Genomic DNA, 72,089 nt, shown 5'->3' on the forward strand with positions numbered 1-72,089 from the left:
ACAAGCACACAATGATGGTTTAAAGTGGGTAGGCATATATTAATAATACATTTTCAAGTGTAGCTTGATACTAATTGTACTTATAATTATATTTTAGGATGTAGCCTATTCTTGTAAGCATTATAGTTTGTGTTTCTGCTGTAAACTTTATCTTAATTTAGATGTTAAATCATATACGAGATACATATCTGAGGAAAAATGCAGGCGTGAATTAGCAGAAGGTGAACAATCGTTTCGCACTCTGTGTGAAAGCACCGTTCGTCGGCGATTCGCCTCGCTTTTTCGCATTGCACTCAGTGTGGAAAGACCTTAATGCATCCCATCATGCATCATGTTCTGGAAATAAATTGTGAGATTTTTTGCTGAGACACTTGAGCTCTTTATCCTCACTTGGGCCAAATACAGGAAATACAAGTAGTCAAGTGCAAAGACCACAAGAGTGTGTATTTGCACAGGGCAATAATATCATCTACATTGCTGAATAGAGCAATTCACCGGAAGAACATACACCGCATGCATAATTATTAGGCACGTTGATATTCTGATCAGATTTTTTTCAAAGCACATTTTACCAATTCCAAACCACATCAATCTTAATAGCTATTATTAATTTTGTATTTAATCATTTATGAGTGATATATAATTGTCCACGAAGGCTGGAAGTGAAAAAAGTGAAACACTAAAAATGAGCTCCTAAAACTTACTGCCAGACTCTGGAAGATAAATTCTTCAAAAACTGTTACAAGATGATTTATTGTTTCTGTATTGCATTAGTTTTGAATATTTCTCATGGGTATTTACAATTTTTTTTTACATTTAGGTCTGAGTTAAACCTATTTTTTGGCTCATTTTATCAAAAGAAAACATGCCTGAATATAATTTCTGAATATATGGACCTTCATGGACTATTATATATCTCTCATAAATGATTAAATACAAAATTAATAATACCTATTAAGATTGATGTGGTTTGGAATCGGTAAAATGTGCTGGGGGGGGGGTGCATAATATCAGCGTGCCTAATAATTATGCATGCGATGCGGTGTATAAACACCAGGTGTAAAAAGTTATGATTTTCACTGGACTTTGTCTGCAGTTCAAGCACTTTCTGTTTCTGCACACTTCAGACTTTGATTTACTGCTATTTAAATGACATACGTTTACTTATTGTACATTATGACAGGCTACTGCTTCATGCTATTAAACTACTGAACGAGCTCTTTTCATTTCCATCACTTACCTGTGAGTGAATATCAGAAATGCTGTTGTCTGACGAAGCTTTCAGTTCATCTGTTAGGTTTCACTTTCACTGAAGCTGCGGCTCAATTCGCATAGACTATCCGTCCTAAATAGTATTCGAAAACAGAATTAGAATGTCCCAAATCGAAGTATGTTGAAACGAGTATGTCATAAATTCCCGGATGGTCTACTAAGGTTAAAATTGGTTAAAAGTGCAGATAGATGCGCACTCTAACAGCTTATATTGCCCACAGTGCATTGCGCGGGGGACGAGGATTCGATTAGAACTACAAACACGTATAAAAAGTGTTCAAAAACTCCAAACATGACGGATATGCGAGACCGACGGACAGGTAGAGAAAAGGGCTTGAGTGATAAATGACCTGTCACCTGATTAAAAACATTTAATGTTTTCTGCGTTATATTTCACCTGCAGCAACATTGTGAACTTTTATCATGATACGTTTGGTCATTAACTTTTAAATGCATCAGTATGCATACATCTCTCCAATACAGTAGGATATCAAATTAAATGAAATGTGGATTATGTTAACTGTGATGATAAGATTGTAAGATCGCTCTGACCAGGATAACTCTTAAAATCCATGAAATGAAAGAGCTGGAAAACGAGAAGTTGGTGTCCCACACTAGAAAACACGCTCCTCTCATACATGAGAGATTAACTCTTTCTTGGCGTTACAAACAAAAGTAAAGACAAAATAATAACAAGAAGGCAGAGCGGAATTATCATCCGTGGTGGTTCTCATTTCACAGTCACATAGTCCTTCTAAATCATCACATATAATGCACATTATAAATTAAGTGATCAGTCTCTTAAAGGGCACACCGCACAATAATCTGATGCATGCAAATACATAGTTTTTCTTCTTGCCTTTTTTTACTTGTTTAAATTCCTAAATTACCTGCAAAACCAGAGTACAGGCCGTCCTTTTTTCCAGTGTCCCAAATGCAATGAATCTTGTAAATGATGCCTTCTGCTGGACAGAAGCATATCTGCTGTGGTTGAATCATGATGAGTGTCACTGTCAGAAGAGGCTTGAAGCTCCGATAAAAACCTTCTCCTCTGAAAGCTTCAGTGCTGCTCCATTAGTCCTCTCTAACACTCACACACATGTTTGGGCAGAAAATCACTGGCTCCATCTGTAGCTTCCTCTTGTTTTCCAGTCAAAAGGTGTAACATCCTTAAAAATATATATAAATTAATCTGAAATGCAAAAGTGCATTTGTCTTGTGGTATTTTCAGTTTGATGTTAGCATGAGTGAAGGAGCAAAAACACAAATACTGGTTAAGAAAGATAAATAGTTAAAATAGTAAAAGTGAAACTAAGCTCTATCTATCTATCTATCTATCTATCTATCTATCTATCTATCTATCTATCTATCTATCTATCTATCTATCTATCTATCTATCTATCTATCTCTGTTAATTAATTAATTTAGTATACATTAATTTATTTTAGAAACACGAGTCAATATTTTTTTTTTATTTATCTCTTCTGGGGTTGCCTTGTCTTTTAAAGCAACATAATTTTGTTTTTCTGTCTGAAACAGTCGTTGTGTCGTGGGTGCGTGTCTGATATCTTACAATCCAGCTCTTTTGTACCAGCATTATTCCAGAATTTCAGCAGCTGTCATGCATGATGACACAATTTGACAGCAGGAATGTGATGATGATGGAGGAAATAGTAATACCACACCTTATCTGTGAAATTCTGGTGAAAGCAAGAGGTTTTACTCAACTTTGGAATTGAAGAATTTACTGACATCTATACAGTATTGTGCAACAAACCCTGTGATATCTCAATTGAAATGGTTATCAGGTTTGATTTTATTTATTTATTTATTTATTTATTTTACACATAAGTAGCACATAGTACAGATTGAAAAAAAAATTCTCACAATTCTGAGAAAACAGTTGTAAGAAAGTTGTAAGTTGTAATTGCGAGAAATAAAGTCAAAATATTGTGATTTAAGTCACAAATAGATTATTATTATTTTTTAACCATGGCAGAAACAGGATTCCCAGGTTTAACAGGGAATGTTCTGGCAAGATTCTCTCTAAGTTATGAGTAAACATTCTTAAAATAATTGGTTTTTAATAATGTTCTTAAAATGTTACATGATCTGTACATCATTCGTGAACTATTATATTTATGTTTAAAACATAACTACTTGTTTTAGAACATTCAAAAGTAAAATTCCAATAATGTTTGCAAAATGGAATGTTCCCTTAAAGTCTGAATAACCAAAAGATTTTAAAATTTGATGTTTTGAACGTTACATTCAGGAATAACCTCGTCATAACGTCATGTGAACAGATTTTTGTTCACTGGCTCCATACAAATCGTTACTGAAACAAAGCCTTAGAAGTGCGTTTGATGGTTGACATTAATAAATGATAGTGTTTATTGAGCACGGTCACTCTCATTATTGGAGAGAATCGTCATGTGATCTCACATTTGATGTGTTATTATGATGGTCAACAACAGAGAATTTTAGAAAAGCAAACATATTAATTTTACTAGATCAAGCAGGTTGGGAGAGTCAGCAAGTAAAACACATTTTTAATTGCATGATATGTTTCTGAAGTTCAGATGAATGTAATTGCAAATTCAAGGAAGTTTGATTTAATCATTTTTAATTTCCAAACTTCCTTTAATGACTCATGGGCCATGACTCATTGCCATATAATTAGCATTACACAGTTAAATATGGCTCTTCATCTTCTTAGGATATTAAAAATCATTATTTACATTTTAATCACCAGACATGAACAGGATTAGTTTAATTTGAGAGTCATAATCAGAACACTTCAGATTATAACCCAAATATTTCCCCTCTTTTCAGCAGCTTTTCATCAGTTGAATCAGTGTCAGTGTGTCTTATGTTCCTTCACATGACTTAAGATTGTATTAGTTAATGTACAAAAATGAATAATAATATTCTTGCTAAGTATGTTCTGTTCTGTTATTCTGCCACAAAACTCCTAAACTCATGTTTTAGCAGACAATCAAGCTTCATTCTCATAATTCTTTAACCAATTTATTTAATTTTCAAATAAGAAATAGTATTTTTTTGTTTGATTATTTTGTTAGTAACATTTATTAGAATGAATTTAGAATCATTTTGAGTCTATTATAATGATAAAACATTTAATTTAGATTTATTCATTTAGCAGTTCTATTGCTTTTAGCCATTTCATTATAAAGCACTTTTCTTGATGCCCTGGTTTTTCTTGATTTATTTGATTGTTTACAATTATTAGAATAGTAATAATAATAAAGTTAATAAAATTAATTTACATTTATTAATCTAGCAGACACTTTCATTCACAATTTTATTGCTTTTAGATATTTATACATTTATAAAGCACTTTTATTTATGTATCAAACTGAGGTCTCTAAGAGTTACATATTTATAAAAAAATATATATACATATTTATAAGTAACCAATTAATTTGAGCCCAGGGTGTCACGAACAGACTAGGAGACACGGAGGAGTAAAGTCAATACAGGGTTTTATTTGAATTGGTGCAAGGGTGAGTGCTGAGCGGAGGAGCGGGGACAGGATCCAGGAAGGGAAGTCGGCGGTGCGCACTGCCGCGGGGAGGACCAGGACAAGGAAGTTCCAGGGGCGGTGGAGAACAGGAGCGGTGGAGACCAGGAGCGGTGGGGACTTGGAGCGGGGGTGATCTGGAGGTCTGCAGGTAAGTAAGACAAGGTTAGAAGTCAGGCTAGGTTCGGGTAGTGAACGGTAGACCGGACGAGGAAGGAGTGCTTGTGGTGAGTGGATATAGTGCTGTTCATTAGCCGGTGACAGGTGCGGGGAATCAGTACTCAGGTGATTGGGATCTGGCTAATGAGGGTGCAGGTGACTGTGATTCTCTGACATTACCCCCCCCTCCAGGGGCGGCTCCTGACGCCCTACCACGGCGACGGGGGCGGCCTCGGCCTCTGGGTGCGGGACGACTAGGGTGGTTGCGGTGAAACTCTTCGAGGAGCAAGGGGTCGAGGATGTCGTCCCTGGCCACCCAGGATCTTTCCTCTGGGCCATACCCCTCCCAGTCCACCAGGTACTCGAGCCGGGCGCCCCGTCGCCGCGAGTCCAGGATGTTGCGGACCCGGTAGACCTCAGCGCCATCTATCATCTCCGGAGGAGGGGGCGTGTCCGGTCCGGTGGTTCCTGGGGTAGAGGGGGAGAAGGGTTTGAGTAGTGAGACGTGGAAAGTGGGGTGGATGCGATACCTGGGGGGGAGCTGAAGCTCATAGGTGACGTCGTTCACCTGCCTCTGGATCTTAAATGGACCAATGAAGCGGGGACTCAGCTTCTTGCAGGGCAGGCGGAGACGGATATCCTTGGTCGACAGCCAGACCCGATCTCCTGGCTGGTATTGGGGGGGTTCGGATCTCCGGATGTCCGCAAAGCGTTTATGTCTCCGCACTGCCCGCTGGAGATGGATGTGGGCTGAGTCCCAAACCCTCTCACTCTCTCGTCGGAACCAGTGGTCCACAGCTGGAACTTCTGCGGGTTCCTCCGTCCAGGGGAATAGCGGGGGTTGGTAGCCGAGCATGCACTGGAACGGGGTGAGGCCGGTGGTGGATTGACGAAGGGAGTTCTGTGCATACTCGGCCCAGGGGAAAAAAACGGCTCCAGCTGTGCTGATCGGGGGAGCAGTATGACCGGAGGTAGCGTCCGAGCTCCTGGATCTTACGCTCAGTCTGGCCGTTGGTTTGGGGGGGATAGCCTGAGGACAGGCTGACAGTGATTCCCAAGAGGCGGAAGAAGGATCTCCAGACCCGGGACACAAACTGAGGGCCACGGTCCGACACAATGTCTTCCGGTAGGCCGAAGTTGCGGAACACATGGTGGAATAGGCATTCGGCGGTCTCCAATGCCGTGGGCAAGCCCCTGAGGGGGATGAGTTTGCAGGCCTTGGAGATGCGGTCAACCACAACTAGGACACAGGTGTGGCCCTCAGACTCAGGGAGGTCGGTGACGAAGTCCACACCGAGATGGGACCAGGGCCTCTGGGGAATGGGCAGGGGAACCAGTTTGCCTGCGGGCAGATGGCGAGGAGACTGGGACATGGCACAGACTGAGCAACCTCGGACGTACCTGATGACATCCGCGGTCATACCGGGCCACCAGTACCGAGCTTGGAGGAGTGAGAGGGTTCGCTGGCTGCCTGGGTGTCCAGAGCCCGGTACTTCGTGAGCTGAGCCCAGAAGGGTGAGGCGTTGGGAGCGGGGCACATAAACTTTCCCTTCTGGGCCTCCCTGCGGGGCGGGTTCGGTGAGAGTGGCGTCACGGATGTTGTCGTTAAGTGCCCACTGGATGGGGCTGACTATGAGGGCTGGAGGGAGAATAGGCTCGGGGTCTGTGGGTGTTTCTGGGGCATGCAAGCGGGAGAGAGCATCGGCCTTGGTGTTGCGGATTCCGGGGCGGTAGGTGATAGTGAAGGAGAACCGAGTGAAGAAGAGGGCCCAGCGTGCTTGACGGGGGTTTAAGCGTTTGGCATCTCTTAGATACTGGAGGTTTTTATGGTCCGTGATGACAGTGAAGGGGCAGGCGGCTCCCTCCAGCCAGTGACGCCACTCCTCCAAGGCTAGTTTGATGGCCAGCAGCTCTCGATTGCCAATGTCGTAGTTTACCTCCGCAGGGGACAGCTTCCGCGAGAAGTAAGCGCAAGGATGGAGGCTGGGAGGCTCGTCGTGATGTTGGGACAGCACGGCCCCGACTCCCGTGGTGGAGGCGTCGACTTCCACGACGAAGGGGATCTGGGGGTCCGGGTGGCGTAGGATAGGGGCCGTGCTGAAGGCTTCCTTGAGCTGTTGGAACGCTTCGTGGGCTTCGGGGCTCCAGGACAGAGACTTGGGCTTACCTCGGAGCATGGAGGTGAGGGGTGACGAAAGTCGACTGAATTGACAGATGAATCGCCTGTAAAAGTTGGCGAAGCCCAGAAAGCGCTGTAGCTCCTTGACTGTCTGTGGTAAGGGCCAGTCCAGGATAGCTTGGACCTTCCCCTGGTCCATCTGGATTCCTTCGGGACTGATGGTATAGCCGAGGAACTGTACCGTGGAGCGATGGAACTCGCACTTCTCCAGTTTCAGGTAGAGCCGGTGTTCTCTGAGCCGCTGAAGGACCAGCTCAACGTGGTGGCGATGTTCGGCCAAGTTCCGGGAGTAAATCAGGATGTCATCTATATAGACTATCACAAACTGGTGGAGGAACTCCCGGAACACCTCGTTCATGAAGCTCTGGAAGACGGACGGTGAGTTGGAGAGGCCGTACGGCATAACCCGGTACTCGTAGTGACCTGATGGAGTGTGGAACGCCGTCTTCCACTCATCGCCCGCCCTTATCCTCACGAGGTTATATGCGCTTCGCAGGTCCAACTTGGAGAAGATGCGGGCCCCACGGAGTTCCTCGAGGGCGGCCGGGACCAGGGGAAGTGGGTACGGGAGCTTGACTGTCTGATCGTTGAGTGCTCGGTAATCTATACAGGGCCTCAAGCCTCCGTCCTTCTTGCCCACGAAGAAGAAGCTCGAGGCGGCGGGGGATGTTGATTGCCGGATAAAGCCTTGTTGAAGAGCCTCCTTGATGTACTCCTCCATGGCCTTGCGCTCCGGGATGGACAGGGGGTAGACCTTACCCTTAGGAAGTTTCGCTCCAGGCAGCAGGTCAATGGCACAGTCCCATGGCCGGTGCGGTGGTAGGCGAGTGGCTGCCTGTTTGCTGAATACATCCCGGAACGCCTGGTAGTCAGATGGGACGGTACACTTCACCTGGGGCTCCGGACTTTCTACCAGAGTGGAACAGACTGTCAGGGGGGCGGGGTTCGTAGGGATCCTCTGTACTGACTGAAGGCAGGACTGGGAACAGAACTCGCTCCAGCGAGTGACTTCGCATGGATCCCATCTGACTACTGGAGTATGGAGGTTGAGCCATGGGCGTCCCAGGATGATATCCACCGTGGGCCCCTCCAGTACCAGAAAGGTGATGGACTCCTCGTGTAGACAGCCGACCCTGAGTGTCACGGGAGGAGAGCGATACCTCACTCTACCACGCCCCAGCGGCTTTCCCTGGATGGTCTCGACTCGGAGCTCCTGGGGTTGCCGCCTCCGGGGGAGATTGAGGTGGGTTAGTAGGGCTTGGGAAATGAAGTTCCCCGAGGAGCCCGAGTCGACCAGGGCGGAGACTGTAAGAGAGGAGTCTGGGGTGAGGAGTTGTACTGGCATCAGTGATAATGAAGAAATATCTGGTTCAATTTGAAGGGTACTCACCGCGGGGCGTGGAGGTCGAACGGGGCATTCCCGGATGAAGTGTCCTGGTTTCGCACAGTAGAGGCATAGGTTGGCCGCGAGGCGGCGCGCACGTTCCGTGCGGGAGAGGCGGGCGGTGTCTACGAGCATGGGTTCTGGTACTGGGGAGCTTGCAGCGGGTGAAGCTGACGGGGAGGCGGATTCATCCACGAGGCAGGCGGTGAGGCGTTGAGAGATGCGAGAGGCGCGTTGCATGAAGGTTTCTAGTCCCACGCTGTCATCGTAGATGGCCATCTGGGCGCGCAGGCGGGGATTCAAGCCGAGGCGGTAGGCACTCAGTAAAGCTGCTTCGTTCCAGCCGCTTGTGGCCGCTAGAGTGCGAAACTCCAAGGTGTAGTCATCCACGGATGCCTCTCCTTGGCGCAGAAGACGATCCTGCACAGAGATGCGTCCCGCGGCGACTCCGAAGACCTCCTTGAAGTGGCTGGTGAACGCTTCGTGGGAGTTGATGATGGTGCTCTGCGCGTCCCAGATCGCCTGCGCCCATAGCAACGCCTTGCCGGACAGGAGGGAGGTAAGAAACGCCACCTTCGATCTCTCGGTGGTGAACTTACGGGGTTGTGCCGCGATATACAAGGATACTTGCAGCAGGAATCCGCCACACCCCGCCGCATCACCCGCGTACTTGGAGGGAACGGCCACGGGACTCTCAGAGGCAGGTGGTGGGACAGGTGGCGGAAGAAGGGAGGCCCGGAGAGTATTGACCAACTCCTCCAGCGTGTCGACGGCCGTGGGTGGCCGGGACTCCATGACACGCGTTGCTGTACTTGGTCCGGTCTTCTGTCACGAACAGACTAGGAGACACGGAGGAGTAAAGTCAATACAGGGTTTTATTTGAATTGGTGCAAGGGTGAGTGCTGAGCGGAGGAGCGGGGACAGGATCCAGGAAGGGAAGTCGGCGGTGCGCACTGCCGCGGGGAGGACCAGGACAAGGAAGTTCCAGGGGCGGTGGAGAACAGGAGCGGTGGAGACCAGGAGCGGTGGAGACTTGGAGCGGGGGTGATCTGGAGGTCTGCAGGTAAGTAAGACAAGGTTAGAAGTCAGGCTAGGTTCGGGTAGTGAACGGTAGACCGGACGAGGAAGGAGTGCTTGTGGTGAGTGGATATAGTGCTGTTCATTAGCCGGTGACAGGTGCGGGGAATCAGTACTCAGGTGATTGGGATCTGGCTAATGAGGGTGCAGGTGACTGTGATTCTCTGACACAGGGGTTTTGCTTAAATTAGTTTAACTCTTTAATCTTATTCTACATTTGTGACCCTGGAGCACAAAAGCAGTCTTAAGTCGCTGGGGTATATTTGTAGCAATAGCCAACAATACATTGTATGGGTCAAAATTATAGATTTTTCTTTTATGCCAAAAATCATTAGGATATTAAGTAAACATCATGTTCCATGAAGATATTTTGTACATTTCCTTCTGTAAATATATCAAAACTTAATTTTTGATAAGAAATATGCATAGCTATTCATTTGGATAACAGGTTAAAGGTGATTTTCTCAATATTTATATATTTTTTTGCACCCTCAGATTCCAGATTTTCAAATAGTTGTATCTCAGACAGATATTGTCCGATCCTAACAAACCATACATCAATGGAAATATTATGTATTCAGCTTTCAGATAATGTATACATCTCAATTTAGAAAAAATGACACTTATGACTGGTTTTGTCACATTTAATAATTCTTTGTGAAAATGGCTGCTTTTTCCTAACAGCAATCAATTCAAGCGTGTATTTCTGATCTGCTGCTATTAAGAAGTGATATGCTAATGTTTTCATATGCAGACCTGCTTTGTACAGTTTGTTTAAGCTCATATACTGTTTTTAGTGCATCGTTTGATAAATGTCTTCATAACTATTATGAATCTGACAGCGTAAGCCAGACTGATCCTCCCGTACACAAACACTGGGCTCTTATCATACCAGACCGATGATAATAATTGCATGCTTCAGAAAAGGAGAGGACACACGCCTCTGTTCAGTTTCTCCATCCTAATCTCCTTCCTCCACCCACTCTTTCACCCTTTCGATGAAATGTGTCAGACAGGTTTCTCTTCTTCTGTGTCACCTTATGTAAAACATCCGAGGTCTTTATGAAAGCATGTTTAATGAATATTAATATGTCCAAATGTATGCATGGGTGTATGTGTTTGTTATCTGGGTGTCAAGGTTCAAAAGTTTAAATATGCACAATATAGGTATATGTGTTAATATGCACCATTTTTAACTACAAAAAAAGTAAAGAAAACTGCAGAAGTATGTGAAATGGGACACACCTCTTTTTTTTAGTTTTGTTTGTGGAAAACAGAGCAGAAATAATGTACTTCACCTTGAAATGGATTGTAATTATAAACATTTGACAACAGATGACAAAACAACAATAACTGGTATTAATAAAAACATTATATAAAACAAAATTTTTTGAATATTATATTTATTGTAATATTTTCAGATTTATAGACAAATAAACCTTACAATTACAAAGCAAGACCAATGTAACAGTATGGCCAAGATGAGGCCGCACAGATAATAATAATAATAATTGCACAGGGCTTTTTACAGTGAAAATGTTTTCAAAGATTAAAGAGTGTGAAAATAACAAAAGAAGACAATTAAATTTAAAATAATATAATTGTTGCTGAATTTGATCAATAGTTAGGAAACCTTTAAAAAGTTTACAAATCCAGCTGTATTTCCAGAGGTATTCAAAACATAGATAAAAATAAACCAAAGCAAAAAATAGATGATCTCCAAGAATCTTCAGATTTATCAATAGATACTGTATCTGAGTCCTTTCACATAAAAGATAAGAGGAAAGTTCTGACAACCATGTCTTAAATAGCGCCTTTGAATTTTCTTCCGCACGCAAAGAAATAAAAAACAGAAAGCATTTTATGCTCAAGTACTACTACTACTAAAAAACAAGCAATAAACAAACAAATTATATATATATTTATTTGTTATTATTATGGCATTAAGCCATTTTAAGGCTTATTTTTGTTGAACTCTTTTAATTGCTTTCAGGCTACAGAAATGGCTTTTGGCTTGTGATTCATAGTTTTTGAGCCGGTTCTGATGGCCTGTGATTCACTATGATTTGTATTTCCTGGAACATTTCCAGTTTAATAAGAAAATGAAGAAATTCACTTTATTTTAATCTTTTCCTGACTGGGAATGCCATGATTGTTGTTCATCAATCTGTCGACTCTTCTGTAGTGAAGAAGGAGTGGCAACACTTGGGTAAATAAGAGCCGTGAACAGGTTCTTCAGTGCCAAACATTCTTTGAATTCATCGGCGCGAACACGAGCCGGTCTGTTAGATCACCTGAACTTCACACGCCAGACGCCTCAAACTCACAGGTAAGACTTCATTACAAATACTGCATTATAAAAAACTTTATAACACATTTTCTTTATTAATTCATAATAAACATTACGCATAATTGATCAACAGGTCATGTTTATTCATATATGCATATACTGAAAACATAAACAGCACCATTATTGCATTAAACTTTAAAGCAAAACGTTACAGGTGAATTTAACTAAAACTTATACTAATACTTAATACTAATACGATATTTCCCCAGCTGACTGATTACTTTAAGAATTGCAAACATTTTTTTTTGTATTACAAGTTTTCTGAAAAGTTTAAGTATGCAAATAATACATTATCTAATTAAATATGTACTAACTTGCATAGATTTCCAGGAAATAAATCTTGGATAAAGCCAGGTTCAAAAATGTGTTTAATTTTGTTGATATATTAGAGTCAAAGGTCTTTATAGAGGGGACTTTGAATCATTTTATCCCTCCATAAATCAGAAAATATTTTTTTTTTCACTATATGGTTTTATTAATAAACCAGTGTATAAAACCAGGCGAATGATATATGAACAAATCTCTCTATAAAAATGTTCAGAATGTAGACAGGAATAAAACTGTAAAACTTGGTGTATGTAAATGCTGCTGAAGTGGAGAAAAAACTCATTTAAAAAAATGGCATTTAAAGATATCATTATAATTTCATTATGAAATCTACAGATGCAAATAGAATATTTATTCAATAATAAAATGACAAATGAAAACAATGTGTTCTAAAATCAGCTCAAAGAGAGAAGAATGTTGTTATGATATATGGTTTGAATACTAGCATTCATTGATTCTTTATTATGACCATTTTCCATTTGTTAGAATAATAGTAAAGTCATGAAGACTCATTAAGAAACTTCATGAGGTGCATTCTGGAAACAGTAGTAAATGACACTTCTCCATATGGCTCAACTAAAATAAAGCATTGTAAAGAAATTCACAATGTAGGCACAATTGACATTTGTCCATAAAATTAAACTTAAAGGGGTCATATGATTATTTTTACTCATTATTATATGATAACATTATTTTGTGTATTTGGTGTAATGCAATGTGTTTACGCGGTTCGAAGTTCAAAAAACACATTATTTTGCACATACTGTACATTACTGTTGCTCCCCTATGCTCCGCCTTTCTGAAACGCATCGATTTTTACAAATTTCATCGTTCTGAGAAGCGAGGTGTGCTCTGATTGGCCAGCTATCCAGTGCATTGTAATTGGCCGAAAACCTCAAACGTGTGATGGAAATGTTACGCCCCTTACGATGTTGTGTTGCCGTGTCCTCGCAACGAGACTAAAACAATAAAACCCACTATAAACGAGGCATTTGTTGCATTCAGTGAGGACATAATTACTGATTATAATGACTCACATTGCCAAACAAGCACTACTCTACATTGCTCAAAACTCGCGTTTGAATCGTCAGTGGCAAATTCTTTAAATATGGAAACATACTTACAGGCTGTGAGTCAGAAGCACCAGACTGTCCTTGCTACGTTGGAATTACCCCACTTTATAGTGTTCACAGCCATTCATAGTGTTCACATTGTAGGCTACTCCCAGGTTCAGGAAATATTCCTCAGTAAAATACGCTGCACACACTCTAATATTTGGTTGAACTGTTCTGGAACAGTGTTGTAAATACAACTTAACCACTGATTTCTAGTTGTGTCCTCTTTAGGAAGCCCAAACAAAGTATTTTCGCTTTCACAACGAAACACAGCGTCTCCATGACATGGCGCCGGCGGCAGCAACAATACTACAGCGAGAATAAAAATCATGCCTTCTTTCACTGCGTATACATTTGGGTGGTGTTATGCAAATCTTCCCACACAGTGACGTAGGCATGGGGGTGTGTGTTTAAATGAGCCGTTTTAGGAGGACGTGGACAAGTCTTAACTTTTATAAAGAATATCTCTTTGGGTTTGAGACTTTGCAACTTTAGGGATCTTATATATGCACAAACAGCTTGTAACACTCCAAAGAGAAAGCAAAACATGAAATTGCATCATATGACCCCTTTAAAAGGTGTGTTAGCAGAAGCAGTTGGGTCAAAAGATTGTTGTTGTGACAAATGTAAATTCGGTCATGTTTGTCCAAATGCTCACTGCTAGTGTATGTGAAGTATTTTATGAGTCAAGATCAAATCTAACGTAAACCTGGAATTAAATACAAAGGTGTGGAATTTATATAACTGATGAATATATTTTACGTTTACATTTATTCATTTAGTAGATGCTTCAATCCAAAGTAACTAATCCTATTTTTTTTTACTGTATGAATTATATGATGAATAATAAAATTTATAATTTTAAATATATTATGTATTATCTTCATTTATATATTAGATCTTATTTACTTATATTTATTTAGCTATTTATTTTGGATTCTATTTATTAAATTTTATTTAATATTAAATAGAAGGATATTAAATTTAAATAAATAATTGAATACATTTATTTATGTATTATAATTTTATTTATACATTTTATTGTATAGTTATTTATATTTGAATTCATTTGACTTTTTATAAATGTGTGTTATAACTTAGTTTATTGAAATTTGTTTATAATATATGTATTATAATTTATTGATTTACTTCTTTAAATGTTATTACATATTTATTCATATTATATGATTTTTTATTTATTTATTAGAAATGAATTTATTTATTTTAAGCATTTGACATGTTTATGTATTTTCCCTTTATATATTTGAGGCTGCTTGTAGAAATGTCTAGCTCTAACCCCAACACCAATGGAGGTCCCAGTGCCAGCACCCCTGCAGCTGTGCCTACGACCCCGTCTGCATCTGCAACAGCTGGGACATCAGCTGCTTCAGGTGAGAAGGCTCATTTGCTTTAAAAAAATACAAGTTCTTTAAGTTTAATTTAGAAAGCTTTTTTTTAATCTTTAAAAGATGCATAAATAAACAAAACCTCATTGTGCAAAAGAATGAAAATCTATATTTTTGGTGGTGATGGCGCAGTGGATAAGACACATGCCTTTGGGGTGTGAGACCCGGGTTCGAATCCACTGTGAGACACCAATGTGTCCCTGAGCAAAGACACTTAACCCCTAGTTGCTCCAGAGGCGTGCGACCTCTGACATATATAGCAATTGTAAGTCGCTTTGGATAAAAGCGTCAGCTAAATGAATAAAATGTAAAAAAATGTAAAAATGTATAAAACTGCATTTTATTTGGATCCACTATTGCTGGAAAACACTAAGATTTGATGCTCTAAGTTGGATGATCTTAGGTCTTTATATCTGTACGTTTTCTCTCTCTTTCTCAGACAAGCTTCTGATGGTCCGTTCGGTCGACCTCCTAAAATCCAAGGATGGGCAGAACCGTCTCGAGCATCATACAGACACTTACTTCAGCGGCAAGCTGATCGTCCGCAGAGGACAGACCTTCCAGATGTGGATCGAGTTCTCCAGACCCTTCAACCCCAAATCAGACAAGCTGCAGCTGCAGCTGAAGTTAGGTGAGAGAGCCGCATTCACAAAACCTGTTTGACAACAGTCATTTTTTTGTTCTATTTAATCTCACAAGGTGCTCAGAAATGACTCATTTCACCTTTAAAGTGATCCGTGAGTATCTTTTTATCTTTTCATTTGACACTTTCAAAGTCAACCATCTCTGCACATGACAGTCTCAAGTCTGGACTTGTCTGGATTCCCTCTTGCTGTTTGTTTTGAGTTTGTTTAGTGAATATTTTTCATGATTACTGCTGTACTTCCTTCTCATTCCCACCAGACACACATCTGACAGCGTGTTTATTTGCATTATTAGATCTAGGGACGTGTTGAACAACATTTTTCTTAGACCTAGAATCAAAATCACCATTAAACTCACAGAAGAGTTATATAAAATAAAAACATTTTTAAAACTTGAATAATTTGAATTGGAAACTAGAATAAAATTATTTAAATAAAATGATTTTATTTCAGTTATTTGGAACTCAACATTTCTCATTTTCATTAGTTTAACTTGCTGTAGTGAAAATATCTAAAACTGAAACAAAAATGAATAAAAACTATATAGACATATTAAAAAGTAATAAATTATAAAATGATAAAATTACTAAAACATAAAATAAAGTAAAAATGAAAAATATAAATAATAATAATAAAAAAAAAAAAACTAATTCAAGAAATGAATAAAAACTATAATGGAAAAAAAAACTGAAAATAATCAAATGTTTGAAAAATCTGAATCTGAATTAAATCAGAATCAGAAATAAAAGCAGTACCAGAAGAACAACTTGAATCAAAATAATCTGCATACAGACGCATGATAGAAATTCAGAATTAAAATTACTCAATCATTAATAAAAAAAAAAAATCAGAACCAAAATCATAATCGGACAATAAGGTGTATTTAAAATTGATTAATTTATGTTTTGTTGGATTTATGTTAATTCTTTCTGTACTCAACCATCAAACATGCAGCAGCTACGGAAATTGTCACATTTTTTTGTCAATGGTTTTTCATCCGGAGTCTGACGCATTGGCATTGTCTGAATGATAAATCAGTGTGACAAAGACAGAAAGATGCCCAGACATTCTGACGGTTAGTTCAATTATCTTGCTCTTTATTCAGAAGAGAAGGACTGACAGATTAATCTTTTCATTCGTGATGGATGTGAGTCATGAAGTAGTTGGGTTTGGGCCAGGACTAGTTATTATGTAACCTAATCCATCTAATCCAGCTGCTCATTGAGTCTCATTTATTAATGGATCTCCAACTGAGCCACTGACAAATGATTTGATTAAACTAAATCATTAAAACGCTGTTCATTTAACGTTTCCATGTCTTTGTGTTTTTGACACAGATCCCATCTTCACCAGTAATCCTGGGGTTCGCATCTCTGTCCCGTTAGTGGATGTCCTGGAAGATGGCCGCTGGGAGATGAAGATCGTGGAGCAGGAGGACAAACGCGTGCGGCTGGCGGTCAACACTCTTCCCACCGCCTCCATCGGCCGCTACAGGGTGACCGTCGAGTCTTTCTCACCAAGGGGCAGACTGTTGTTCCCCTGCACCCCAAACGACATCTACATGCTCTTCAACCCCTGGTGTGAAGGTATGGAGTCAACAAAAGACAAGCACACTCGTTTCCCCTCATTTACACTACCAGTCAAAAGTTTTTGAACCGTACGATTTGTAATGTTTTTAAAGAAGTCTCGTCTGCTCACCAAGCCTGCATTTATTTGATCCAAAGTACAGCAAAATTTTTGAAATATTGTTACTATTTAAAATAACTGCATTCTATTGTAATACATTTTTAAAATGTAATTTATTCATGTGATTTCAAAGCGGAATTTTCAGCATCATTGCTCCAGTCACATGATCCTTCAAAAATCATTCTAATATTCTGATTTGCTTCTTAAAAAACATTTATTAATATTGTGATGTTGAAAACAGAGTAGATTTTTTTTCAGGTTTCTTTGATGAATATGAAGTTCAGAATAACAGCATTTATCTGAAATAGAAATCTTTTGTAACATTATAAATGTCAATTTAAAGCATCCTTGCTACATAAAACTATGACTTTCTATAATTTCAAAAAAAAATGTACTCTGCTGTTTTAAATATTGATAATAATAATGATGATGATGATGATGATAATAATAATAATAACAACAACATGTGTTTCTTAAACAGCAAATCAGCATATTACAATGATTTCTGAAGAATCATGCTGAAAATTTTCATTTGATCACATGAATAAATTCCATTTTAAAATATATTCAAATAGAAAACTGTTCTTTTAAATAGTAAAAATATTTAAAAAATTTTTTACTGCTTTTGCTGTATTTTGGATCAAATAAATGCAGGCTCGGTAAGCAGAAGAGACTTCTTCAAAAAACATTTCAAAAATCTTACTGTCCAAAAACTTTTGACTAGTAGTGTACATTAATGAAGTAACACCACATGGATCTGTCTCTCCTCAGATGATCCCGTGTATCTGGATAATGAAGCGGAAAGGAAGGAGTATGTTCTGAATAGCATGGGCAGAATTTACTACGGAACCGAGCAGCAAATTGGAGGCAGAACATGGAATTTTGCCCAGGTGAGGAAACACAATTCTATTGTAGGGAGTGAAATTGATTTAATTAATTATTTCATTAATTTCTTAATTATTTATTTATTTGAATTTAAATTATTATGCAATAGTTTTATCAGTTTGAACAGATTCTATTATAATCTATAATTCTACTGTCACGGTTATGGACTTTTTGCTGTGTTTTGTTGTGTTCCATGTTCTCCTGCCCTGTTTAGTTCTTGTCTCTCTAGTTTCTGATCTTGTCATTAGTTTGCTCGGTTACACATTAGTTGCAGGTGTGTCTTATTAATTGACCCATTATATATACTCCCTGTTTTGTTCTGTTGTCTGACAGTTATTTGCTTTATAATTATGTGTGCTATGTTTACACCTACATTTCTCCTGTGTTTTTTTCTTCGTGGATTTATGATTATTATAATAATAATTATAATTATTATTATTATTGAAATTGCTATTTATAATTTGCAATTATCTTATCCATTCTATTACTATATACAATTCTGTTTGTGTTATTATTTCCACTATTAATATAATTTTTGTTGTTGCTATTATTATTATTATTATTATTTTGAATTGTTTTATCAGTTTGAACAAATTATTTTATCTATAATTTTATTATTATTATTATTATTGCTATTATGTTTGTTGTTATGTCCATTATTATTTTAATTATTATTTCTGCTGTTATTGTTATGTTTTTTAAATGCATTTTAATCAGATTCAATGATTATTTGTGATTCTATTATTATTATTGTTATTATACAATTGTTTTAGTTTGAACAGATTCTAATATTATCTTTAATTTGATTATTAATTTATTATTATCATTATTATTATTATTGCTATTATGATTGTTGTTATTTCCATATTTATTATTGTTGTTGTTATTTTTATGTTTTTTTTATCAATTTCAATCAGATTGTATGATTATTTCTGATTATATTATTATCATTACTTCCATTATTATATTTATTTTCAATCCCATTATTCATTAATTAATTTTTCTTTCATTATTTTTATCAGTTTGAACAGGACATCCTGGAAGCGTGTCTGCTTCTGCTGGAGAAGGGTCAGGTGGCTATGACCGAATGGAGGGATCCAGTGATCGTGTCCAGAATGGTTTCTGCTCTGGTGAGTCACATTCACATGACATCGACATAGATTCATAAGAAATCATGAATATGAATTACAGTCGACATCATGTGGTAGTTTTAGGTTCATAGGAATCTATCTCTTTCAAGACGGTGAATGTTAAACACCAGAGCTAGTGCTGTTTTGTTTACAGAAGCTTTCATCGAAACACACATTCTCCTCTGTCTCATCTGGCACAGTTTCAAGCATCATTAGTGTAGAGATATGTCCTTTAATTCTACAGACTTCTGCATTAATGGATATAGAACTGCAAAAAGGTCACAACGTCACATTTTACCTTTGCAGTCTCACTATCTGACTTTTTAAAGATTTGTTATAAATGTCGTAAAGGGGTCATATGATGTGATTTCAAGTTTTCTTTTCTCTTTGGAGTGTTCCAAGCTGTTCGTGCATAGATGAGATCCCTAAAGTGGCAAAGACTAAAGTCTCAAAACCAAAAAGATATTCTTTATAAAAGTTGAGACTCTGCCATGACCCCCTAAAACGGCTCATTCAAACACGCCCCCACATCTCTACGTCACGGTGTGGAAATATTTGCGTAATGTCGCCCAAATGTTCACGCAAAGACTGAAGGCGTGTTTCAGTAACCACAGTAGTGTTGATGCAGCCATGTCAGGGGGACGCTGAGTGGTAAGTAAAAGGCTTGCTATGCACAAAGGATATTAAAAAAAAAAAGGGTCAATTCCAACTTTGCTATGACAATCTGGCGCTTCTGAATCAGCGACTGTAAGTATGTTTTGTTATTAGTTTAAGTATTTGCTATTGACTGTTCAAATGGAGTTTTGCACATAACTTGTCGTGTGTATGTGTGTGTGAGGGGAACAGGGTCACATCACAGTGGAGTGTATAGCCCATCAGAAATCGTCTTAACTGCAGCTTGTGTGCAAATACATACGAGCATCATAACTGTGTCTGTCACGTGACTCTGTTCCCCTCTCAGGCTTGAACTGATGGTAAAACTAACTTGAAAGCTGAAGCTCGCGATTAAGGAACGGGGTGTTACATTTCCGACGCTTGCTCGTGGTGTTCGGCCAATCACAATGCACTGGGTCAGTTGGCCAATCAGAGCAGACTGGACTTGTTGGAAGGAGGAGCTTTGTAGAAAATGATGCGTTTGAGAGAGGCGGGGCATAGATGACCTACAATAATGTACAGTATTTGAAAAATAATGTTTTTGAACATTAAAGCATGTCAACATATTCTGTTACACCAAATACACAAAATAATGATCTTTAAAATAGCATCATATGACCCCTTTAAATAATCATAAACACAGTGAAATAACAGCTATGTTAAGTGATAGAAGTATAATAATTATATTATAAATATAAACTACTGTTTAAAAGTTTGTAGTCTGTTTTTTAAGATTTTTTATGTTTTTGATATCTTTTCTGCTCTCCGAGGCTGCATTTATTTGATCAAAAATACAGTAAAAACAGCAATACTGTGAAATATTTAAAGAACTGTTTTCTATGTGTATGTGTATTTTAAAATGTAATTTATTGCTGTGATCAAAGCTGAATTTTCTGCATCATTACTCCAGTCTTCAGTGTCACATGATCCTTCAGAAATCATTCTAATATACTGATTTACTGCTCAAGAAACATTTCTGATTATTATCAATGTTGAAAACAGTTCATATCTTTGTGGAAACGGTGATACATTTTATTTTTTGGGATTCTTTGATCAATAGAAAGTTAAAAAGAACAGCATTTATTTGAAATAGAAATCCGCTGTAACATTATAAATGTCATGTTTTTGTCATTTTTGTTCCATTTAATGCATCCTTGCTATGTTACCCTGGAGCACAAACGCAGTCATAAGTAGCACAAGTATATTTGTAGCAATAGCCAACAATACATTGTATGGGTCAAAATTATTGTTTTTCTTTTATGCCATACATCGTTAGGATATTAATAAGATCATGTTCCATGAAGATAGTATTTAAATTTCCCACTATAAATATGTCAAAACTTAATTTTTGATTAGTAATATGCATTGCTGAGAACTTCATTTGGACAACTTTAAATGCGATTTTCTCAGTATTTTGATTGTTTTTTTCACCATCATATTCCAGATTTTCAAATAGTTGTATCTCAGACAAATATTGTCCTATCATTACATACATCAATGGAAAGCTTACAATCATACATCAATGGAACGCTTATTTATTCAGCTTTCAGATGATACATAAATCTCAATTTTGAAAAATCGACCCATATGGCTGGTTTTGTGATCCAGGGTCACATATAACAGTATTAATATGTTTTTAATACATTTACTGACCCCAAACTTTTGAACAATAATGTAAATTAAATACAGCACTAAAGAACATTTTAAAGAAACGTTTTATAAGCTACAGTTACAGAAATCTGCTATATTCTGTTTTCATAAAAATACCTATGAAATTTGTCAGTAAGTATACTTGTTTTTTATTTATTTACTGTTTTTATAAAAAAGAACTATGTATCCTTAAACAATGTCTACAAGCAGCAGTTCAGTCTTCATACAATACATTTATTGCATAATCATTAGAAATTGAAATTTGATGTCATCATTTCCTGTTCTCACATCTTTTCTGACATTTTAAGATGAAGGACCTGTGAGGAACATAAAAATAAATGCATGATTCAAGAGCTGATAAGCACCTGTTTTTGAAAAGCTTTCTTCTGTTCTGTTCTGTTCTGACAGGTGAACTCCAATGATGACCGCGGTGTGCTGATGGGTAATTGGTCAGACAGCTTCGAAGGCGGAACGAGTCCCACTGCCTGGAGCGGGAGCGGTGACATCCTGAGACGGTATTACAAAAGCTCAGGGAAGCCTGTCAAATTCGGCCAGTGCTGGGTCTATGCAGGAGTCACCACATCTGGTACATTTTGGATTTCTCTTTTTGTCACTCGATAAATCAGAAAACACTGTCAACAGCCAGAAAAATCACTATATTTTGGGAATGGAATATAAATATATATTTATACATATAAATATAAATCAGTGTAAATTATATATGAACAAACCCTTCAGTAAAAGCCTTCAGAATATAGAGAGGAATAAAACTGCTGTTTAGTGTATGTAAGTGCTGCTAAAGTGGAGAAAAAAACATTTAAAGATATGTATTATAATTTAGATCAACAGCTGCAAATAGATAAAGTGCATTAATAATATCAGGAGAATGAAATATGAACAAACCCCTCAGTAAAAACCTTCAGAATATAGAGAGGATTATGTTTGCTAAGTTTGGTGTTTGTAAGTGCTGCTAAAGTGGAGAAAAAACTCTTTAAAGATATGTTTTGTAATTGAAATCTACAAAATCAAATAGATAAAGTGCAATACAATAAACACTTAAAAGTGTATTTTAGATGTTTTCTAGTCTGAAAGAAGAGAAGTTATGGTAGCAAAATAGCTCAAAGTCATGAGTGTCTTGCCCTAACAAATCTTGGCAAAGCTGTTGACGTTCAGGGCAACTGCATCACTGTTTACAAGTTTTGCACTATTTACAGTTCAGAGTGTATAATTGTTTTTTGTAATGTTCTTTCCATTTCTCTCTCAGTGTTGAGATGTCTTGGTATTCCCACCCGTTGTGTGACCAACTTCAGCTCCGCTCACGACACGGACCTTTCCTTGACCACAGACGTTTATCTTGATGAGAAACTGGAGCTCATTAAAGAAGAGACCAGCGATTCTGTCTGGTACGATAACAACCATCACCTTAAGTTCCTTTTACTGTCATTAATGTCATCAGTGTCAGGTTCATGTTATACTTTGATCTCTGATCAGTGAAATTAATACTTGGGAGATTTTAAATTAAATTTTCATTAGCAACAGTTCTCAAATACAGCAATCATTACTGACACTTTACATTAATGTGGCAGTTATTATTGTTAACTAAAACTAAAACCACTTAAAATTAAACAAATGCTAACGAAATAACCTAAACTTGTTTTATTTCATTTATTTGCCAAGGCAACATTTCTAATTTTCTTTTAAATTTAAAATAATTTAAATTTAAAGCACTAAAATAAATGAGTAAATAATGAACAATAAAACTCAACTAAAAATTTAACAAAACTTTATAGACATGTTTAAAACAAAAACTAATAAAAAAATGACAAAAACAACAAATTTAACAACTTTAAATAAATGTAAAATATTAACAAAAACTTGAATATATTAATGGCATTAAAATAACACTGTATATAACACTTTAGTGTCACTTTCTTGATTTCAGTGTATTAGAGGTAGAATTGTTTTGGGGGGAACTAATAAATATGCTTAATAAACTAATGTTTAACAAAAACTTAACCTAGCATGAAATAGATAAGAAAACAACAACATTATTTCTTGGAATTTCATGGAATATAGAAATGCATCAGTTATTTTCTTAAATATTTAATTTTAATATGTTTTGTGCATTTGATTAATGTGTTTATTTAATGTTTGTTTGTGTGACTGTTGTTAATAAATAATGTAACAACACAAAATCACACAAATCAGTGTTGAAAAAATGCTCTGATAGTGTTTAGTTTGAGGTTGATGGTCATGATTTTCTGAAGGTAAAGTGTCTCATTTCTAATTGTTAAAAAGAGTTTCAGTCCCTGTTTTAGTCAATGCTTGTTCAGGTGTATTTTTGTAAATTGGTGACTAACAATACACTCATGTTGGCTCTGTGGCTCTGTAGGAACTTCCACGTGTGGAACGAATCCTGGATGACCCGTCCAGATCTTCCACCAGGTAACGGTGGGTGGCAGGTGGTGGACGCGACCCCTCAGGAGCTCAGCCAGGGTTCACACCGCTGTGGTCCCACCCCTGTCTCCGCCGTACGCAACGGAAAAGTCGACCTGAAATTCGACACTCCTTTTGTCTTTGCTGAAGTGCGTGCTTCATACAAACTTCTTTTCACCCTCATTTGTGTCTGATGACATTTCTCTGCATTTTTAATTTGGAGTCAAAACATCTACTGAATGGCTGAATTGGTTTCACTGTGCGTCTCAGGTGAACAGTGACAGAATCTACTGGCAGAAGAAACCTGATGGAAGTTTAAGTCAGGTTCATGTGGAGAAGAGCTCCATCGGTCAGCGCATCAGTACTAAAGCTGTAGGATCTGACGCCCGCATGGACATCACACACCTCTACAAATACCCAGAAGGTAACAAAACAAATGCATCTGGTCCAAAACCTAGAGCTGCCTTCCTTGAAATAATTTTAAGGCATCATAGACATCATAGGCATCATATGATATCTGCTGATATTGCTATAATATTAGAGGTTAAAATGAATCCCAACTATTATATTCAACTGCTATTTATTTTCTGCTATAATTATTACTCTTAAATACAACTGACATTTCTGAAAGGTCACTTGCACATAAGATAGTTTCATAAACACTTAATTGTCTTCATGACAAATTTATTCAAACATACACCTATAAATAACAGTAAATATGCTTGTCTCTAGTGTTTTATAACTAACTGTAAACACTGGATATCTTTCCTGAGATAAATTAAGTGACATATTCACAAGCTGTATTGTATTGTATCTTTCATCATTCCAATGTTCATTTATGTTTATTAAGCGCTATAAGTTGTGTTGGAAACACTTTAGAATAATAATCCGTTGTTAACAAGTAACTATGCAGGAAGTAATAGGTAGTACTACATTAACACTTAACTAAGTACTATTAACTAATAGAGAAGCAAGATTAGTAACAATTAAGAGCAGTAAGTAGTAACAATTTTAGGACAAAAGTAGTTCCTTATTAGATATGTGCCAATTATTAAATAAAAATCTCCTCATTGAGAATTACTTGTGAACTATGACCAATTAATAAAGAATAACCAATTAATTAATAATCACAACAGTAATGTCTTAAAAGTGAACAATTGCGTTCTTTGTGGAAACTAATTTATAAATATGATATCCCCCAAATAAGTCGGCTACGGTTTGAAATTGTGACTACTGCTCTTACCAAAGGATGAATGTTCTCTGTTTATTTCAAACTAAAACATAGAACAATAATAAAAATGATAATTCACTTAAAAATGTTAACAATTAGGAAGTGATGCTAACAAGCTCATGATTTAATTAGTTTACAATTATGAACTCTGTTTTATGTCAGTTCAATATGTATCCCACTACAAATGACCTACTGGTAAAATATCACTAGTGCCTCACACAAATGCATGACTGTACAGTATGTGTCAGATATAAAACGTTAAATAACTTATTAATTTATGTGAGTAACTACTGAGGGGTTAACGTGTTTTTCACTTTAAAATAATGGTCCAAATCACTAGTAGTTTCTTAGTAACACTTTAGCTTTAAAGTGAAAAATACATTAACCCCTCACTAATTACTCAAACATTACCTTGTCAGCTTGCAGGAACTACTAGAGATCTGGACCATTATTTTAAAGTGAAAAACACCTTAACCACTCAGTAATTACTAAGTAATTTAGTAAGTTATTTAACACATTTAAATCTGACACATAGTGTACAGTCATTCATTTGTGTGAGGCACTAGTGACATTTTACCAGATACTGTAATTGTCACACTGCTCGGGGAGCATGGAGGGAGGAGACAAGGAGTACGTTCGATAATCCTTCGTTATTGAAGCCAATACACGGAACGTGGAACTCGGGGGTAAGACAAACAATACCGGACATGGGAGACAGGGAGACACAGGGCTTAAGAACACTGGGAAATCAAACGAGGAAGAACAGAAACAGGTGAGGAGTAATTAAACACAGGGCTGGGGACAAATGAACTAATAATGACTCTAAACGAGGAAAGGAACAGGAAGTCCAAATAAGGTCATAAGGAAACACAGGGTGCACGTGGAAACACTAGACACAGGGAAACAAAGTCTGACATTACGCCCCCCTCTGGAAGGCGCGTCCTCACGCCATACATCATCCAATGGGGAGGGGGGGTGGGGGCAGGGCTATCGGCCTCCAGAGTGGCGCCCGTTTCGGGAACCATGGAGGGACAGGGGACTCAGGAGGCAATGGCGGATCCGGGTACTCAGGAGGCCATGGCGGGACAGGAGACTCAGGAGGCCATGGCGGGACAGGAGACGCGGGAGGCCATGGCGGATCCAGGAGCTTGGGCGGCCATGGCGGGTCCGCCTCCAAGACCGCGGCCCCAGCCCCCGCCTCGGCCTCTTCAGCAGGAGCCCTACAACCCCCCCCCCCAAACAAAATCCTTGGGGAAAGTATGGGCTCGATCTGGTACTTGGGGGCGTTTGGGCAGCGCAGACTCTTGGGGGTGCTCGGACAGCGTGGACTCTTGGGGGCGCTCGGGCAGCGCAGAGCTGGATGGGACCAGCGGAGACGTAGGAGACGCAGGAGAGCTGGACGGGACCAGCGGAGACGTAGGAGACGCAGGAGAGCTGGACGGAACCAGCGGAGATGTAGGAGATGCAGGAGGGCTGGACTGGACCAGCAGAGACGTAGGAGATGCAGGAGGGCTGGACTGGACCAGCAGAGACATAGGAGGGCGCTCTGGAAGCGCGGACTCTTGGGGGCGCTTTGGAGGAGCGGGCACTGTCGAGGAGCAGGCACTGAGCTTGGGACGGCAACGACCGGCGGGCTTGCCATATTCTCTGCAGGCAGGCTTGCCATACTTTCTGCCGGCGGGCTTGCCATACTTTCTTGGGGGTAAAACAATAACAATGACAAACAATACCGGACATGGGAGACAGGGAGACACAGGGCTTAAGAACACTGGGAAATCAAACGAGGAAGAACAGAAACATGTAAGGAGTAATTAAACACAGGGCTGGGGACAAATGAACTAATAATGACTCTAAACGAGGAAAGGAACAGGAAGTCCAAATAAGGGCATAAGGAAACACAGGGAGCACGTGGAAACACAAGACACAGGGAAACAAAGTCTGACAGTAATCTGTAATATGCAGTTTTGTGCTTAACACAATATAAATGCAGTCGATGCCTTCATTAAGGATGTGAATTGTCTTTGTCAAGAGAAAATCATTATTTATATTCAAGAAATGTCCTCCCCAAGTCCTTACTGTCGCTAAAGGTAGGTCTTTTGGAGTCGGAGGCATACTGAACTGACACAAACTAGAGCTCATAATTGTTAACTAATTCAATTACTTCCTAATTATTAACATTTTCAAATAAATTATCATTTTTATTATTCTGTTTTTGTTTGAAATAAACAGAGCATCCATCCTTTGGTAAGTGTAGTAGTCACAATTTCAAACTGTAGCCGACTTATTCGGGGGATATCATATTCATAAATTAGTTTCCACAAAGAACCCAATTGTTCACTTTTAAGACGTTACTGTTGTGATTAGTAATTAATTGGTTATTCTTTATCAATTGTTCATAGTTCGCAAGTAGTTCTCAATTAGATTTTTTATTTAATAATTATCACATATCTAATAAGGAACTACAAACCCGATTCCAAAAAAGTTGGGACACTGTACAAATTGTGAATAAAAACCGAATGCAATGATGTGGAAGTTTCAAATTTCAATATTTTATTCAGAATACAACATAAATGACATATCAAATGTTTAAACTGAGAAAATGTATCATTTTAAGGGAAAAATAAGTTTATTTTAAATTTCATGGCATCAACACATCTCAAAAAAGTTGGGACAAGGCCATGTTTACCACTGTGTGGCATCCCCTCTTCTTTTTATAACAGTCTGCAAACGTCTGGGGACTGAGGAGACAAGTTGCTCAAGTTTAGGAATAGGAATGTTGTCCCATTCTTGTCTAATACAGGCTTCTAGTTGCTCAACTGTCTTAGGTCTTCTTTGTCGCATCTTCCTCTTTATGATGCGCCAAATGTTTTCTATGGGTAAAAGATCTGGACTGCAGGCTGGCCATTTCAGTACCCGGATCCTCCTTCTACGCAGCCATGATGTTGTAATTCAGAATCAGAATCAGAATCAGAATGAGCTTTATTGGCCAAGTATGTTTACACATACAAGGAATTTGTTGTAGTGACAGAAGCTCCACAGTGCAACAGAAGGACAGTAACAGGACAGGACACAGGTAATGAAACAAAATAACAGGAAATAGCCAATGACCAATGTACAAAGCAGCAAAAAAAAAAAAAAAAATACACAATGTATAATATATAATATAGGCGACTATGTATGTACAGGTCAAGTATGTGCAAATTAGAAATGAGAAAATAAAATAAGTGAGTGTGGTGAATGGATAATGTATTAGTTGTGTGTTCTACGTTTATTTATTGAGTGTTCATGAGATGTATTGACTGAGGGAAGAAACTGTTCCTGTGTCTGGTCGTTCTGGTGCTCAGAGCTCTGTAGCGTCGACCAGATGGTAAAAGTTCAAAGAGGTTGTGTGCTGGATGTGAGGGGTCCAGAGTGATTTTACCAGCCTTTTTGCTCACTCTGGATAAGTACAGTTCTTGGAGAGTGGGGAGGGTTGTACCAATGATTCGCTCAGCAGTCCGGACTACCCTCCGTAGTCTTCTGAGGTCAGATTTGGTAGCTGAGCTGAACCAGACAGTTATTGAGGTGCAGAGGATGGATTCAATGATGGCAGAGTAGAACTGTTTCAGTAAGTCCTGTGGCAGGTTGAACTTCCTCAGCTGGCGAAGAAAGTACAACCTCTGCTGGGCCTTCCTGACAATGGAGTCAATGTGAATATCCCACTTCAGGTCCTGAGAGATGGTGGTGCCCAGGAATCTGAATGACTCCACTGCAGTCACGGTGCTGTTCATGATGGTGAGTGGGGGGAGAGCAGGGGGGTTTCTCCTGAAGTCCACGATCATCTCCACCGTTTTGAGCGTGTTAAGCTCCAGGTTGTTGAGACTGCACCAGACAGCCAGCTCCTTAACCTCCTGTCTGTAAGCAGACTCGTCACCGTCCTGGATGAGGCCGATCAGTGTGGTGTCGTCTGCGAACTTCAGGAGCTTGACAGAGGGGTCTTTAGATGTGCAGTCGTTGGTGTAGAGGGAGAAGAGCAGTGGGGAGAGTACGCAGCCCTGAGGAGCTCCAGTGCTGATGGTTCGAGTGCTGGATGTGAATTTGCCAAGCTTTACTAACTGCTGTCTGTCTGTCAGGAAGCTGTTGATCCACTGGCAGACGGAGGTGGGGACGGAGAGCTGAGTTAGTTTATTTTGAAGGGTTTCCGGGATAATGGTGTTAAAAGCAGAGCTGAAGTCCACAAACAGGATCCTCACATAAGTCCCTGGTCTGTCCAGATGCTGCAGGATGAAGTGCAGTCCCATGTTGACTGCATCATCCACAGACCTGTTTGCTCTGTAGGCAAACTGCAGGGGGTCCAGTAAGGGTCCAGTGATGTCCTTCAGATGAGCCAGAACCAGTCTTTCGAATGATTTCATGGCTACAGACGTTAGTGCCACAGGTCTGTAGTCATTAAGTCCAGTAATTTTGTGTTTCTTTGGGACGGGGATGATGGTGGAGCGTTTGAAGCATGAGGGGACTTCACACAGCTCCAGTGATCTATTGAAGATCTGTGTGAAGATGGGGGCCAGCTGCTCAGCACAGATTTTTAGGCAGGCTGGTGACACACCATCTGGACCAGGTGCTTTCCTTCTTTTGTTCTTCCTGAAGACCTGGCACACATCGTCTTCGCTGATTTGAATTGTAGGTGTGGGGGAGAGAGGGGTTGCTGGAGGTGTGAATGGTTGTGTGGAGGGGTGTTCCCGGGACGGGTGTGGGGTGATCGTTCAAAACGACAAAAGAACTCGTTTAAGTCGTCTGCCAGGTGTTGATTCTCCAGAGTGCTGGGGGGTGGTGTTTTGTAGCTGGTGATGTCCTTTAATCCTAGCCACACTGAAGCCGGATCGCTGGAAGAGAATTTGTTCCTGAGCTTGTCAGAATAATTCCTCTTTGCCACTCTGATCTCCTTTTCCAGTGTGTATTTGGCCTGTTTGTACAAGACTTTATCCCCCTTTCTGTGAGCATCTTCTTTGGCTTGACGGAGCTGTCTGAGTTTGGCAGTGAACCATGGTTTGTCATTGTTGTAGAATAGATGAGTCCTGGTAGGAATGCACATGTCCTCACAGAAACTGATATAAGATGTTACAGTCTCTGTGAGCTCGTCCAGGTCATTTGCCGCAGCTTCAAAAACAGTCCAATCAGTCAGGTCGAAACAGGCTTGTAAATCCCGCTCTATTTCGTTAGTCCATCTTTTAACAGATCTTAATACAGGCTTCGCAGACTTAAGTTTCTGCCTGTAGGATGGAATAAGATGAACCAAACAGTGATCAGAGAGTCCTAAATCTGCTCATGGAACCGAGTGATATGCGTCCTTTATTGTTGTGTAACAGTGATCCAATATATTACTGTCTCTGGTGGGACATGTAACATGCTGTCTGTATTTTGGCAGTTCACGGGAGAGATTTGCTTTACTAAAGTCCCCGAGAATGATTAAAACAGAGTCCGGGTGTTGTTGTTCACTCTCTGTGATCAGATCAGCGAGTTTCTGTAGAGCTGTGCTCACGTGCGCTTGCGGTGGAATGTAAACACTCACGAGAATGAACGAGCAGAACTCCCGCGGCGAATAGAACGGCTTGCAGTTAATGAAGAGCGTTTCTAGATCTGATGCAGTATGTGGTCTGGCATTGTCATGTGGAAAATGCAAGGTCTTCCCTGAAAGAGACAACGTCTGGATGGGAGCATTTGTTGTTCTAGAACTTGGATATACCTTTCAGCATTGATGGTGCCTTTCTAGATGTGTAAGCTGCCCATGCCACACGCACTTATGCAACCCCATACCATCAGAGATGCAGGCTTCTGAACTGAGCGCTGATAACAACTTGGGTTGTCCTTGTCCTCTTTAGTCCGGATGACATGGCGTCACAATTTTCCAAACAGAACTTAAAATTTTGATTCGTCTGACCACAGAACAGTTTTCCACTTTGCCACAGTCCATTTTAAATAAGCCTTGGCCCAGAGAAAACGCCTGCGCTTCTGGATCATGTTTAGATATGGCTTCTTTTTTGACCTATAGAGTTTTAGCCGGCAACGGCGAATGGCACGGTGGATTGTGTTCACCGACAATGTTTTCTGGAAGTATTCCTGAGCCCATGTTGTGATTTCCATTACAGTAGCATTCCTGTATGTGATGCAGTGCCATCTAAGGGCCCGAAGATCACGGGCATCCAGTATGGTTTTCCGGCCTTGACCCTTACGCACAGAGATTGTTCCAGATTCTCTGAATCTTTGGATGATATTATGCACTGTAGATGATGATAACTTCAAACTCTTTGCAATTTTTCTCTGAGAAACTCCTTTCTGATATTGCTCCACTATTTTTCGCCGCAGTAATCGGGGAATTGGTGATCCTCTTGCCATCTTGACTTCTGAGAGACACTGCCACTCTGAGAGACTCTGTTTATACCCAATCATGTTGCCAATTGACCTAATAAGTTGCAAATTGGTCCTCCAGCTGTTCCTTATATGTACATTTAACTTTTCCGGCCTCTTATTGCTACCTGTCCCAACTTTTTTGTAATGTGTAGCTCTCATGAAATCCAAAATGAGCCAATATTTGGCATGACATTTCAAAATGTCTCACTTTCAACATTTGATATGTTATCTATATTCTATTGTGAATAAAATATAAGTTTATGAGATTTGTAAATTATTGCATTCCTTTTTTATTCGTAATTTGTACAGTGTCCCAACTTTTTTGGAATCGGGTTTGTACTTTTGTCCTAAATTTGCTACTACTTACTGCTTAGTTAATCTTGCTTCTGTATTAGTTAATAGTATTAAGTTAAGTGTTAATGTAGTACTACCTATTACTTCCTGCATAGTTACTTGTTAACAATGGACCATTATTCTAAAGTTTTAAAGTGGAAGAGACTTATCCGCGCTGCTGTTTAAACTGAAGCTGCCACAGGGATCTGTCACACCACATTTAAGAACGTCAGAATGGCATGTATTGTTTGAATTTTGTTTCATAGGGTCAAATTAAGTCTGCTTTAGTGTTAATTTTTTTAATTGTTAATGCGTTGTTTAATTAAACATTTTTTTTAAATAAAAATCAGATAAGATTCACGATACGTGCTCCAAAGTCCCGATCTGAATTAAAAGATTTGCGAACCATCTTTGAAATTCCGATCTAAATCAAATGATTTACGATATGCGTTCCTAAGTCCCGATCTTAATAAAGACTCGTGAGCCATCATTTCAGTTTGGGACGTATCACGAATCCTTCGATTTGTAAAATGATTCGCAAACCCACTCCTAAGTTCCAATCTAAATCAAATGATTTGTGAACCTACTCCATTTTGATGCAAATCAAATTATTTGTGATACACAATCCTAATCAAATGATTCATGATAAGTGCTCCAAAGTCCCGATCAAAATTATTTGTGATCACGTTGTCCCGATCTGAATCAAAAGATTCACGAACCCACTCCAATGTTCCGATCTAAATTATTCAGAATCCGAGCTCTAAAGTTACAATCTGAATCAAATGATATGCGATATGCGATCCGATTGGAGCTAACTGATTCAGCTCCAACTGATTCAGAGTTTAGAAAATTTCTGGTCACTCATCACTACGTGCTTTTCATTACAAATTTGAAAATTAATAGCTCTTTTAAACTGTTTTTGCTAGTAAATAGCTTGAAATCAGTTATCGAAGTCACGAGTTAGGGTTTGAATTAATCGGAGCAGTTCCAGCACGAATGACTCATTCAGTCTGTTCTTCTGCATTTTTCTGCATTCAGGTTCAGAGGAGGAGCGCATAGCAGTGGAAACAGCCAGTCGTTTCGGCTCCAAGCCGACTTTTTATCCGTCGCCCACCGACAACGACGTGAGTATTGAGATCGTCATGGATGGGGCAGGACCTCGTATCGGTGGAGACGCCAAACTCTCCATTGTCCTGAAGAACACAAGCTCAAAACAACGCACGGCCAGTCTGCTGTATGAGGTGATGGTCATGTACTACACTGGAGTGCTGAAAGACACCGTGAAGAAGGACCGGATTCCTATTGATCTCAAACCGCAAGAGAGTAAGCGGAGTTTGACTATTAAACAGTCCAAGCAGATACTTTTCTCTGGTTATTGTGCCTCACAATGTCTGAATCTGTAGCTGCTTTTGTCAAAAATCACTTGATGAGACCTGCTTGCAGTTGGTATTCAATTTCATGGTTTATAAAGCATGTCTAATTGGATGCAGCTGTGTGTATATAATCAGTGCAATGGATGATGGGTAATGTAGTCCGGGGTAACGTGAAACAGTCTGTGTAGTGTGAGAGTCAATATAATGAAAGGACGACCTCTGGATGGCAATCAGATGAAGGCCACAGACCGGATTTGTGACACATATAGTATGTAAACATACATTTTTATTTTGAATGGAATTAATCATGATTAATCATTTTGCAGGCCTATTTTTAATGGAATTTTCAATTAGATCCTGTTCATGAATCCATTCACAATCTGACTGACCTGATATGTATTTACTAATTAAAAATGTATGTGAGTGTGGGGACGATGAAATATTCAAATATTCATATTCAATATTCAATATTCAAAATCTGTAAAAACATGGTAAAAGCAAAGAGGAGGAAACCCAGGGTGGAGTACTCCGCAAAATGACAAATTGTTCTCATTATAATTGTTTTATCATTGTCATTAATGTCATGCTCCTTTGTCTCCCTTCAGCCAAGACTATTCCTTGGACTCTGCAGTATAACGAGTACATGAACCATCTGGTGGACCAGGGTGCTCTGATGCTCACGGTCACTGGTCGGATCAATCAGACCAAACAGATTCTAGCCACACAGTTCAACTTCAGACTGCGAACACCTGACCTCATACTCACAGTACGTCAATGAGTCACTAGTCTTGATTTGTGATGTACCATAACTAGTGTTGTCAAAATTAGCACATTAACGTAGGCAATTTGCCTGTATCATTTCATATTAAAGCGCAAATAAAACTACGAGTATGCATGTCAGATCCAAGTCACGTTCAGCAGCGGCATCTCTTAAAGTAATAGCAGCCAAATAACTTAATAACCCAGCTGCTGTGATGTCTGTTAATCCAAGAACAAAAGAAAAAGAGAAAATCAATAACATTTGTAGCTTTAAGGATTCATCTATATTTAATTTAGAATTTAGTGTTGATAACATTCAATTTCTGTTTATTACCTAACTGCTGAAGGGAACAGGTAAATATGACATTTATTATACTGGGTTTATGAGAAGATTGTATTACGTTCAGTTACTGTAAATTAGAAGTTGTTATTTTTTAAAGTCTATTAAAGGTTCAAATTGATAGCTCTTAAGTATACTGTGGTGTTAACTGACTATAGTCAATGGTTAAATATTAGGAAAAAAGAGCAATTTCCTAGAGATGTCAGAAGTATTGGTATCAGTGATACTCACCTCCAGATGCCATTAAACAAATATTAAAAAATACTGTCTTTGTTGTTTATACATTAATTTGAAGATTGAATGTGAAGTTATTGTAATATAAAAGTATATTTAAAAATAAATAATGTTAGGTGGGATAAATTTTTTTTAATCGATTGACAGCACTAATTATAACAGCAGTATATATGACTTGTGCACTATAGTCCATGTCTTCTAAAGTCACATGATTGTTTGTGTGAGGAACAGACTACATTTAAATACATTTCCTCAATTTTAGCTCTCAAATCTTATTCTCATTTCATTCTGCATTCATTGATCGTGTTTGTACTGTTTCAGCCTCTAGAGGAAGCTGTGGTGGGTAAAGAGTTGACCGTCAAGATCACGTTCCAGAACCCGCTGTCACAAGTATTGAAGAATGTTTTGTTCCGTATAGAGGGACTGGGAATGCAGAGCGTTAGAAAGATCGAACATGGGTAAGACTTTCAGTGTTTAACAGCATTTTCATTTCAGCCGTGATGTGTTTATGGTTAAAAACAGATGTAACGTACTACATTAAATATGATAAACTGTGTTTGAAGAGTAAAAAGCTTCCTGTAACGTTATATTCTGGTTCTTTCTGTCAGTGATGTGGAGAAGCTTGAGACTGTTACACTGATGGAGAAGTTTGTTCCTACCGTCTCCGGCTCTCAGAAGCTCCTGGCATCGATGGACTGCCGTCTGCTCACTCAAGTGCATGGATTTGCTGATATTGTGGTGAAACCAGAGTAAAAAAGCACTATCAGTGTAAAGCCTTCTAATGCTCTCTGTTTACTTATAAGAAACTTACCTTTAATACACTAATTTATATGAAACTGATGCAAGTCAAAAATAAAGATCCTCCTTGTTCATATTTTGTCTCTCTGAACTAATGTTTATGTGAGCAGATGGTCATGAACTGAAGTATTCTCTAATGTGTATTTGCATAATAATGAGCAAGTTAATTTTTAATGTAATTAACAAGCAATGTTGACTTTATTCAGATCCTGTTATATAAAGAAGAATCAAGAATCACACCATTTTACATGTAATTCCATGTTAATAGCTGGAGATGGGAAAGAAAATGTCTTCAGTAATTTCTTTACAAAGTAACATGCACAATTCTCTAGATATGTAGTATTTTATGTTGACTTTCATGAAGTCATATTAAAATCATATACATTTCATCCTAGATTTTTTTATTAAAAAGTTGAAAATGTGAGGACTTCCAGGGAGCCCTATAAGTTCAATAGACAGGAAGTCGTGGCCTAATGGTTAGAGAGTTGGACTCGTGATCCAAAGGTTGCGGGTTCGGGTCTCGGGCCGGCAGGGATTGTAGGTGGGGGGAGTGAATGTCCAGCGCTCTCTCCACCCTCAATACCACGACTGAGGTGCCCTTGAGCAAGACACCGAACCCCCAACTGCTCCCCGGGCGCCGCAGCATAAATGGCTGCCCACTGCTCCGGGTGTGTGTTCACGGTGTGTGTGTGTTCACTGCTGTGTGTGTGCATGTTGGATGGGTTAAATGCAGAGCACGAATTCCGAGTATGGGTCACCATACTTGGCTGACCAAGTATGAGATTCATAGAGTATGAATCTCTAATCTGAAGTTAGCACAATTTTCTTATTTTTCGGCTTAAAAAGTAAAAAAATTGCACTTAAAATTTTATGCAATACAACTTTGTTAGGTATGAATGTTAAAAAATATTATTTTGCACAAAATAGAGGAGACAATACCGTGTCGTTTGATACTTTAGCTGACGTGCTATGTTGAGCTAACCTTGAGATTTAGCCAACATTAGCACACATTTCAGTTTGGGGCAAGTCGTCACATGTGACAACTTGCCCCAGCACAAATAAACACACAGAACTGCAACCCCCTAGAACATTCAAGCTGGCTTTAGGGTGGCTGGGGTTCAACCTTACAACAGAGATGTATTTCTGGAAACCGAGTTTGCACCATCCTACGTCACAGTTCGCCCCATTCAGAACCCTGCCCTGCCAGGCCCCAGCACCAACAAGGGGACAAGGCAGCTAAAAGAAGAAAAACCATACAAGAGTCATCATCAGATGATGAATACTGCTTCTGCCTTGTCTTTGTGGAGCCATTTTCAAACAGTCGTCCAAAAGAGACCTGGGTAAAATGTGTAAAATGCAACAAATGGGCCCATGATGCTTGCACTTCAGGCCAGGCAATTTATGTGTGCCAGAATCGTGACTCTGAAGATGAGTCTCATTAGTCAGATACAGGGCATCTGTTTTGTTCAGAGGTTAAACATGTTAAGTTAAGCGAGTTATCTGCAGCATTCCATTCAGTTATCATGGATCTATGTGCAAGCCAGAGAACATTTGAGTTTAAAGTTCAAAGTAAAGTGGTCTTGCCACTTAATGTGTTTTGACTGAAATGTGTATTGTTTGGATTTAAATAATTGTTTTTCCAAATTTTCTAGGCATGATTGTTTATATTTCCAGTTCTGGTTTCAATTTAAAAATTAAAATCTATATTCACAATTAAGTAGTTGTGTTCTTATTTTTAGATAATCTAGTGTGACAATTTACCCGCCGATGGGGCAAATTGTCACAAGTGCACATTCTCTATTCAACAGTCTACAACTACGTAATGAGATAAGATATGAAAATGTAATGAATACAACATATGTGCCGAAGACTTCCTTCTTTTATTTGGTATGACATTTATACCATTGTGATGTATGGTGCTCAGTAAATGTTAGACAGTGTGAGAAGTGTGACAACATACCCCGCTCTCCCCTACTCTCTCTCGCTCTCTCTCTCTTTCTCTCTCTCACACACACACATTATATATATTCTTTATTTTTTATTTACCATGCTGTCATACTTACCGTGTTTTAAAGGAAAATAACAGAGACCTAATAGGTGCTGTAACAGACCCAAATCATCACTGCTGCATAGTTGAATTACTTTTTTCTTTACTAGGATCTTTTCTTTAATTTTAAGAGGAAACACCCACATTTCTAAGAATTTTCTTAGAATTTTGTTACTAGGAGCCATTCTTAGCACTAAAATTGTTCATGAAAACGGGCCCAGGTCCTTTCTTTCGGAACATGCAACACAACTCCTTGTTCAAGCTCTTGTTCTGTCCAGGCTGGACTATTGCAATGCTCTCTTGGCAGGTCTTCCAGCCAATTCCATCAAACCTCTACAATTAATCCAAAATGCCGGTGCAAGATTAATCTTTAATGAGCCGAAAAGTATGCACATCACACCTCTGTTCATCAATTTGCACTGGCTACCAATAGCCAGTCAGTGAATATCCGATGTGATCATTAATTTTTGCTTTCTGAATAGAAATGTTGTTTGTCGAAGCTTCCAGTTCATCCAGTTATTTTACTTAATCTTGCAGTAATGTCATACAGTAGCTCTGCCCATAAACTTAATTATTAAAAAAGGTTCTAATGCATTCCTGCTGAGTAAGAAACCTTTAGAGTATCTTTTTTTTGATGACAGTAGTGTCAAAAAGTTATTGCAGTTTGCACAGTAGCTCACACAAATGGAACACACTAAACCTACGCTAAACCTAATCTAATAAAGATTCACACCGTCTTTTTCACTTATTATTGAGCATGTTTATCTTTGAGGTTTATTTATTTTTTCTTTCCGCTTTCGTAAATTGATTAATTTATTTCATTCTCACAATTCAAATTCCTACCTCAGTTCTCAACTGGTTTTTCTTCAGGATTTGATTAATTATCTGGTGAACCAGCGTAGAGTCTACTACCCATTACACTAATAATATTAATGCTAATTTGATTAACTGTCATTTATTTCTGGTTTGTATTTTATTGAGGAAAACATGTTTTTTCACATCCTGCTCAATGTTCTCCTTTAAGCATGTGCAAATATGAAAATTAAATGCTCTGAAAACAGCTGACTTTGTATTTGTTCACCCACTGATAACAAGGTGGGCATTGAGATCATCATGGATGGGGCAGGACCTCATATCGGTGAAGACACCAACCTGAAGAACAAAAACAAATTGTGGCAAATGGTAGGTTTAGGGGCAGGGGTTGGGTTACGTGCTCATAAATGTGTAAATACTGTAATGGAAATAAAACTGTTGTGACTGTTTACATTGAAAAATCACACCCCAAAGTTTACTCAATAATGGCAATATTATTACCAAATATAATCATGATGATAGAATTACCAGTGCCTTTCTCGTCGGCATATCGATGCTAAGGGTTTCTTATTTAAAGCAATGGAGGACCCTACACATCAAAAAATACACTAAAGCATCCTGACCAAGCGTCAATATGTGACGAGTTGGGAGTGAGAATGTGTTGCACCAGCACACGTTACTTTTGGGATGGTATTCTGCAGGTGATGAACAGAGCTGGTTTTCTTCAAACATGATGTTTTGAATTGTTTTGAATCTTGCTGCTCACAGTCTGAGTGTACTTTAGGTGCTTTTTTTTTTTTTGCTAATTCCAAGTGTGTTTTCATCTGCATATATGATCATGGAGCTCAACTAGAGTGACCATCAGGTTCAACAAGGCCCTTCTCCATCAAACTGGCCAGAAGGCTAGTTCTAGGAAGAGTCCTGGTTGTTTCAAGCTTCCATTAAGGGTAACTGAGACTACATGCTTCTGTTAAACTGCAATGCTGCAGAAATTTCTCTGTACCCTTCCCCAGATCTGTGCCTTGGTACAATCCTGTCTCAGAGGTCTACGCACTTTTATAAAAAACAAAACAAAACGCACAACTGTGTTGGGTTACTTGGCAACCCAGAAATGGGTAAATATTGGACAGACCATATATGCTGGGTTATTTTTATCCACCATGCTTGGTTGTTTAATTTAAGTATAATCTATGGTTTAAAAATTATATTGCTGGTTTAAAATAGGCTGGAAATTAAAACAACAAAAAACACAGAATTACTATAGGCAACAGCGATAGAACATTTATTAAGCAAGAACACCCATGGACAAAATCCAATACAAATTGAATTTATTTGGGTGAATACAGCATAGTTTACAATATTACATACATTTAAACTCGTTTAACAAGCATTTTAGAAATAAAAAAGGCATATTTAGAATTAGCATTTTTTTTTTATTTAAGTGTATTCAACCGTTCTCTGTAATCGCTTTTTACAGAAACGATGCCAATTCTTGTGCCAAATCTGAGCCGGTGAAGGGCTGCTGTTCCTGGGGGAACTGCGAACTTTAGACCACGGCCTAATGTTTCACTCGTAGCTGAGGGATCGCGTACCGTGACTGACTCCAAATCCTGGCCAATAACAAACAGTACTGAAATTGTAGAACATTAAGAAATTAAATCACACCTATTATTATAACAAAAAATCTATTTATTTTATGCAAGGCAAAGGCGTTTCCTGCACGAAACGACGACCGCCGCTGATGCAGCTGACTGACATCACGTCCTAATGTTGACTTGCATAAAATATTATAATATACACCACATTAAAAACTTTATAAATGAAATAAAATGTATACAAACCTTTATTTCCCCAAAAGAGTGCATCAAATCAGCGACGGAGCTGAGAACCACTCTCTCATGTGGATCTAAAAAACCCGTGCTCTCAGCAGCTGCATGTCTCACCGGAGACTAGCTCAACCCAGCGGCAAGGTAGAAAAAAAATAACCTAGCACCTGGGTAAAAATATTAAAAACAACCCAATAAAATGACCCAACAGACTGAACCCGGCATTTGGGTTTAAAAAAAAAAAAAAATCCAACACCTGGGTAAAAATATTAAAAACAACCCAATTAAATGACCCAACAGGCTGAACCCGGAATATGGGTTTAAAAAAAAAAATCACAATTTTCACACAAACCTGTTGGATGTTTACCCATTTTGTATAGTGTCTGATTCAGAATCAGACCAATATGTCCTACTCTAAGCTGAGTAAAAAGAACCTCTTCTTTTCGGTTTCTACCCCTCATTCTGCCTCCTCTGACTTTTTCCTGAATATTATAAAGGTGTCGACCTGTATAATTTAGATCCCAGTATTGATGCCATTTTCCCATCATTCGAGATTTAATAATACCCTTTCCCTCAGCTTTACTTAATGGGATATTTAAATACACGGTTGGTCACTTCAATGACAATTTTGCCAGCTTATCAATGGCTTTATTTTCCTCAACTCCTACATGAGCATGAACCCAAACAAACCCAACATTCAAACCCTTCTCATGTAAACAGAATATGACTTGATGAATTTCATTAATGACATCTAATCTGCATGATTTCACATTTTTAATGCTTAAAAGAGCTGACCAGCTTGCAATTATTGCTCTGATGTGCACTGTTAACTGTGTGACCTCATATAGACAGGTGTGTGCCTTTCCAAATCATGTCCAATCAACTGAATTTACCACAGGTGGACTCCAGTCAAGTTGTAGAAATAAATCAGGGATGATCAGTGGAAACAGAATGCACCTGAGCTCCTTTTTGAGTGTCGTGGCAAAGGCTGTGAGTACTTTTTTTGTGTTGCCTTTCTTTCTTTTTAAATTCATGAAATTTGCAAGTGTTTAAAATAAATATTTTTCACATTGACAGTGTGGGGTATTGTTTGTGGAATTTTTTTTATTTATATATTTTTTTTTTTTAACATGCGTTTTGGAATAAGGCTGTAACATAACAAAATGTGGAAAAAGTGAAACTTTCCAGATGCACTGTAAATAAAGACAAGGTGTCAATTTAGTTTAAGGTAGTTATGACTTCCACTAGACTTCTGTTCATTCTGTCTGTTCAAGTCCTGTTTCTGTCATCTCTAAACTGACAGCACACCTCAAACTTTGATTTGGCCTACAGCTAATTAAATTACATACTTCTACTAATATATTATGATACTGCTTTATACTGTTAAACTACTGAATGAGCTCACATTTCCATCACTTTACCTGTGAGTTAGTATCAGATGTGATGCTTAATTTTTGAGTTTCTGAATAGAATTTTTGTTTGACGAAGCTTTCAGCTCATCTATTACATTTACGTTTTAGTTTCACTGAAGTCTTTGTGGCCAGTGATGTGAAAGCACTTCTCATTAATTTCTGCTGAGTATGTAAGTTTAGTTTTGGTTGGTTGCTTTTCTGTTGACAACGGTGTCAAATATCAAATTGATGCAGTTTACACAATTGCATATTGTTAGAAAGTGCTCTATGTATGTTTTAATGCTAACTCCTTCTGGAAAGTCATGCAAATATGCAAACTCATTTGAAAATTGGCAAAAGGGGGCCTAAAAAAAATAATTAAATACAGGACTGTTAGCAGAGTGAACACTTTTTTTTTTTTTTTTTTTTTTTTTTTTTTTTTTTTTAAAATTATGCACATCTTGGTATGCATAGAATAACCTACATTTGATGGATGGAAGGGAAGGTGGTGGTATTTATTAAAGAACTGTCATTGTGTCAAAAGAAGCCTGAAACTGCTCCCAGAGCTGATTCTCCTCTGAAACCTTTAGTCTTGCACACACAGGGATGTCTGGTCCAATTCTGTAGCTTCCTCTTGTTTTTCAGTCCAAATGTCTAAACATCCTTAAAACAATATAAATAAATCTGAAAGGCAAAAGTGTATTAGTGAATGTAAGAGTCATTGGTCTTGTGGAAGATATTTCCACTAAAATTTAAGCAATTTCAGTTTGTTAGCATGAATGGAGCTAAACAAATACTGGTTAAAATGGTATATAATAAAAATCTGTTAAGACGCTTTTTTTTTTTTTTAATTTTTTTTTTTATTGGATTCAAAGTATTTAATTTAGTTTTGAATCCAATGCATTTTGGAATCGTGAGTCTATAATAAAATTCTTATTCTGGGGTTGCCTTGCAATGGGGTGGCAATTGTTTTTCTGTCTGAAACGGCAGTTCTGTCGTGAGCTTGTATCTGATATCGTGTGTGTCTCATTGCAATATATTGTATGCATATTTTATTTTTTCCTTTATTTCAGGCTGATTGTAGAAATGTTTAGCTCTAGCCCCAACACCAATGGAGATCCCAATGCCAGCAGCCCTACAGCTGTGCCTACGACCCCGTCTGCATTGGAGACTTCAAGTGAGAAGGAAAAAGAGGGAGGCTCATCTGCATTAAAAAAAATAAATTCAAGTTTTAACTAAGTTCTCTCTTTAAAAGCTGCATAAACAACCTCGTTTTTAAAAAAATAAAACCATCTTATTTGGATCCACTATTGCTGGACAACCCTAAGATTTGATGCTTTAAGTTGGATGATCTTAGGGCTGTGTATCTGGATGTTTTCTCTCTTTCTCAGACAAGCTTCTGAAGGTTAATTCGGTCGACCTCCTAAAATCCAAGGATGGGCAGAACCGTCTCGAGCATCATACAGACACTTACTTCAGCGACAAGCTGATCGTCCGCAGAGGACAGACCTTCCAGATGTGGATCGAGTTCTCCAGACCATTCAACCCCAGATCGGACAAGCTGCAGCTGCAGCTGAAGTTAGGTGAACAACCTGTTTGGGGTTTTTTTTTTTTTTTTTTTTTTTTTTAAACTACAAGGTGCTCAAATTATTCGCTTCCTTTTAAAATGATTGCGTATCTTCATTTGATGCTTTCTAAGAAGTCAAACATCTTCGCACATGACAGCCTCAAGTCTGGACTTGTCTGGATTCCCTCTTACTGTTTGTTTTGAGTTTTAGTGAATGTTTTTCATGATTACTGCTGTACTTCTCATTCCCACCGGACAGCTGACCGCATGTTTCTTTGCATAATTCAATCTAGGGATCTGTTGAGCAACGTTTTTTTTCTTAGACCTAGAATCAAAATCACCATTAAACTCCCAGAAGACCAGACTTTAAATCAGAAGATTGCAAAATCAGGGGTATTATAGAGGTAGTGTATGTGCATGCAGTGTATAATAACACTTTAATAATTTGAAATAAAATGCAAAGTGGAATAAAATGTTTAAAATCTTTTTCATTAGTTTAACTTGCTGTAGCTGCTAAAATCTAAAACTGAAACAAATGAATAAACTCTTTAGACTTATTAAAGTAATAATACAAAATAAAGTGAAAATGTAAACTAATTCACGAAATGAATAAACTATAATGGTAAAATTCACTGAAAAGAATCAAATGTTTGAAGAATTTGAATTAAATCAGAAATAAAAGCAGTACCAGGAAAAACAACTTGAGTCAAAATAATCAGTGCATATCAGACGCATAATAGAAATTTGGAGTTAAAATTACACTATCATTAACCTGAGAAACAAATAACTGGACGGTAAGGTATTTCAAATTGATTTAACTCATGTTTTGTTGGATGTTCATTCTTTCTGTACTCTACCGTAACTCATAAGACAAACATGCAGCAGCTACGGAAGTTAAATCCTTCTTTTTTTTTTTTTTTTTTTTTTTTTTTGTCAATGGTTTTTCATCCGGAGTCTGACGCATTGTCTGAATGATAAATCAGTGTGACAAAGACAGAAAGATGCCCAGACATTCTGATGGGTAGTTCAGTTATCTTGCTCTTTATACAGAAGAGAAGGACTGACAGATTAATCTTTTCATTCGTGATGGATGTGAGTCATGAAGTAGTTGGGTTTGGGCCAGGACTAGTTATTATGTAACCTAATCCAGCTGCTCCTTGAGTCTCATTTATTAATGGATCTCCAGCTGAGCCACTGACAAATGATTTGATCAAACTAAATCATTAAAACGCTGTTCATCTAACGTTTCCATGTCTTCGTGTTTTTGACACAGATCCCTTCTTCATCAGTAATCCTGGGGTTCGCATCTCTGTCCCGTTAGTGGATGTCCTGGAAGATGGCCGCTGGGCAATGAAGATTGTGGAGCAGGAGGACAAACGCGTGCGGCTGGCGGTCAACACTCTTCCCACCGCCTCCATCGGCCGCTACAGGGTGACCGTTGAGTCTTTTTCCCCGTGGGGCAGCCTGCTGTTCACCTGCACCCCAAACGACATCTACATGCTCTTCAACCCCTGGTGTGAAGGTACAGAGTCAACAGAAGTCAAGCACACTCGTTTCCCCTCATTTACGTTAATGAAGTAACACCACATGGATCTGTCTCTCCTCAGATGATCCCGTGTATCTGGATAATGAAGCGGAAAGGAAGGAGTATGTTCTGAATAGCATGGGCAGAATTTACTATGGAACCGAGCAGCAAATTGGAGGCAGAACATGGAATTTTGCCCAGGTGAGGAAACACAATTCCATTGTAGAGAGTGAAATTGATTTGTTAGGGATGTCCCGATCAGGTTTTTTTTTTTTTCTTTTTTTTTTTTTTTTTTGTCCCGATCAGATCAGAGTCATTGACCATTGAGTATCTGCTGATACAGAGTCTTGATCCAATACTTATACAATACTATACCTATTATTATTGCTGTTATTGGTATGCATTTAAGTTTCAATCAGATTCTATGATTTATGAATCTGTTTTTATGAATTCCTTTTTTTTTTTTTTTTTTTTTTTTTTTTTCCCCAAGTTTGAACGGGACATCCTGGAAGCATGTCTGTTTCTGCTGGAGAAGGGTGAGGTCACTATGACCGAATGGAGGGATCCAGTGATCGTGTCCAGAATGGTTTCTGCTCTGGTGAGTCACATACACATGACATCGATACGAAGTCTTGAATATGGCATGGATTTAAGGTGAATTGCAGTCGACATCATGTGGTAGTTTATAGGAATCCATCTTTTTCAAAACGGTACATGTTTAACACCAGAGCCAGTGCTTGTTTGCAGAAGCACTTGTTTCTTTTTCATCAAAACGCATTCTCCTCTGTCTCATCTGGCACAGTTTCAAGCATCATTAGTGTAGAGAGATGTCCTTTAATTCTATACACTTGTGAATTAATGGATCTAGAACTGCAAAAAGGTTTGTGACATTCTTACCTTAAGATTTAAGATTCTGACCTTAAGATTCTTACCTTAAGATCAAACATACAGTAAAGACAAATATTACAAAATATTAAAATGGCTGTTTTCTATGTGAATATCTGTTAAAGTGTAATTTATTTCTGTGATCAAAGGTGGATTTTCAACATTACTCCAGTCTCTGGTGTCACATGATCCTTCAGAAGTCATTCTGATTTGATAATCAAATGTTTCTTGAACGGCAATATTGAAACCGGTTGTGCTGCTTAATTAGTAGAAAATGTGTTTTATTATTTAAGATTCACAGATTAATAAAGTTTAAATTCTATTTATTCAAAATAGAAATCCTTTTTAATTGTTTTTACTGTCACTTAAACCTTTTAATGTATCATTGCTAAAAAGTGTTAAAATGCTAATAAAATCTAGTACTGAGCAATAGTGTTAAAAAAAATGCCCTTTTTTAATTTAAAGAATTTTTAGCAGTCACCTTACAGAAATCTGCTTTTCATAAATTGTCAAAGTATAAAAATGACACTAAAAGATAAGTCCTCTTTTGATTTACCGTTATTAAAGAACTAGACTAAATGTCCACAACAACAGTTCAGTCTTTAAACAATATTTTTTGCATAATCATTAAATTATTGACTTGAATCATTTCCTGGGTTCTTGCATCTTTCCTGATATTTGAGGAACAGAAAAGATGCATGATTCAAGAGCTGAAAAGCACCTGTTTTTGTAAAGCTTTTCTGTTCTTCTGTGACAGGTGAACTCAAATGACGACCGTGGTGTGCTGATGGGTAATTGGACAAACAACTATGAAGGCGGGACGAGTCCCACTGCTTGGAGCGGCAGTGGTGACATCCTGAGACGGTATTACAAAAGCTCAGGGAAGCCTATCAAATTCGGCCAGTGCTGGGTCTATGCAGGAGTCACCACATCTGGTACGATTTTTTTTTTTTTTTTTTTTTTTTTTTTTCCCCCAAATCCCTTACAACAGCCAGAAAATTATTTCAGAGTTTAGGAATAAAAATCATGTGTGAATGATATGAACAAACCCCTCTGTAAAAGTCTTCATAATATAGAAGCATAAAACTGCTAAGTTTTTCCTAGTGTCTTGCCTTGGTGTTGGACTTGCCCTGAACGTCAGTGGCTTGTTTGCAATTTTTGCGTCACTTACCGTTCAGAGTTTATATAAATACCTTTTAATGTTCTTTCCATTTCTCTCTCAGTGTTGAGATGTCTTGGTATTCCCACCCGTTGTGTGACCAACTTCAGCTCTGCTCACGACACGGACCTTTCCTTGACCACAGACGTTTATCTTGATGAGAAACTGGAGCTCATTAAAGGCGACACCAGCGATTCTGTCTGGTACGATTACAGCCTTTATTTCATGGAATATAGAATGCATTTTTTTTTTTTTTTTTTTTTTTATGGAATATTTGTTTTGTGCATTTGACTTGACCGTTTAAAAAAAATAAAAAAAATAAAAAATGCTTTAACAGTCATGCGTCAGTGTTAAATTCTCTGAAGGTATTTAGTTCGAGGTTAATGGTCATGATTTTCTGAAGTGCCTCGTTTCACTTTTTAAGGGTTTCAGTCCCTGTTAGTCGATGCCCAAGTGTATTTTTGTAAACTGGCGACTAACAAACACTCACACATTGGCTCTGTTTCTCTGTAGGAACTTCCACGTGTGGAACGAATCCTGGATGACCCGTCCAGGCCTCCCGCCAGGTAACGGTGGGTGGCAGGTTGTGGATTCAACCCCTCAAGAGACTAGTGATGGCTCATACCGCTGCGGCCCCACCCCCGTCTCCGCCGTCCGCAACGGACAAGTTGACCTGAAATTTGACACTCCTTTTGTCTTTGCTGAAGTGAGCGCTTCATACAAACTTTTTACCCTCATTTGTGTGACATTTCATACTTTGCATTTTTAATTTGGAACATCGGTTCAACAACTAAAAAAAAAAAAAAAAAAGTTGTGACGTATTGTCAAGTATGGTGACCCATACTCGAAATTGGTGCTCTGTGTTTAACCCATCCAAGTGCACACACACAGCAGTGAGTAGTGAACAAATGCGCACGCGCACACACACACACCGTGAACACACACCCGGAGCAGTGGGCAGCCATGCTGCGGCACCTGGGGAGCAATTACTCCAGAACATCTACTGAATGGCTGAATTGGTTTCACTGTGCGTCTCAGGTGAACAGTGACAGAATCTACTGGCAGAAGAAACCTGATGGAAGTTTGAGTCAGGTTAATGTGGAGAAGAGCACCATCGGTCATCACATCAGTACTAAAGCTGTAGGATCTGATGCACGCGTGGACATCACACACCTCTACAAATACCCAGAAGGTAACAAAACAAAAACCTAGAGTTGCCTTAATAGAAAGCATTATAGACATGCTCCCGATAGAAGCTATACTGTTGGGATTAATTGCTAAAGCTTATCGCGGTATAAGGTAGTATGCCTTGTGTATATATATTTTTTTTTTTTTTGCAAATAAATTTCAATACTGTAAGTTATTAAACCTGTTATACTGTATTTAAATTATAACAAAATAAATGAACACAAATACAATAAAGCAATACATAATTGGTGTAGAAAGTTATTTTTTTTACACCGATTAAAGTGCAAAAGACTTAAAGACCAATCGGTGCACTTCACAATAAGATCTTATTAGTTAATCTTAATTTGCTACAGAAGTTATTAATATTTCTTAAATACAACTCTTTTCATGTTAGCTCATTAAATATCACTGTTGCAACTTTTGATTTGAACAATGCGCTATTAAATATTGGATTAGTTAAGATGAATGCATGTTTGGAGGAATTTTTCATTGGCAGTAGGTTATCTAATGAAGCCGAAGTGTGACTGAACAATCAAAATGATTGAAAATAAATGGCCTATAAATTTTTGGCACTTTGAACACCATAGCGAAGCTAGGGCTGCACAATAAATCTCATATATTTAATGCGCATCTTGTCAGTAAAGACGGTTCTTTAAGTGTAAATTTCCACCACGTAATCTGAACCGAAATGTGTGTAAAACTCTTTTTGCATAAACTTAATTGTCTTCATGACCAATTTATTCAATCATGCACACTAGAGACAAGCGTATTTACTGTTTTTATAGTTAAATAACTTTCCTGAGATAAGTTACATTCACAAGCTGTTGTAGCTTTCAGCGTTCTGATGTTTGTTCAGGTTTAAGTGCTATAACTCAGGGATGGGCACTCGAGTTAGAGACTCGGACATTTGCATTTTTATAGACCTCAGGCTTGACTTGAAGTGACTCCAGACTTGACTCGAAGAAAAACTCGTGAACACTTTAAAAGCAATTCAAGTCTTTAATCCTTAAATGCTTATACATTTATGCATAATTGTGGCCCTGGACCACACAAGCAGTCATAAGTGTCAATTCTTTTGAAATTGAGATTTATACAGCTGAAAGCTGAATATATAAGCTTTCCACTGATGTACGTTTTGTTAGGATAGGACAATATTTGGCAGAGATGCAATGATTTAATTTCTGGAATCTGAGGGTGGTAAAACATCAAAATACAGAAATTGCCTTAAGTTGTCATGCAGTTCTTGGCAATGCATATTACTAATCAAGAGTTACGTTTTGACATTTACAGTAGGAAATTTTACAATCTTCATGGAACATGGTCTTTACTTAATATCCTTATGGTTTATGGCATAAAAGAAAAATTGATAATTTTGCCCCATGCAGTGTATTGTTGGCTAGTGCTACAAGTATACCCCAGTGACTAAGACTGGTTTTGTGCTCCAGGGTCACTCATGATATTCAAGGCGGACCGCATCCGCACCGCGAGCCGTAACGGAAGCACCATTTTACACAGGCAGCGCGTCAAAACAGCGGAGCGGGTCACAAGCGCTCAGGGTTGTTTATAGTAAATGTCTTTCAGCGCTATATCCTAGTATTTTGTCTAAAGCCAAACGCGCTTTATTCAAGCCCTTTCAGCTCGTGCGCTCTCTCCGGACGCGCGCCGGTGCCAAGTCAAGAGCGGCGGATGACGCGGTTATTTTAACCCAAACACTGAGAGCAGCAAAATTATAGACCACTTTCACTAAAACAGCAGAAAATGCTGCACATGTAGCCTACTTAATCTTTCTTACATCTATCAGATGTGGTCTAGCACTAATCTGTAGGCTAAGAACATTTCAAAAGAATCATGTAACCTAATTATAATTGGGAAAATTGTTGTTGGATGGCTAGGATGGAACTTAAAATGCTAATGTAGCTACAATCAACGCTCTTATCTTGAGCAAAAAAGATGGACAACTAGCAGTTTCAAAGTTTACTTAAAGCATTATCTACTAAAAACGGTGTAGGTTTCAGGAGCAAAACGCAGGGAAAAAAAATCATATTTTATACAGCCACATGGCCTTGCATGGATAGGTTTTTTTTTTTTTTTTTCTTCCCTGTCCCAGATCTCTGCTTGGAAAATAGAGGACGTGCCTCTTGGAACTTTAATTGAATACCCCTGATTTATATCCTACATTTTATTTGTATGGTTTGTAATGTCACATTTCCTTGTGTGTCACTGTAGATTGGACTCTTCCTTAAATTGTACAATTTGATTACAGAAACTGTTTTGAACATGGTAATGGATTAACTTTATTTTTTTACACACAGAGCACATTTTGTCTATAGCCTATAAAACCGTAAATGGGAAGATTTCAGTACTTGGATTATGAATGAGTTATTTTTATTTTATTTTTAAAGCGAGCCATTAAATGACTTGACTCGTGACCAGAGACTCGACTGAACTCCGACTCCAGGTTAAAGACTTGTGAGCATCTCTGCTATAACTTGTGTTAAAGTGGAAGAGACTCGGCTACTGTTTAAACTGAAGCAGCTACAGTGATCTGTCAAGAGCATCAAAATGGCATGTATTGTTTGAAGTTTTAAAATGGCCAGAATTTGAAAGCTGAGATCTTGTTTCTTCTCAGAAGTAGCAAGGCACAATGCTCTTTGCAATTATTGGATTGGAGGCACACTACAAATGTTTGATTAAAGGAGGAAAACTGCACACCTGGCAACCCTAGCTTGACCTCATCATAGGGATAAATTAAGCTTTTTTTTTTTTTTTTTTTTTTTTTTTTTTTTAAATGTGGTGGTTAACTGAAAGAAATCTAATTGGAATTTCGGATATCTTATCCTGAATCAAATTATTCAAAATATGCATTCCAAATCCTGATCTGAATGATTCGTGAACCATTTCAGCTTGGGACTTTGGAGTATGTATCCCGACTCTTTCAACTCATTAAATTTAAAGATTCACAAACCCGCTCAAGTTCTGTTCTAAATGATTTGGGGGGGGTCTGCGCTGTCACGATCTGAATCGAATGATTCCCGATACGTGATCTGTTTGGAGCGCTTTGAAACTGAAATAAGAATCAGTGCGTTGCAAAATGGATTCAGTGTATTGGAACATGGTGAATTAAGCAAAAATGTCAATGATGATGCACAATTACTTTAAACCGTTTAACTTCAGTCAAATCTTGTTCTCATCCCATTGATTTCCTATTGACTGTTACAAACTGAATTGCAGTAGTCAATGTTAAATTTGTTATATCTGGGAAGTTATTGTATCTGATTGTATTAGTCCAGAGCAATGGTCACAAAGTTCAGTCCTGGAGGGTCTTGCACAGTTTAGCACACCTGAAGCAGCTAATCAAGGTCTTACTAGGTATACTTCAAGTTGCCTCATCCTACCTGCCTGGGAGCTTCGAGTTAAATTCTGCAGGACACCAGCCCCCCAGGATAAAGTTTGATGACCCCTGGTCTAGAGTGATAGTCAATGTAAAAAGAGGAAATTGGAGAAGCGGATGAACACAAACGGGTAGGGTGAAGGTTTGATTTTTGACAGACACTAATGTCACTCCCACTCTTTACTGTCCGTTCATCAGGTTCAGAGGAGGAGCGCATAGCTGTGGAAACAGCCAGTCGTTTTGGCTCCAAGCCGACTTTGTATCCATTGCCCACTGACCACGATGTGAGTATTGAGATCGTCATGGACGGGACGGGACCACGTATTGGTGTAGATGCCAAACTCTCCATTGTCCTGAAGAACACCAGCCCAAAGCGGCGCACGGCCAGTCTGCTGTATGAGGTGATGGTCATGTACTACACTGGAGTGCTGAAAGACACCGTGAAGAAGGACCGGATTCCTATTGACCTCAAACCGCAAGAGAGTGAGTGGAGTTTGACTATTAAACCGTCCCAGGAGAGACTTTTCTCTGGTTATTGTGCCTCACAATGTCTGAATCGGTAGCTGCTTTTGTCAAATCACTTGGTGATTTTCAATTTCATCGAGGAAATTGCACCTCTAGTCCCTTAAAAGGCCATCTTTGTGCCTTACTTGCCCCTAAAAGGTGCATATTAGTACCTTAGTCACAACATGAACGAAAACAAAACATACAAACAGTAATCTTCTTACACATTGAGAATGTAACATGACTAATTGGTCACTCTTATGGGCAGTGAGCAAAGAGGAAACCTGTTTCTCATTGTAATAGTTTTATTGTCATTAATGTCATGCTCCTTGTCTCCCTTCAGCTAAGACTATTCCTTGGATTCTGCATTATAACGAGTACATGAACCATCTGGTGGACCAGGGTGCTCTGATGCTCACGGTCACCGGACGGGTTGACCAGACCAAACAGGTTCTAGCCACACAGTTCAACTTCAGACTGCGCACTCCAGACCTCATAATCACTGTACGTCAATGAGTCAATAGTCTTGATTTGTGATGTATCATAACTATATGCTGTCAAAATTAGCACATTAACGCAGAAGTAGTTTCCAGTTTGAAGAAATATTTAACACCGGGTTAGGGTTGGGTTTTTTTTTTTTTTTTTTTTTTTTTTTTAAATTGCCTTATAACAGCAGTATACAGGTCCTTCTCAAAAAATTAGCATATTGTGATAGTTCATTATTTTCTGTAATGTACTGATAAACATTAGACTTTCATATATTTTAGATTCATTACAACACGACTGAAGTAGTTCAAGCCTTTTATTGTTTTAATATTGATGATTTTGGCATACAGCTCATGAAAACCCAAAATTCCTATCTAAAAAAATTAGCATATCATGAAAAGGTTCTCTAAACGAGCTATTAACCTAATCATCTGAATCAACTAATTAACTCTAAACGCCTGCAAAAGATTCCTGAGGCTTTTAAAAACTCCCAGCCTGGTTCATTACTCAAAACCGCAATCATGGGTAAGACTGCCGACCTGACTGCTGTCCAGAAGGCCATCATTGACACCCTCAAGCAAGAGGGTAAGACACAGAAAGAAATTTCTGAACGAATAGGCTGCTCCCAGAGTGCTGTATCAAGGCACGTCTGTGGGAAGGAAAAAGTGTGGCAGAAAACGCAGCACAACGAGAAGAGGTGACCGGACCCTGAGGAAGATTGTGGAGAAGGACCGATTCCAGACCTTGGGGTCCTGCGGAAGCAGTGGACTGAGTCTGGAGTAGAAACATCCAGAGCCACCGTGTACAGGCGTATGCAGGAAATGGGCTACAGGTGCCGCATTCCCCAGGTCAAGCCACTTTTGAACCAGAAACAGCGGCAGAAGCGCCTGACCTGGGCTACAGAGAAGCAGCACTGGACTGTTGCTCAGTGGTCCAAAGTACTTTTTTCGGATGAAAGCAAATTTTGCATGTCATTCGGAAATCAAGGTGCCAGAGTCTGGAGGAAGACTGGGGAGAGGGAAATGCCAAAATGCCTGAAGTCCAGTGTCAAGTACCCACAGTCAGTGATGGTCTGGGGTGCCATGTCAGCTGCTGGTGTTGGTCCACTGTGTTTTATCAAGGGCAGGGTCAATGCAGCTAGCTATCAGGAGATTTTGGAGCACTTCATGCTTCCATCTGCTGAGAAGCTTTATGGAGATGATTTCATTTTTCAGCACGACCTGGCACCTGCTCACAGTGCCAAAACCACTGGTAAATGGTTTACTGACCATGGTATTACTGTGCTCAATTGGCCTGCCAACTCTCCTGACCTGAACCCCATAGAGAATCTGTGGGATATTGTGAAGAGAAAGTTGAGAGACGCAAGACCCAACACTCTGGATGAGCTTAAGGCTGCTATCGAAGCATCCTGGGCCTCCATAACACCTCAGCAGTGCCACAGGCTGATTGCCTCCATGCCACGCCGCATTGAAGCAGTCATTTCTGAAAAAGGATTCCCGACCAAGTATTGAGTGCATAAATGAACATAATGGCCATTCTTTTATTGGTCGGATGAAATATGCTAATTTTTTGAGATAGGAATTTTGGGTTTTCATGAGCTGTATGCCAAAATCATCAATATTAAAACAATAAAAGGCTTGAACTACTTCAGTTGTGTTGTAATGAATCTAAAATATATGAAAGTCTAATGTTTATCAGTACGTTACAGAAAATGATTAACTTTATCACAATATGCTAATTTTTTGAGAAGGACCTGTATATAACCGCTCCACGGAGGATGCCATCTCACACCTCCTCCACACCACAACAAGTCACCTGGACTGCAGAAAAGGGAATTATGTAAAAATGCTGTTTGTGGACTACAGTTCAGCGTTTAACACCATAATTCCCTCCACACTCACCTCCAAGTTGGAGGTCCTTGGTCTCAGCACATACTTGTGCCAATGGATCTCCAGCTTCCTGAAGGACAGACAGCAAGCCGTACGGATGGGTAAACGCACCTCATCCTCCATCACCCTAAGCACTGGAGCCCCTCAAGGTTGTGTTCTGAGCTCCCTGCTGTACTCGCTGTACACTTATGACTGTGTGGCCACTTCCAACTCCACCACCATCATCAAGTTTGCTGATGACACTGTGTTGGGCCTGATCTCAGACAACGACGAGACGGCCTACATACAGGAGATTAAGAACCTGGAGAGTTGGTGCCAGGTGAATAGTCTACACCTGAACATCAGCAAAACTAAGGAGCTGATAGTGGACTTCAGTACGAAGCAGGAGCGGTCATACCAGCCGATCACGATCAGCGGGACTCCAGTGGAGAGAGTGGACAGCTTCAGATACCTGGGTGTTCACATCACGCAGGACTTGACTTGGTCCTGTCATACCAGCACCCTGGTGAAGAAGGCCAGGCAGCGTCTGTACCATCTGAGACGCTTAAAGGACTTTAGACTTCCCTCTCGGGTGCTTAAGACTTTTTACACCTGCACCATCGAGAGCGTCCTGACGGGCAGCATCACTTCCTGGTTCGGGAACTGCACTATGCAGGACAGACGAGCCCTCCAGAGGGTGGTGCATTTAGCGGAACGTACCATTCACACCGAGCTCCCTGACCTGCAGGAGATCTACAGCAAGCGGTGCCTGACCAGGGCCAGGAAGATAGTGAAGGACCTCAGCCATCCCAACAATGGACTCTTTTTCTCTGCTGCGTTCAGGGAGGCGCTTCCGCTCCATGAAGGCGAACACAGAGAGAATGAGGAGGAGCTTCTTCCCGCAGGCCATCCGGACTCTTAACCACTCTCCACTCTAATCACATCACCCCACACTTCCACTTTGCACATTTTCAATTACAATCTGCACTAATTTGTAGAAGGTTACGTAAGGATAAATGAGTGGGACTTGCATACCCTTTGTCTTTAGTATTCCCTTTACTCACTTATACACTTTACTGCACTGCACAGCACACGGACACTTTATCACTGACATACACTTTACTTTTATAGAATCTATATTGAATCATATTCTATCTTTATTCTCATATCTATTTGTTATTTTATTGCTAGTTTCTGTAGGTTTACTGTACTTTTTCTATTTGTATTTTTGTAAACTTGAGGTTTTTCTTAATTTTGTTGGACAGTCGTACAATACATTTCACTACATGTCGTACTATGTATGTATATGTATGTGACAAATAAAATTTGAATTTGATTTGATTATGACTTGTGCACTATAGTCCATGTCTTCTAGAGTCACATGATTGTTTGTGTGAGGAACAGACTACATTGAAGTTTATTCCCTCCATTTTTAGCTCTCAAATCTTATTCTCATTTCATTCTGCATCCATTGATCGTGTTTGTACCGTTTCAGCCTCTGGAGGATGCTGTGGTGGGTAAAGAGTTGACCGTCAAGATCACGTTCCAGAACCCGCTGTCACAAGTATTGAAGAATGTTTTGTTCCGTATAGAGGGACTGGGAATGCAGAGCGTTAGAAAGATCGAACATGGGTAAGACTCAGTGTTTAACAGCATTTTCATTTCAGCCGTGATGTATTTATGGTTAACAGATGTAATGTACTACACTTAAATATGATAAACTGACAAACTTCCAGTAAGTTTATATTCTGGTTCTTTCTGTCAGTGATGTGGAGAAGCTTGAGACTGTTACACTGATGGAGAAGTTTGTTCCTACGGTCTCCGGCTCTCAGAAGCTCCTGGCATCGATGGACTGCCGCCTGCTCACTCAAGTGCATGGATTTGCTGATATTGTGGTGAAACCAAAGTTAAACGAGCACTCTGTGTAAAGCCTTCTAATGCCCTGTCTACTTGGTGCATTAAAGTTTTCATTCTTGTATGAAACTGAAAGTCAACAAAGATCCTCGTTGTTCATTTTGTCTCTGTACTAATGTTTGTGAGCAGATGGTCATGAACAAATCATTCTCTAGTGTATTTGCATAATAATGGGCATAATTATTTGCATGGGTAGTTTATTTCCTAAGCAATATTGTCTTCATTCAGATGCTGTTATATAAAGAAGAATCAAGTCATAACATTTTTGTAATCCCATGTTAACAGCTGGAGATGGGAAAGAATGTCTTCAGTAACTTATTTACAAAGTAATGTGCAATTTCCTGGAAATGTAGCATTTTGTTGACTTTCATTAAGTCATATTATACTTCATCCTAGACTTTTTTTTTTTTTTTTTTTTTTTTTTTTTTTTTTTTTTTTTTTTTTTTTTTTTTTTTTTGCGCAGCAGGGCAGGCTAAATATTCACATCTCATGCAGAATATGGTTATTTTCTGTTGGTCAGTGTATGTGTACATCTGATAGGAAGTGTCCAATAGACATTTTAGATGAGCCCTCTAAAAAAAAAAAAAAAATACGCCTTGCAGATGCCAAATAGTCTCTGTGATGTACACATCAGGGTTTGGTTTATCAAGCTGAGGTTGTTCTGACATGAAAATGGAACCGAGTCAATGTAATTGCTCAACCTAAAAAATGTTCGCTTCTAAGCAGGTAAAAGATTCATTAATTTAAATTGAACTTAAGAAATTCTAGTCAACAACGTGTCTCAGTGCAGCTTGGAAGTAGAAGGCCCCTCCAGAGATGAAGGGTGTTTCTGCTCCATACCAACAGTAGATGGGGGTAGATTAAGATCAGCTGTAAATGAAGCGAAGCGCAGCAGCTCACTTTTGAAAAGGGCAGTAGACCTACTAAATGAAACAATACAAGTCCTTCCATGCTGGTTATTGATTGCTTCATCACAGAAATCTGATCCTCACTAATAAGCTGAGAGGTTTGTTAAAGATTATTTTACCTGAATGACTGTTCATTTGTCTTTGCAGTTTTTCTTTTCTTTCTGCTGACTTCAACTGAACTTCTCAAATTGATTGGACTCCACAATCTTCCTCGGTTTTCAACTGGTTTTACTTAAGGATATGATTTTCTACCTAGTGATTACCAAAAACAGTACCGACCTTGTTAAAAATCAACAGGCTAAATATATATTGGAACATGCAGAGATCTGATTCAGTCTGAATAAATAATCTGAATGCAGTGTCTATGTACATTAAACGTTATGTAGTGTCATTATTACCAGAACAAAACGTTTCTAAGGCACCATGGTTGCTATTTTGACATTTCCAAATTTTCTTTCTTTACGTACATCCAGTATACCAATAGTTTTTTTTTTCTTTAAAACCGTCTTCAGCGAAACCGTTGTCATATAAAGTGAAAGTCACTGTGATTCTGTGTTTCTTAGGGGCTAGGAAAGGTTTGGTTGTGTGTGACTGATGCGACGGATTCAGGAAGATGATGAAGAGAAAACACAGCTGAGGAACAACAGAGCCATAATGATGATGTTTTTATTCAATCAGGTAACTTTCTTTAATGTTTTGACCTTTTCTTGACATTTGTCTGTCATGTTAGCACCTGATATAAGGACTGTTTCAAATCACTCAAGAGGTGCTTGATTTGTTGTGCTATACATTATTTCCGAAAATAGTGTTTTTTTCATTACTGTTCAACAAAGGCTCTTCGTGTGCAACACAGACCATTAACTATTTTAACCAAACTAATTCAGTTTTATATTTTGTGATTTTATTTTTATTTAATGTTTATTATTATAAAATGAGAGAATTAAGTGAGGGTTGTAAACTGCATTCAAAACTGCCCCAAGATGGCCAGTTGCTTCGGCTCCAAGCCGGCTTTGTATCCATCCCCCATAACATCATTGTGAGTGTTGAGATGATCATGGATGGGACATGACCTTGTATCAGTGTAGACGCCAAACTCTCCATTGTCCTGAAGAACACCAGCTCAATGCAGCGCACGGCACAGTCTGCTGTATGAGGTGATGGTCATGTACTACACTGGAGTGCTGAAAGACACCGTGAAGAAGGACCGGATTCCTATTGACCTTAAACCGCAAGGCAGTGAGTGGAGTCTGACTATTACACCGTCCCAGCAGAGACTTTTCTCTGGTTATTGTGCCCCGCAATGTCTGAATCAGTAATGCCTTTGTCAAACATCACTTGATGAGTTGACAGTCAAGATCATGTTCCAGAAGCTGCTGTCACAAGAGTTGAAGAATGTTTTGTTCCGAATGCAGAACGTCAGATGATCACAAAAGGGTAAGACTTTCAGTGTTTAGCACTTTAATTTCAGGTGTGATATGTTCATCCACTTTAGAATGTACTGCATTACATATGAAAACTGTATTTAAAGAGTGAACAGCTTCCAGTAAGTTTATATTCTGGTTCTGTCTGTCAGTGATCTGGAGAAGCTTGCGATGGTTACACTGATGGAGAAGTTTGTTCCTACCGTTTCCGGCTCTCAGAAGCTCCTGGCATCGATGGACTGCCGTTTGCTCACTCAGGTGCACCAATTCACTGATATTACATATACATATACAGACAGTATATGTATATGTATATCTATATGTCTATATGTATTCAAATCACACCAGTGTGATTTGAACATAAATCTGCCTTCACGCTGCCGCCTACCTACAGAGAGCAGCTGTCATGTAATAAAACAGCTTCACAAACAGTCTTTTCAACCACACAGACAGTATCGTTTCTGTGTTAAAAACATTCAAATAATCAAAGTAGTACTGGGATAAAAGTTTTAAAAAGTAATTTGACACTTCAAATGAAGATTTATCGATTACATTGTTACATTGTATGCCACTAGGTGGTGAAAAGTGGCTTTTAAAATTAATTTTTCTTTGAATCCTACAAGAGATTTTTTCAAAAACTCTGATTCATCCAGTAAGGAAACAAGTACATCTTGGAATCATTCATTCATAAATTGCATGTGATTTTTAGTTGTCTAATGTTTTTTTTTTTTTTTTTCTTCAAAATTGTGAGAACCACAACTTCCATTGAAAAAACAAACAAACACAAAGTTTCTGAGTTTCCCCCACTGGAAGTTGTCTTATAGCTCTTTTCTCTAAAAGGGAGGCTACTTCTACTTCTAGCACCTGAGTCAAATCCCCTGTTGCTACTGATGCTTATAACCCCGTTGAAAGGAGGGGGTTTTACAGCAAACTGAAGCCTGTAACACTTGGTTACCGTCGCAAGGACCAAAGGATGAGCAGAACACTTTCTCCAACCCTCCTGATAAAAAGCCAGCAGATTTCTTTGGCTTCATCTAGCAGACAGAGAGAAAACAGGCCAGGATCTGTCTAATCCGAATATAGCCTTAGAATCCACTGGAGCATTGAGAAAATCTCGTGGTGTGATTGGTGCTTCCATAGTCTATCACGCCTGAGGCGTTTCCCGTAGTGAGATACCGAGCGATTGTTTGAAAGAGAACTATAGACGCATTAAAAAAAATAGATAAATAAAAAACTAAAAAAAATACTAAAACTTTTACTTATATATATATATATATATATATATATATATATATATATATATATATATATAAACTAATAGTATAACATCATAATTATAATTAAAAACTAATAGTATCTGAATGATGCTAATAGGGGGTAGGACCCTCAGATGGGGTAGATCCTGAACCTCTGATTTAGGTAGATGTTGACAGACCTGTAGGAGGTGCAGATGATCATCAGTGTGTGAGATCTGCTCCAGCTCAGTGTTTCTCTTCTTCAGATCAGTGATTTCCTGCTGCAGCTCTTTAATGAGATCTTCAGCCTGTTTCTCTGCTGCTTTCTGCTGTTCCTCCATCATCTTCAGCAGCTCAGACTGACATCGCTCAATGGAGCGGATCAGATCAGTGAAGAGCTCAACACTGGCTGATTTCTCTTTCTCTTTATTTCTCTGATAAATGAGATCAATTAGCAAATTAATTTATGTATTTAAATTGATTTACAAACACCATGAAATATAAATGGGCAATTCTTATTTTTATGGAATATTGCATATATTTATTAGATGATTTGTCTATGCACATTATTTCTTTAAATGTATGTGCCTGTGTAATCTGTAATCAAAATAGCTTCCCCTCCCTCTTGTGACAGCATTTCTTCTCTTCCCTGGCCGATAATGGCTTTAAATGTAAATATCGGTCCGATATGAAAAATTATGCTGTTATGTCTTAACTCACTTGTGTAATACATTCAATACATTAACTCACATGTGCTCAGGGTGGGCTAGTGATTAGATCACGTCAGCAGTGTGGCTCATTCTTGAAGCAAAGTTTGCCTGAATAAATGATAAGATTCACTCTTTTGGATCGCTGCATTTAAACTGAGAATACAGTACAGAATTCGGTGTATGATAGAGCCCCCCGGGTCCTAATGTCAACTCAGTAAGGAGTTTTAATTCACTAGGGGACGCTGTTGGCTTACTTCTAATAAAATGAAAGCAAAATACACAAATAATGTTTAGACAGTGTTTCTGATTAAATAAAGCAGTAATTCATGCCATGAAGTCATGAGTATGTTTTGATTTAAAGGTCAGAAGCTTGATCTTACATCAATAAAAATAAACATGACACTTAAATTAAATAATTGTGTATATATACTGATTTATTCATTTTCAGAATTTTTACAACTCTTTTGCTTTACACCATTTACAAATGTTAAATCATAAAATAAAATGTTAAGGTTACCACTGCGTCTTTCTGAAAAATATAAATAATAATGCAGTGATTGATACATGGTTTATTTATAGTTACTTTCAAATCTTCAGTGTACTGTCATTATAAAATAACTTTATTATTGTTTATTTAATTATAACAAATAAGTTCTTGTTAAAAACGAACCAAAATTAAAAATAATTATATATCGGCATCGGTTATCGGCCAAAATGAGTTGAAAATGATGGGATATCGGCAAAATCCAATATTGTGCATCCCTACATACGACCCTACATTTTTCCTCGACCGAGAAGCTGTTTCGCTCAGATATGTCACATTAGGGAAGAAGAAAAACGCAACTTCCATTTCATGCTGACTTTTAAAGATATAGTTCAATCAAAAATGAAATTTCTCATCATCATCATCATATTAGTTGAGAAAAATTCAGTTAAAACATTTAATTCAGCACCTTTTATGTATTCAAATATTATGAAGCTTAACATTAATTTTCATAATTCAATCTCTAACCTTTCTTAGCTCTACTGAGTGCTGGATCTCTTGAATCTTCTCCATTCTGTTCTGGATCATCTCATGCATGTCGGTCTGTGTCTGAACCAGCTGATTCAACATGCAAAGAAAAATACACACATGTATCTCTGAATTTAACTTTCCATGTTCTGACAGTTTTCAGGGTATAGCTGCGGTCACACTAGACTTTGAGCATGGGAAATTCCTTCGGAAGCTGCAACGGTTGTATGACGTCACGCTCTGCAGCATATTTTTAAAAACACATAACCAGAGCTGGGTAATATCTGATTACATGTAATCTGGATTATATTATCAGATTCCAAAAATCTGTCAGGGATTGTTTTGGGTTTTGTTGGTGTTCATGTCTTTTACTTTTTATTCATGCTTTTACTTTAGTTTCCTGGTTTGTCATGTGTTCCTTGCCCCTCGTGATTGTCATGTGCTATACTTGTCTGTCTGTTATGTTCTGATTGGTTCTTTGGTTCATGTGTCATATTCTCATAAGGCTTGTTTGAGATGAACTACACTAGCCTGTCACCGGCTGGCGAGTGTGGCTACTTGCAGTCAGGATGGAATTAAAAGACGGTCAAGTCAGACACTTTCTGCTCCCGGTAGTGATGCTCGCACAGTGTTTCCTAACTCTTATCACAGATAAAGTTAATTAAATGCAATATTTGTCAAATAAAAACATTTTTATGAGCAACAGAAACACTTTTTATATGCTGCTTAATGCAGTGTCAGCTGTGCATGAATAAAGTTCAATATAAACATATACTATTTAAATACCAATAAAGTGGGGATATATGCTTTTATCAGTGTTTTTGATAATAAATAAAAATGACTCAAGATAACAGTGCGACTACACTAAAAAAATCTTTCACTGTTATAAAAATGCAGATTTGTGAGCTTTATTGGAATTGAATTAGAATAAACACACAACACCTCGTGCTTGTCATCACAGAATCTGAACAATGAGATTAAAGTGTGTCGGTTTTGAGCAACTGCAGCGCCTGCTCTAGGCGGCTGGTCTCATTTGGCTTTTGCGGTACTTGGCATATGTGATTGTAAGGCGGCTGCAGCGCCGATTAAAATTTGACAAATGTTCTAACCAGAATGCATTGCTTTTGTCAGGTGGCAGCCGATCTTTGCGGCACCACATGAAGTCAAACAAGCCTATTGGTTGTCCTAGTTATGTGTCTTGTTCCTCATTGGTTGGATTGTCATGTGACCCTCTGTTTGTTTGGTATTTATAGCCCTCATGTTGCCATTGTCTCTTGTCGTGTATTGATGTTGTAACCTGCTGTCAGTGAGTCTAGTCTGTTCAAGTCAAGTCTGTTCATGTCAAGTAAAGTCAAGTCTCAATTTGGATTGTATTTATTTTGGATTACTTTTGTAAATAAACGTGATGTGTAGCTATGAAACATGACATCTTTATCATATAATTAAAATCTACATACACCACGGGTCCCCTTACATGGAAGTTACCACCATTTTTGTACAGTAGCTCTTAAGGGACAAAAATAACACGTTTCGGCACTATGTTGTTCTTGCAAATAGAACACTGACACGATGATGAATAAGTAACAATAATATTCACAATAATATATCGATTTATTGAATTACTAACTAAATATAGCTCATTAAATTACCTTTGTAAAGAAACCTCATTGCTGGCTATCTCTGCTGTCACAGACTACTACATCTTAGTCCTGTATCGGCCACCGTAGCTTCTCTACCGGCAGACTCTCACGTTGTCCTGAGACCTCGGCCTGAATATGGGCCCAAGCTTCCCACCACTCCTTTCGGGGGCTAGGTAGTAACATTTCAAGCTATCCCCTTCCAGGAAGAGGACCCTGACCTGTCTCTGTTGTTCCCAGTGCGAGCCCTACGCACATACCAAGATCACACTCAGAGTTTCAGACATTCTGAACAGCTCTTTATCTGCTTTGGAAGACAGCAGAAGGGTAATGCTGTCTCCAGACAAAGGATCTCCCACTGGATTGTGAAAGCAATCCTAATGACCTATCAGGCCAGAAGCCTACCCTGCCCACTGGGAGTGAGGGCTCAATCTACCAGGTGCTGGCTGCATCAGCAGCCCTGGTGAAAGGGGTCACCAGGTGGGGTCACCAGTTTCTTCTAGAGTTCTGAACGTCCGTTCTTTGACTCAGGAGACTGGTGGGGTGTAGAGCTTGCTACCAGCGCTTCTCCCCACAAGGTAGGTATGCACTTATTCAGTCTAGCTTAGGTTCTTTTCATGAACTCTGGACTACTTTTCCATCATATAAGCACTTTTTTCTTAGCAAGTTCGGTGGTGGAACTTGTCTGTAGAACTCATTACGAGGTAGGTTCCCTTGAGTGAACTCTTGTTTTGGGTTAGTGCTCCACATGTAGTGGCTCCTCTCGAGGCCCCATGTGGGTATTTTACACTGTATTGCCCTGAGGCTCAGTGTTCCCCTAGACAGACATTCTGTCATTATGTTCTGGGTTTTGGTAGGTCTCCCTTTACGCGGAGCCCACCCAGTACCTTCCCTATGTGGTACTTCCTCTGTCAGTCCATAGGTGGATCTTCACAAGTTACCTCCCCATCGGGTAGGATGTGATCTCCGTAGTGCTTTTTTATAGTCACTGTCCCAACGTTGCTACCAAGACTTTTCAGCTGTTATATTTTCGTGAGTATTACTAAATGGGAAAATGCTCTGGCTGAGGGGACCTCTGCCTCTATGGCAGATGTTGGAGAGCGAGGTCTTAAGTCTTATGTATGGTAACCCTTTTCCATGGTGGAGGGAATGGAGACGTTGTGTCCTTCATGCTACAACTCCGAATTGCCTCTGAGTGGGTTGAGACACTTCTCAACTGCTCAGAACAGAACAAGTGTGCAGATATCACACTGGCCTATTTATACCCGGATGTCCGGGGCATGGCCAGCCATGCAAATTCTGCAAACCCAATTTCATTGGCCTTTTCTCAAAGATGCCATAGTTGTTTGGGCTCCCAAAAGTGACCCCTAGTGTTGTACACTCGACACAACTTCTCCGTTCCCTCCATCAGGGAATGATGGTTACCATACGTAACCGAGACGATTTCATCATGTAATCTGTAATCAGTAACTGACTGCAATTTGTAAGTAATCTACCCAGTTCAAATAATAATAAATTCAAAAGGTAAAAATATACAATCTATTCCCCATTTTCTTGCAGCAGTGCAGTTTAAATTTATTTTCTTGGCTTCAAGGTCATGCCTTGACATATCGATCTTCTATTAGTCACATGTTTTCATGTGATACAAATTCACAGATCAAAGTTTACCGAACTTGAACTTTGGAATGCATTGAAATGCAAAACAACTTTGCAGGAGTTGCAACTTCTGCTCTCCCGGATTCATATGTGTATGAATCGAAGTTGTTGTGGCAAATTTTAACTTATTCTCATCAGTCAAGAGACAAACTCACACTTAGTCTTTTAAAAGGTTTTAATTCTTTGCAAAGAGGGTCAGACAGTCATACAGAAACACCAGTCATACAGAAACACCAGAGTGTGACCAACAGGGGAGGGTGCTCCTCTACCTTATATCTGCACACTCTAGACACTCAAGGTCACAAGGTTACAAAACATCTCTCTGCTGTAATTTTCCACATATGTTGAAGTAAAAAACAACATTCTACTATATCATTCTACAAAAGCATATCTTATATTTTAGGGCCCAAATAACCTTTCAGGTCATTACCATACATCTGGCCCATCTCCCCTGGGTCTGGTTTCCTCCCCAACACCCTCACATGGACCCCTCCCTTGTCATCCATACATCTTAGGCTAGAAATCTCCAGACCCTTTGTAATTTTACACAGCCATACCAAAAGGTTTTTGCAATACAGAAGCATAAAATGAACATAAAATGAATTTTCTTCCACAATTTCCCCCTTTTTATCATTCTTTGATAAATCATCAAACAGTGAAAAAATTCATTTCTACTTCTACCATCTTACTATTTTACTTGGATTATATTTTGGTATACTTTAAATAATCATAAAGCAAATTTAAGCTATTACATCACATTTATACTCTTCATCTCAGATTTTCGTATAAATGATCACTCTCTTAAATTCTTGAAAGAAGTATGAAAACATGCTAAGGCTTTTTATGTGGGGACAGACCCTAATTCAAGCAAGCTAAACAGTATAGATACAGATGGGCTAAACACTTAGTCAAACATCTTAAAGTTCAATTTCGCTTTGTTTCATCTCATTGTAGCTTATGCTACTAATGGTCTCTTCTTCGGTCGTCTTCTCATCACACATCTCTGAAATCATATTCTCAGGATAAACAGGCATTTTATACAGTTGGTGTGTCACACTAGTCTTTGCCAATCTCTGTACTGAGCTGGATGCAAACTGGAAAATGCATGGTAAACATACCAATAACACTAATGCTGCCCCCACAATCGGTACCACAGTGTTAAACAACCAATATCCCCATCCTCCCCACAGATTTGTCAGCCATTCAAGCCATGCGTTGCTCGCTCGTTCAGGCTTTTTTAGGCCATTCTCATGTGAGCGATGATATTGGTGACATTCTCACTGTAGTCTGGAATGTGAAAACAGCATGATATACCCAACATCTTACAAACTCCTGGTTAATTTATTAATTTTTCAAATTAATTGGCTGCAAAACAAGTACATATTCACTATCTGGAAGCTGGGCTAAATGAGTAAACACTGCTACTGCACTTCTGACATGGGTCAGACCCTCAGTCACTTCTCACATACCAAATACGAACCTTGCATGCACACCTGTCTTGTAAAACTATTATTTCCAATATAATACAACAAGACCTTTTCAAATTCAATACTCAATAGTTGTATACAGAAATACAGACAAACAAATATCATACCTAATTCATCGAATCATTTTAAGTCTCATAATTCTTAATTTTTACTAAGCTTTACTTTCACCACAGATCCATTTGCAATCAAAAAGACACTGTGTTTATACAGGATCCTGACATTTGGTGACGTGTCAGATCTTTTACTCCCTCCGTTCCTCCTCCTGAGGTGCAGATGGAACTTTTCTGCAGTGGCTGGCGTGAATCCACGTTGCCCTCTCCGCTACCTTCACAGCCGTGTGGGTAACCGGAAGCACCTGGAACGGTTCCAGCCACCTTTTCGCCTTCCTCCTCAGATCTCGTACCACCACGAAATCTCCTGGTTTGATGTCGTGCAGGGGAGTTTCAGCAACTTTCCCCTGTGCCGCTTTTACCTGCACAGAAACATTGGACAACAGAGAAGACATTTCTTTGCAGTAACTCAACATGTCATGCTCACACAATTCTGTCGATGGCAGCTGTTGTTTACCCCCATCTATTCCCATATAAGGTGGTTTTCCAAAGAGAATTTCGAATGGGCTTAGGTTTACCCTAGATCGTTTTCTCATTCTCATGTACATGAGCACGATCGGGAGCGCCTTGACCCATGTGAGTCCAGTTTCCTCACAACATTTAGCCAATTTGTTCTTAATTATTCCGTTCTGACGTTCGACTCCACCTCCTGAGACGGGTCGATAGCTGCAATGTGTCCTCAAATTTATTCCCAAAAATTTACCCACCTGTTTAATTGCCTCATTAGCAAAGTGTGCCCCATTATCTGAGCTGAGTTTCAGCTCGACGAAGTCCATTTGCATATATTCAAAAGGACCAGTCGGTATCGGCTGTGATACCTGAGGCATTTTTATACCTTTTGCTACATTGTGGGTATTGCAAATGACACATCTTTTACAAAAATTTTCAGCAAATGTTGTGAACCCCTTTGTAAACCACAATTCTTTAATTTGTGCAACCATTCCCCCTTTCGATGCATGGTCTTTCCCATGCATCGACATGGCATAATGAGGAAAGAAGTGTCGAGGTAAACAAGGCTTGCCATCACAGCTCATCCAGACACCATCAGTCACTTTACAGCCACACTTTTTCCACAGGTTCCTCTCTGCCTGTGAGCCAAATGCCTGCATGCTCTGTAAAGAAGAGGAAATGACTGGATTAGATTCAGATAGCAAGGTGCACTCTGTGTCTTTTGTCTCCTTAGCCGCCACAGCCTTCGCAGCTGCGTCAGCTCTGGCATTTCCTGTGGATACGAAATCTTTGTTATGGGTGTGTGCTGCACATTTGCAAATGGCTATCTTGTCTGGCAGCAGAATGGCCTCCAGCAAATCTGCCACCAGAGAAGCATTCATTATTGGGCACCCATCTGACTTTAAAAATGTTCTGTGTTTCCAGTGCTCCAAAGTCATGCGTGACCCCGAATGAATAACGCGAGTCGGTGTATATCGTTACACACTTTCCTTCCATAAGTTTACACGCTTCAGTCAGCACCACAAGCTCCGCTGCTTGTGCTGAATAATTTGCTGGCAATGAGCCAGATGCCAAGACGTCAAATTCAGTTGTTACTGCATACCTGACTTTATTCTGGCCTGTTTGTGGATCTTTGAAAGCTGAGCCATCCACAAAGAGGACATTTTTGCAATTTTCAAGTGGTACATCAGAAAGATCTGGACGCGGTGTACACACTTGTTCTAGTGCAGTTAGACAACAATGATGCTCCTCCCCATCCTCCTGCGTTGGAAGGAGAGTAGCAGCATTCAAGATTGTGCATCGTCTAATAGTGATATTCGGCATATCAAGCAAGATAGTGTGGTATCGTAACCACCTAGCCGCCGATAAATGCAATGTTTTCTGTTTCTGCAAGATCATAGACACAGCGTGTGGCACATTTAAAATCAGGTCAGAGTAACCTACAAATTCTCTAGACGCCATCACGGCCTGTTCAGCAGCAGCCACCGCCCTCAGACAGTGTGGCAGGCCTGCTGCAACCGGATCTAGTTTGCTTGAAAAATAAGCCACAGGTCTCAATTTGTCTCCATGATGCTGCAACAACACAGAAGTCATAAACCCATTTTTCTCATCCACCATCTGAACAAAAGGCTTAGTCGGTACCGGCAGGCCCAAAGTTGGCGCCTGAGACAGCTGAATTTTCATATTTAAAAATGCCTTTTCTGCCTCGTTATTCCAATCAATTTTGTCAGTCGACTTCAACCCCTTCCCTATTGTTAGGGCTCTCAGAGGCTGCTCAAGAATTGCATAGTTAGGAATAAATGTTCGACAATACGAACACATGCCCAAAAATGACAGCATTTGTTTCTTTGTAATTGGCTTTGGTACATCTTTAATGCCTTGAATTCTTTTGTCAGACAGGGATTTACTGTTTGGTGTTATGACATGACCCAAAAGTGTAACTTGTTGTTTCACAAATTGCAGTTTAGACAAGCTGACTCTGTGGCCCTCCCCAGCCAAATGCTGTAAAAGGGCCAGAGTGTCAGCCAAACACGTGGCCTCATCACGTGCGCAAAGACAAAGATTATCCACGTACTGCAGCAAAGCGGTTCCAGCTGTCAGGGTCAAAGGCTCCAGACTTCTCCTAAGCGCCTCATTGTATCGGCTCGGGCTCTCACAGTACCCCTGGCTCATTCTCGTGAATGTGTAGCTTTTTACCATCAAATTCAAATGCAAACCAGAATTGAATGTCTTTGTCCACTGGCACGCTGAAAAATGCATTAGCCAAATCTACCACTGAGAAGAATGTTGCATCTTGTGGTATTTGTGACAAAATCGTATATGGATTTGGAACTGATGGAGCCCTTTGCCTGACAGCTGCATTTACTGCCTGTAGATCCTGCACAAAACGCCACTCTGTTGGTTGACCTTTGTCTCTTATCTTTTTCACAGGAAAAATGGGAGTTCTTACAGGGGAATCACTGCGCTCGACAATAATGCCTTGTTTTACTAAGGCGTCAAAAACTGGTTTTATTCCCAGTACCCGCCTCTCTTTTCAGGGGATACTGTCACTGGTACGGCCTGTAATCAGACTTTGGGGTGATTTACTACAGGTTCACAATTTATCAACCCCACATCATACTTATGTTTTGCTCACATCTCGGATGGCACATCCGCCAAAGCTGGGTGAATTTCTGAAACGCAAATGTCTGTCCTGCAGTGATTTCCCTTAATGTTCTTATCAATGTGCATCACTTCTCTCCCTACCTCAATTTCATGCTTGCAATCCAACATAAATGCTCCTAAACTCTCACTGTGTTTCACATCAGCACTTATCTCACACCAGCCTGTAGTCTCAACACAGCGCTTCACAAATCCTCCCAGCTCAGCCCATGTCTGCTCTTTGGCCTTGGAGAGTGATAAATGAGGCACAGACTCTGACATTAGAAAAAAAGGAAGCCGTTTTTCTGTCAAGCTGACTAAAATAGCACACGTACTTTCTGTCCAAAATATCTTCTCAAAACTCAAAGTTTCACCTTTTTCCCCCTCAAACCAGTCTTTTTCATACTGTTTGTCTAATTCCACTACGACATGTGATGTGCAATGTAAATTGTCAGACAGCATTATTTCTGAGGTAGATGGCTCAGTTTGTCTTTTAGCCAGTTCGCACATCATTTCAGCCCAATCATGATTTGTGATGTGCCATTCATAAGCCCACTGTGGTTCTGCTCGCAAACAACACCATTGCCCCCCCCCCCCCCCTCTGCTACTCTGACACCCCAGGAGTCTGCAACCAGTGTCAAATTCAGTTTGCATAGCAGATCTCTACCCAAAATGGGCACAGGGCATTTTGGTGTATAAATGAATGCATGGTACAGCAATTTGCCCTCCTCTGTTTCACAATTTAGAGGCACTGTAAATCTTTCAAAAATTGCATGCCCTGATGCAGAAATTGACTTATTTATTTTATCTGTCAATAACGGTTGACATGGCAAGTCACATGGTCGTATTGATGACCTCGAAGCCCCAGAATCGGCTAAAAACTCAATCATTACCCCCTCAACTAGCATGGGGTACTTGGGCATTTTCTTAAATGCTTCACTTTCATACATCATCAAACATTTATCAATTTTCATCAAATCACATCAGAATCACACAAAGAAACGCAAGCTTTTTCTTCATTGCAGAGAGCAGTGTGTACATCAGTGTGTGTGTGTGTGTGGTTAAAACATTTTCACTTCCCTGTTCAGTGGCCCTCTGAGACTGCTCACCCTGGACCCCTCCTCTCGCCTGCTCTCCGACCTCCTGCCCTCAGTCTGCTTCTTGATCTCGCTGGTTCTCCGGACAGTCTTTAGCCCAATGACCATCCTTCCTGCAAACTCGGCACTTCGTACACTTATTGACCGCATGATCATCAGTGTTGCAGATCCAGCAGGCCCGCTTTCCACCGTTTCTTCCACCCTGCCATTCTTCCCCATATTGGTTTTTTCTTTTCTCTGTGGATTTTCCCTTTAGGCGCCTAAATAATCTGTCGGACGTCTCCAACAGATCCGGATTTTCCTGAAACCGGAAGAAACGGAGCGCATCAGCCACTCCAACTGATACCCGCACAGTTTCAGTTTTCCCTCTTAGAAATCTGTTAACTGCGTTGCGCGTGATTCTAATTTCTTGCTTCAAAATATTTGGATCTCCTGATCTCAATTTCTTGCTCAATCTCCCGTCACGCCTCGTTGCCCAGTTTCAGTTTCCCCTAGAAAACTTTCAACCTGTGCTGTATCATTTCACTCCCACGCAGTTCAGTCTCCTTTGAGACCCCTTTGATCACGCTCCCTTCCGCACGCAGTGATCTCAGTTACGGGGCACCACAGAGTCAGACCCACCAATATGGTTTATCCCTCTCTTAATTCCAATTCTAATCAAAACCCAAATTCTTTTAGAAAAGTTGATTTGTCTCTTACCCGAGAGTCCTGTAGCCGCCTGAGTTTGTTTACAGATTCCAGTGGTGTTCTCCCCGGGCCCTGGCGGTCGGTCCCTCGTCCCTTAATCTGTTCGGGGTAGGGCTGGACTCTAAGTCCAGGATGATCAGTCACCGTTCGCTCTCAGGTCCAGAAGGCACATCCAAGGAATCCCACTTCTTGACACCAAATTGTTGTGGCAAATTTTAACTTACTCTCATCAGTCAAGAGACAAACTCACACTTAGTCTTTTAAAAGGTTTTAATTCTTTGCAAAGAGGGTCAGACAGTCATACAGAAACACCAGTTGCTGCAGAGTGTGACCAACAGGGGAGGGTGCTCCTCTACCTTATATCTGCACACTCTAGACACTCAAGGTCACAAGGTTACAAAACATCTCTCTGCTGTAATTTTCCACATATGTTGAAGAAAAAAACAACATTCTACTATATCATTCTACAAAAGCATATCATCTTATATTTTAGGGCCCAAATAACCTTTCAGGTCATTACCATACATCTGGCCCATCTCCCCTGGGTCTCTTTTCCTCCCAACACCCTCACATGGACCCCTCCCTTGTCGTCCATACATCTTAGGCTAGAAATCTCCAGACCCTTTGTAATTTTACACAGCCATACCAAAAGGTTTTTGCAATACAGAAGCATAAAATGAACATAAAATGAATTTTCTTCCACAAAGTCAATGGCACGAAAAGTGTAGTGTGACCGACCCTTAACATGAAAAAGGGACGAGCTCTTCAACATGTCAGCACACAGAAAAGAAAACTGCATTGCATGGGTGTTTATAGTGTTTTGTTTGTATCTCTTGCCTTCTTCTGCTGACTCTCCTCCTCTATAGGAACAGTGTTGTGAGTCCTGTGGTCTCCTTCAGTGCAGAACAGACACACACACATCTGATCATCTCTGCAGAACAGCTCCAGAGGTCTCTAGTGTTTCTGGCATATATAATTCTCCAGATTTTCTACAGCGTTTATCAGTTTGTGTTTCTTTAGACGTGGGACTCTGTGATGAGGCTCCAGGTGAGTCTCACAGTAAGAGCTTTCTGACAGGCCTTCACAGCTTTCTGCTTTCTTTCATCACAGAAGTCACAGAAG

General features: G+C 39.3%; 3 protein-coding genes across 4 annotated transcripts in view; 2 read left to right on the top strand and 1 right to left on the bottom strand.

The window, feature by feature from the left end:
* The window catches only part of LOC306859557 (E3 ubiquitin-protein ligase TRIM39-like), a 14,503-nt gene extending 12,987 nt beyond the window's left edge, over nt 1–1,516 (bottom strand). The window contains exon 1 of the mRNA XM_079400630.1: nt 1,241–1,516. The gene's annotated coding sequence lies outside the window, so the exon portion shown is untranslated. The remainder of the gene's footprint in view (nt 1–1,240) is intronic.
* Nucleotides 1,517–11,858: 10,342 nt separating this feature from the next.
* Nucleotides 11,859–35,741, top strand: LOC306859556 (protein-glutamine gamma-glutamyltransferase K-like). 2 transcript variants are annotated; one of them, XM_079400628.1, is made up of 14 exons: nt 11,859–11,944; nt 14,677–14,798; nt 15,253–15,444; nt 16,795–17,043; nt 17,915–18,033; nt 19,051–19,158; nt 21,871–22,048; nt 22,727–22,865; nt 23,855–24,047; nt 24,169–24,322; nt 32,888–33,172; nt 33,828–33,988; nt 34,877–35,013; nt 35,164–35,741. In XM_079400628.1, the coding sequence occupies exons 2-14, from the start codon at nt 14,690–14,692 to the stop codon at nt 35,306–35,308; spliced, it is 2,169 nt and encodes a 722-aa protein (XP_079256754.1). In that variant the 5' UTR covers nt 11,859–11,944; nt 14,677–14,689; the 3' UTR covers nt 35,309–35,741. The 2 variants fall into 2 exon arrangements, with proteins under 2 accessions (XP_079256754.1, XP_079256755.1); XM_079400629.1 differs by having other exon boundaries at nt 11,925–11,944; nt 14,688–14,798.
* A 6,775-nt stretch (nt 35,742–42,516) lies between these two features.
* LOC306859404 (coagulation factor XIII A chain-like) lies at nt 42,517–59,284 on the top strand (the record flags this gene model as incomplete). The annotated part of the gene is made up of 16 exons (XM_079400417.1): nt 42,517–42,607; nt 42,822–43,013; nt 44,271–44,519; nt 44,605–44,723; nt 45,013–45,120; nt 46,165–46,342; nt 46,631–46,769; nt 47,080–47,272; nt 47,605–47,758; nt 51,344–51,628; nt 51,993–52,153; nt 55,499–55,635; nt 55,769–55,927; nt 57,937–58,137; nt 58,399–58,504; nt 59,159–59,284. 16 exons carry the CDS (start codon nt 42,517–42,519, stop codon nt 59,282–59,284), a joined length of 2,598 nt encoding a protein of 865 aa, XP_079256543.1.
* Between the last annotated feature and the right edge of the window lie 12,805 nt (nt 59,285–72,089).

The sequence above is a fragment of the Barbus barbus genome, assembly GCF_936440315.1.
Source record: "Barbus barbus genome assembly, chromosome: 40".
Classification (NCBI taxonomy): Eukaryota; Metazoa; Chordata; class Actinopteri; order Cypriniformes; family Cyprinidae; genus Barbus; species Barbus barbus.

Coding starts and splice junctions, on each gene's coding strand:
- LOC306859556 (XM_079400628.1), top strand. CDS start 14,690: ATGTCTAGCTCTAACCCCAACACCAATGGAGGTCCCAGTGCCAGCACC. Junction 18,034..19,050: donor GAACATGGAATTTTGCCCAG/GTGAGGAAACAC, acceptor TATTTTTATCAG/TTTGAACAGGACATCCTGGA. Junction 33,173..33,827: donor TGATCTCAAACCGCAAGAGA/GTAAGCGGAGTT, acceptor GTCTCCCTTCAG/CCAAGACTATTCCTTGGACT.